The sequence below is a fragment of the Mustela nivalis genome (genome assembly GCF_964662115.1).
Source record: "Mustela nivalis genome assembly, chromosome: 1".
NCBI classification, from domain to species: Eukaryota; Metazoa; Chordata; class Mammalia; order Carnivora; family Mustelidae; genus Mustela; species Mustela nivalis.
Window position 1 is genome coordinate 99,920,716 of NC_139020.1, and position 72,089 is coordinate 99,992,804.

At 38.6% G+C, this 72,089-nt stretch overlaps 1 protein-coding gene across 4 annotated transcripts; it reads right to left on the bottom strand.

The window, feature by feature from the left end:
* Positions 1–14,655: 14,655 nt before the first annotated feature.
* Positions 14,656–48,079, bottom strand: ZMAT3 (zinc finger matrin-type 3). 4 transcript variants are annotated; one of them, XM_082744455.1, is made up of 6 exons: positions 47,806–48,079; positions 43,980–44,306; positions 27,692–27,811; positions 25,168–25,334; positions 24,950–25,050; positions 14,656–22,061 (listed from the first exon to the last, which is right to left on the bottom strand). In XM_082744455.1, exons 2-6 carry the CDS (start codon positions 44,247–44,249, stop codon positions 21,850–21,852), a joined length of 870 nt encoding a protein of 289 aa, XP_082600581.1. In that variant the 5' UTR covers positions 44,250–44,306; positions 47,806–48,079; the 3' UTR covers positions 14,656–21,849. The 4 variants fall into 4 exon arrangements, with proteins under 4 accessions (XP_082600581.1, XP_082600583.1, XP_082600582.1 ...); XM_082744457.1 differs by having other exon boundaries at positions 14,656–22,058; positions 47,806–48,035; XM_082744456.1 differs by having other exon boundaries at positions 47,542–47,995.
* Between the last annotated feature and the right edge of the window lie 24,010 nt (positions 48,080–72,089).

Genomic DNA, 72,089 nt, shown 5'->3' on the forward strand with positions numbered 1-72,089 from the left:
TTTGGAGCTACACAGAACCCTCAGACCTGAGAAACCTGCATGCCTCCCTGAGGCCATCCCCCAAACATGGTAGCCTCCCTTGGACACCAACTTGTAGCCAGACGCACAGACTTGTAGTCTGTCCTCAACTCAGAACCCCGGGGATCCTGCCTCGGCACTGGCAGATTGGGCCTGCCATGCCCCAAGGCCCTACCATAAACACTGGGTTGCATTTCCAGGCTTGTATCCCAAGAGTCCTGGTCCCCAAGCCCTCCACATTGGGGAAACAGAGCCACACACTAGGACTCTGCCTGCCACCCAGGAGGAATCTGTGCCATCTGGAACTGCGCAAAACCCTCAGGGCAGGAGAAACCTGCATGCCTCCCCATAGCCACCCACACCTATGCCACCCCACCAGGCCACTGACATGGAGCCTGGTGCTCAGCCTGAGCCCCTTCCTCAACTCTGTCCCTGGGAAAGCTTTGCTCAGTTGGGGCCCTCATGAGAAATCCTCGTCCCCGACCTGAGTTCCCAGATGGCTGCCATAGGTACCTAGTGAGAAAGTGTTCTAACTAGCAGGCACGAGTGTGGCCCAAATGGCTGCACAATGCCAACCAATTCTCACGAGCTAGAAAAAGAACAGCAAAGAAAGTCTAAATCCGGAGTCAAGATGGCAGAGAAGTAGCAGGCTGAGACATAAGGTAGCAGATCAGCTAGATAGCTTATCTAACCATTGCAAACACCTACAAATCCAACAGGAAATCAAAGAGAAGAAGAGCAACAATTCTAGAAACAGAAAATCGATTGCTTTCTGAAAGGTAGGACCTGCGGAGAAGTGAATCCAAAGAGACGGGAAGAAAGACCACGGGGGAGGGGCCGGCTCCTAGCAAGCTGCAGAGAAATGAAGCACAAAATCAGAACTTTTAAGTCTGCTCCATGGAGGGACATAGCTCCAGAGGCTAAACCGGAGAGAAGCCCACGCAGAGTCAGCGTAACCCCAGGTCCCGTGGGGTCACAGAAGGACCAGGGGTGTCTGAGTGTCACAGAGCTCACAGGTATTAGAGTGGGGAAGCTGGCTACAGCGACAAAGCCGAGGAGTGAGCTCTCAGCTCAGGATTACCTTGAACCAGTTGCAGGCTGGGTGAGCTCGGAGCGCAGCCAGAGGCCACGGAGACGGAAGTGACCCAGCGCTTTTCTCTAAGTGCAAGCGATTGATTACTTTCCTCCAAGCCCGACCAGAGAGACAGGGGTGGTTGGGCGCTTTTCTCTGAGGGTGCACTGAGGAGCGGGACCCTGAGCTCTCAGCCACTCCGGGCCAGAGACTGGGAGGCCTCCATCTTCATTCCAGTCCTCCGGAACTCTACAGAAAGCGCTCAGGGAACAAAAGCTCCCAAAAGTGAACCTGAGCAGATTACTCAGCCCGGCCCCTGGTAAGGGCGGTGCAATTCCGCCTGGGGCAAAGACACTTGAGAATCACTACAATAGGCCCCTCCCCCAGAAGATCAACAAGAAACCCAGCCAAGACCAACTTCACTCACCAAGGAGAACAGCGGAATTCCAGAGGAGGAGAAAGCAAATCTTATCTGGACAAAATGACAAGGCAGAAAAACTCACCACAAAAAAAGAAAAAAAAGAACAAAGAGGCAGCACCGAAGGCTAGGGACCTAATCAATACAGACATTGGTAATATGACAGATCTAGAGTTCAGAATGACGATTCTCAAGGTTCTCGCTGGGCTTGAAAAAGGCATAGAAGATATTAGAGAAACCTTCTCCAGAGAGATAAAAGCCCTTTCTGGAGAAATAAAAGAACTAAAATCTAACCAAGTTGAAATCAAAAAAGCTATTAATGAGGTGCAATCAAAAAATGGAGGCTCTTATGCTGGGATAAATGAGGCAGAAGAAAGAATTAGCAATATAGAGCACCAAATGACAGAGAATAAAGAAGCTGAGCAAAAGAGAGACAAACAAATACTGGACCACAAGGAGAGAATTCGAGAGATAAGTGACCCATAAGATGACACAACATTAGAATAATTGGAATTCCAGAAGAAGAAGAAAGAGAGAGGGGAGCAGAAGGTATATTGGGGAGAATTATTGTAGAGAATCTCCCTAATATGGCAAAGGGAACAGACGTCAAAATCCAGGAAATGCTAAGAATGCCCCTCAAAATCAATAAAAATAGGTCCACAACTCATCACCTGATAGTAAAATTTACAAGTCTTAGTGACAAAGAGAAAATCCTGAAAGCAGCCTGGGAAAAGAAATCTGTAACATACAAGGGTAAAAACATTAGATTGGCAGCGGACCTATCCACAGTGACCTAGCAGGCCAGAAAGAACTGGCATGATATATTCAGAGCACTAAAGGAGAAAGACATGCAGCCAAGAATACTATATCCAGCTAGGCTATCGTTGAAAATAGAAGGAGAGATAAAAAGCTTCGAGGACAAACACAAACTGAAAGAATTTGCAAACACCAAACCAGATCTACAGGAAATATTGAAAGGGGTCCTCTAAGCAAGAGACACCCTAAAAGTAGTAGATCACAAAGAAACAGAGACAATATACAGTAACAGTCACCTTACAAGCAATACAATGGCACTAAATTCACATCTCTCAATAGTTACCCTGAATGTTAATGGGCTAAATACCCAAATCAAAAGACATAGGGTATCAGAATGGATAAAAAAAAAACAAAACCCATCAATATGCTGCCTAAAAGAAACTCATTTTAGACCCGAAGACACCTCCAGATTTAAACTGAGGGGGGGGAAAAGAAGCTTTCAGAAGAAAGCTGGGGTGGTAATCCGTATATTAGATCAATTAAATTTTAAGCCAAAGACTATAATAAGAGATCAGGAAGGACACTATATCATACTCAAAGGGTCTGTCCAACAAGAAGACCTAACAATTTTAAATATCTATGCCCCTAACATGGGAGCAGCCAACTATATAAACCAATTAATAAGAAAATCAAAGAAATACATCGACAATAATACAATAATAATAGGGGACTTTAACACTCTCCTCACTGAAATGGACAGATCATCTAAGCCAAAGATAAACAAGGAAATAGAGGCCTTAAATGACACACTGGACTGGATGGACATCACAGATATATTCAGAACATTCCATCCCAAAGCAACAGAATATACATTCTTCTCTATGAACACATGGAACAATCTCCAGAATAGACCACATGCTGGGTCCTAAATCAGGTCGCAACTGGTATCAAAAGATTGGAATCATTCCCTGCATATTTTCGGACCACAATGCTCTGAAGCTAGAAATCAATCACAAGAGGAAATTTGGAAAGAACCCAAATACATGGAGACTAAACAGCATCCTTCTAAAAAATGAATGGGTCAACCAGGAAATTAAAGAAGAATTGAAAAAATTCATGGAAACAAATGGTAATAAAAACACAATGGTTCAAAATCTGTGGGACACAACAAAGGCAGAACTGAGAGGAAAATATATAGCAGTACAAGCCTTTCTCAAGAAACAAGAATGGTCTCAAACACCTAAAGGAGCTGGAGAAAGAACAACAAAGAAAGCCTAAAAGGAGAAAAACTCAACAGGAGAAGAGAAATCATAAAGATCACAGCAGAAATCAATGAAATAGAAAATAAAAAAACAATAGAACAAATCAACAAAACTAGGAGCTGGTTCTTTGAAAGAATTAATAAGATTGATAAACCCCTGGCCAGACTTATCAAAAAAAAAAAGAGAAAGGAGACAAATAAATAAAATCATGAATGAAAGAGGAGAGATCACACCCAACACCAAAGAAATACAAACAATTATAAGAACATATGAGCAACTCTATGCCAACAAACTGGACAATCTGGAAGAAATGGATACCTTTCTAGAGACATATAAACTACCACAACTGAACCTGGAAGAAATAGAAAACCAGAACAGACTTATAACCAGTAAGGAGATTGAAACAGTCATCAAAAAGCTCCAAACAAATAAAAGTCCAGGGCCAGCAGCTTCCCAGAGGAATTCTACCAAACATTTAAAGAAGAACTAATTCCTATTCTCCTGAAACTGTTCCAAAAAATAGAAATGGAAGGAAAACTTCCAAACTCATTTTATGAGGCCAGCATCACCTTGATCCCAAAACCAGACAGGGATCCCATCAAAAAAGAGAATTACAGACCTTGATGAACACAGATGCGAAAATTCTCACCAAAATACTAGCCAATAGGATACAACAGTACATTAAAAGGATTATTCACCACGACCAAGTGGGATTTATTCCAGGGCTGCAAGCTTGGTTCAACATCTGCAAATCAATCAATGTGATACAATACATTAATAAAAGAAAGAATAAAAACCATATGATGCTCTCAATAGATGCTAAAAAAGCAATTGACAAAGTACAGCATCCCTTCCTGATTAAAACTCTTCAAAGTGCAGGGATGGAGGGCACATACCTCAATGTTATCAAAGCCATCCATGAAAAACCCACTGCAAATATCATTCTCAATGGAGAAAAACTGAAAGCTTTTCCACTAAGGTCAGGAACAGGGCAAGGATGTCCGTTATCACCACTGCTATTCAACATAGTAATAGAAGTCCTAGCCTCAGCAATCAGAAAACAAAAAGAAATTAAAGGCATCCAAATCAGCAAAGAAGAAGTCAAACTATCACTCTTTGCAGATTATATACTATATGTGGAAAACCCAAATCTGCTGCAACTTGTAGGAATTCAGTAAAGTGTCAGGATATAAAGTCAATGCACAGAAATCAGTTGCATTTCTTTACAAAAACAACAAGACAGAAGAAAGAGAAATTAAGGAGTCAATCCCATTTACAATTGCACCCAAAACCATAAGATACCTAGGAATACCTAACCAAAGAGGCAAAGAATCTATACTCAGAAAACTATAAAGTATTCATGAAAAAAATTGAGGAAGACACAAAGAAATAGAAAAATGTCCCATGCTTATGGATTGGAAGAACAAATATTGTGAAAATGTCTATGCTACCTAAAGCAATCTACACATTTAAAGCAATCCCTACCAAAATCCCATCCAGTTTTTTCAAAGAAATAGAACAAACAATCCTAAAATTTATATGGAACAAGAAAAGACCTCAAATAGCCAAAGGAACATTGAAAAAGAAAGCCAAAGTTGGTGGCATCACAATTCCAGATTTCAAGCTCTATTACAAAGCTGTCATCATCAAGACAGTATGGTACTGGCACAAAAACAGACACATAGATCAATGGAACAGAATAGAGAGCCCAGAAATAGACCCTCAACTCTATGGTCAACTAATCTTTGACAAAGCCAGAAAGAATGTCCAATGGAAAAAAGACAGGCTCTTCAACAAATGGGTGCTGGGAAAATTGGATAGCCACATGCTGAAAAATGAAACTAGACCATTTCCTTATACCACACATGAAAATAGACTCAAAATGGATGAAGGACCTCAATGTGAGAAAGGAATCCATCCAAATCCTTGAGGAGAACACAGGCAGCAACCTCTTCGACCTCAACCACAGCAACTTCTTCCTAGGAACATCACCAAAGACAACAGAAACAAGGGCAAAAATGAACTATTGGGATTTCATCAAGATCAAAAGCTTTTGCACAACAAAGGAAACAGTCAACAAAATCAAAGGACAACTAACAAAATGGAAGAAGATATTTGCAAACGACATATCAGATAAAGGGCTAGTATCCAAAATCTATAAAGAGCTTAGCAAACTCAACACCCAAAGAACAATGAATCCAATCAAGAAATGGTCAGAGGACATGAACAGACATTCCTGCAAAGAAGACATCCAGATGGCCAACAGACACATAAAAAAATGCTCCACATCACTCGGCATCAGGGAAATACAAATCAAAACCACACTGAAATACCACCTCACACCAGTCAGAATGGCTAAAATTAACAAGTCAAGAAATGACAGATGCTGGCAAGGATGCGGAGAGAGGGGAGCCCTCCTACACTGTTGGTGGGAATGCAAGCTGGTGCAACCACTCTGGAAAACAGTGTGGAGATTCCTCAAAAAACTGAAAATAGAGCTAACCTATGACCCAGCGATTGCACTACAGGGTATATATCCTAAAGATACAAATGTGATGCTCTAAAGGGGCACATGCACCCGAATGTTTATAGTAGCAATGTCCACAATAGCCAAAGTATGGAAAGAACCTAGATGTTCATCAACAGATGAATGGATAAAGAAGATGTGGTACATATACACAATGGAATACTATGCAGCCATCAAAAGAAATGAAATCTTGCCATTTGCGACGACGTGGATGGAACTAGAGGGTATCATGCTTAGTGAAATAAGTCAATCGGAGAGGAAGTGGAGATGTAATGTGGGGGGTTGGGAGAGTAGGAAAAGAAAAAATGAAAGAAGATGGGATTGGGAGGGAGAGAAACCATAAAAGACTCAATCTCCAAAAACAGACTGAGGGTGGCTGGGGGGAGGGGGGACAGAAGAGGGTAGTGGGGATATGGACACTGGGGAGGGGATGTGCTATGATGAGTGCTGTGAAATGTGTAAACCTGTCGATTCACAGACCTGTACCCCTGGGGATAAAAATGCATTGTATGTTTATTTAAAAAAAAAAATTTTTTTTAATAAAATTAAATTTAAAAAAAAAAAGAAAAATCTAAATCCAGCAGGAAAAGAGAAATAATAAAGATCAGAGCATATGTAATGGAGGAAGACAAAAAAAATGGAGAAACATACCATGCTCATGGATTGGAAGAACAAATATTGTGAAAACGTCTATGCTACCTAAAGCAATCTACACATTTAAAGCAATCCCTATCAAAATACCATCAATGTTTTTCAAAGCAATGGAACAAATAATCCTAAAATTTATATGGAACCAGAAAAGACACTGAATATTCAGAGGAATGTTGATAAAGAAAACCAAAGTTGGTGGCATCACAATTCCAGACTTCAACATCTATTACAAAGCTGTACTCATCAAGACTATAATCGTACTAGCATAAATACAGACACATAGATCAATGGAATAGAAAAGAAAACCCAAAAATGGGCCCTTAACTCTATGGTCAACCAATCTTCAACAAAGCAGGAAAAAATGTCCAATGGAAAAAAGACAGCCTCTTCAACAAATGGTGCTGGGAAAATTGGACAGCCACATGCAGAAAAATGAAACGGGACTGTTTCCTTACACCACACACAAAAATAGATTCAAAATGGATGAAAGATCTCAATGTGAGACAGGAATCCATCAAATCCTGAGAAGAACACAAGCAACAACCTCCTCGACTTCAGCGGCAGCAACTTCTTCCTAGAAACATCACCAAAGCCAAAGGAAGCAAGGGCAAAAATGAACTACTGGGCTTTCATCAAGATCAAAAGTTTTTGCACAGCAAAGGAAACAGACAATAAAACCAAAAGACAACTGACACAATGGGAGGAGATATTTGCAAAGGACATATCAGATAAAGGTCTAGTATCCAAAATCTATGAAGAACTTATCAAACTCAACATCCAAAGAACATAATCCAATCAAGATATGGCAGAAGACATGAACAGACATTTCTGCAAAGAAAACATCCAAATGGCCAATAGACACATGAAAAAGTGTTCAATATCACTCAGCATCAAGGAAATATAAATCAAAACTGCAGTGAAATACCACCTCACACCAGTCAGAATGGCTAAAATTAACAAATCAAGAAATGACAGATGTTGGTGTGGTTGCAGAGAAAGGGGAACCCTCCTACACTGTTGCTTGGAATGCACGCTGGTGCAACCACCCTGGAAAACAGCATGGAGGTTCCTCAAAAAGTTGAAAATAGAGCTACACTATGTAGGACACAGCAACAACACTACTGGGTATTTACCCTGAAGATACACATGCAGTGATCCGAAGGGGCACGTGCACCCGAATGTTTATAGCAGCAATGTCCACAATAGCCAAACTATAGAAAGAATCTAGATGTCCATCAACAGATGAATGGATAAAAAAGATGTGGTATATATATAAAATGGATTACTATCCTGTCATCAAAAAAATGAAATCTTGCCATTTGCAAAGACATGGATGGAACTAGAAGGTATTATGTTAAGTGAAGTAAATTAATCAGAGAAAGACGATTATTATGTGATCTCTCTGATATGAGGAATTTGAGAGGCAGGGCGGGGGCTCGTGGGGGATGAGGGGAGGGAAATGAAACAAGATGGGATTGGGAGGGAGATAAACCATAAGAGACTCTTAATCTCAGGAAAGAAACTGAGGGTTGCTGGGGGTGTGGGAGGGAGGGATCGGGTAGCTGGATTATGGACATTGGGAAGGGTGTGTGCCATGGTGAGTGCTGTGAAGTGTGTACGACTGATGACTCAGTCCTGTACCCCTGGGGCAAATAATACATTATATGTTAATCAATTTAAAAAAAAAAAAAAAAAGGTATGTCCTGTCTGGGTGGACAAAACTGTAGGGCCATAGCCTTTCCTGGGGACAAGAGATATGTCTCTATTTTTGCTTCCAAACTCCCTGTGCTCTAGGGCCAGAGGCTCACTTCACCAGCAGCCTGGGGAATTTTTATGTCCTGAGCATGAAACTGTTCTTCCTCTGCTCCCTTCTTCCTCCTCTGCAGAAGGATTGATGAATTTAGTTCCATAGGAATTCTCTCTGCTTGTTGACAGGATAGCACCCAGCCAATGGGCTTGTGTTTCCAGCAGGGGCGGTAGGAAATAGTCACTGTGTTCTGCAAATGGGCACTGCCAGAACAGCTATTGCCTGATGCTGCTGAGAATTCCATTAACATACCCTCCTGCCAAGTCCCTCTTAGCGAACAAAGGAAGGGAAGGAGCAGTTTCATATCTATTTGCATGTGATCACCATTTTACCGCTTGGTAACTGGCAGGCAAAACAGAATTTCATCTCTGGGCTCAATCAAGGACTTTGTGAAGTCACTACCAGGAAAACTGGGGCTTGTGCCATATTTCAGGACAAATCTGTACGCTCCCTTCTAACTGCCCTATTGCAGGTGGTTGCCACTTTGGCATTTATGGGCTGATGGGCCAAAGAACAAAAGCCAAACATGTGAAGAAGGGGCATATTTCCAAATAAAATCTTGCCATAAGATCATTTGGTGACTTAACATAAAAATTTGGATTTCTGTCCATCTTGGCCAGCATTATTACTGTATAAAGTTGAATAAGATGCACTAAAATAAATATTACAAGTAGAGGACATAGAAATTCTTCTTCATAAAGTATAAAATAACATATTTAGAAATACACAGAAAAAGGTTTGGAAGGATAAGGATTATGCTAATAATACCAATTACCTCTAGGAAGGAAAAAGTGGGATTGGAAAAATGAGGAGTTTAAGGAGTATTTCCCCCTTTACAAAAGTGTTGAATATTAGACAGCAAAAATGTACGTATGTTTCCTTATGTGAATGAATATCTCTTTGCAAAAGAGAATTTCCTGTCTCTGAGAAAGTTCCTCCAGGTCATATAAATATACTTTGAAATCCAGTAGTGACTTGAGAGCTCGATTGTAAAACATTCACAAAAATGCAGAGTGATGGAATAAATGAATAATTAGCCCCAAGCCTCCCCAGGAATTTTCCCAGTTTGGACCACAATGACATACTGTTGGGGAGAAAAGCTCACGCCACTACATGACAAAGGGCTAAGTTGTCTTCCTTCCAGAGGCAGTAGCTCTGTGCTCTCCCTGACCATGCGCTTTCTGGTGAGTCGAGGGCGGCTTCCCTCCGCGGGTACCCCAGGCTGGAAGTTGAGTCCCAAGTGCCGCAGGGCCACTAAGAGCACCAAGCAGAGGGGTTCACCGTCCTGTGCTGTGTTCTTCCTCCTTCCTAACAGTTCTTTGGACTTTGTGATAAACTACACTATCGCATGCAAAATTTCAAGGTTTTCTTAAGTACAAAGGAAATTTTTCAACACATAATAAGATTAGTAATATTAAAGTGCTTTCCAGGAGATTATCTGATACATAGTTAGTACCTTCCAAGTATTTGTTAAGTAAATTAACCTCTTTCGATTAAAAACAAATTAAAATATTTTAAAAGTACTTAAAATAGGATGAAGCATTTGCTCAAGTGTTTTGATTATTTCCTGGATTAGACGTTCCATTATGGTCTCTACCTGCCTGACATTGTCCATTATGGGTAAAACTCTCCTTTCTGGAGTGGCACCCCAGCAAAAGCCAAGTGACACATAAAATGCAGTCACAGTTGTACTGGTCCGAGTAGTCATTCTAAATCGTGGCTACGTATTAGGATCATATAAGGAGTTTTTAAAAATCCCTGGAGACCTGGGCACACCCTAGAGCAATTAAGTCAGAACTTCTGGGGATAAGACCCAGGCATAAGGTTGTTTTTGCTGCTTTTTTTTTTTTAACTTCCCAGATGATTCCAACGTGCTACTACGTTTGAGACCAACTGCTCAAACGTCAATATGCCTAAAGGATCTAGGCTTTCATAAAGGACCTTTCATAAAGGAAGACCTTACTTAAGATAAGGTGTAGTTCAGTAGGTCTGGCGTGGAGCCTGGGATGGTGTCTTTCCAAAGAGCTCCAAAGTGATATAGCAAAGATCTGGTTTCTAGAGCCTTTCACACAGATGCCTAAGGAGATATGTAGAAAACACTAACAGCAGTAGTACTTGTAATAAGGAAATACTGAAAGCCACCTAAAATGTCCACCAACAGGAGGATGAATTGTGGTACATGCAGACAAATGAACACTCTATAGCATTTAAAATGGACAAATTATGACTACATGTATCCTCATAGATAATTCTCAAAATGTTGAGAGAAAAATACAAAGGCATTTGCACATTATGATGTCATTTACATTAGTTATGAAAGCATAAACAACACTATGTATTGTTTATGGATACATATGGTATTAATATTACACATGAAAATAATAAAACCAGATTCAAGACTGTGGTTTATCTGGGGAGGGAGTAAAATTAGAAGTGGGGGGTGCCTGCGTGGCTCAGTGGGTTAAAGCCTCTGCCTTCGGCTCAGGTCATGATCTCAGAGTTCTGGGATCGAGCCCCAAAACCGGCTCTTTGCTCAGCAGGGAGCCTGCTTCCTCCTCTCTCAGTCTACTTGTGATCTCTCTCTCTGTCAAATAAATAAATAAAATATTTTTTCAAAAAATACTGTTAATCTGCACTAAAAAAAAAATTAGAAGTGGGGAGAGGTACACAGTGAGTTTCAGCTGAAACCATGTTTTATTTCTTCTAAAAATAACAGCATACAGCAAAATGCTAGGATCTGATGGTGTTGGGGAGCTTGGCGGTGAGCACCTCTATGTCTGTTTCATTATCGTCTATACTTTGCATCTTTGAAATAATTTCTAACTTTTAAAAAGTTTTTAATTTATGTATACCTGTATTCATAGCAACATTATTCACAATAGCCAAAAGATGAGGTAGCCCAAATGTACATTGAGAGATGAATGAATAAACAAAATGTGGTTATGTACATACATTTGAGTATCACTCAGTCTTAAAAGGAAGAAAATGTTCACATATGCCTCCATACGAACCTTGGAGGTATTATGCTAAATAAAATAAAACAGTCACAAATGACAAATACTGTACAATCCCACTTGTATGAGGTACCTGGAGTAGTAAACTCATACAGACAGTAGAATGGTGGTTACCATGGGGCTGGAGAGAGGGAGAAATGGTTGCTATTGTTCCGTGGGTTTGGGGGTTTCAGTGTGAGAAGGTGAAAAAAGGCTTGGAAATGGTTGGTGGTGACAATGCCCAGCAGTGTGAATTACCTCATGCCACTGAACTGCAGACTTGAAAATGGTTAAAATGATAAATTTTATATTGTGTACATTTCACCACAATTTTTTAAAGCTTTCAGTTTAAAAAAAAAATCAAGGAAGACCAATCAAAGGACCAGTAAAAGATATTTTGGAAATCATATGGGGGAATACCATCTAGTCAAAAATAAGGTCCACATGTGCTGGTATGGCATATTTGCCCAGGCACACCGGTCACCAGAAGTATTAGTGTATGCAATGCCATCCTTCATACTGCATCGAGTATCTCTGGAAAATACCTAAGAAAAAGGTAACTGCCATCACTTCTGGGGAGGAAGTGATGGGAGCATGAGGTCAGAGGTGAGCTCAGGGTCTAACTATTCAAAAAAACTCAACCAGTTTTTAAAGAAGAACAATTCTCTAAGTCACCCATACTGCTAAGAAGGATGAAAAGAAATAACTGGAATGCACACTTAACACCACAATTCGGAATAACTGAACAGTTAGGTGGCATGCCAGGAGCACACAGTTGACAGAACTGGCCTGTTATACCCTAGTGAACACTTTCTGTAAATGTTCAAAATATTTAACGGAAGACTTAAAAATATGTCTACTTCTGTATTGCCAACTTATTGAAGCAGAAAACATGCTTTCCCCAATATGAATTACGTTTAAGAAAACTTTTTATGTTTTGCATTTTGTAGTTTAGTTTTTATATTGTCAGCATCATTTCCACCTATATGGTAATATTTGCCATTTTTATATAATTTCATTTTAAAGAATTTCCTTTGATAAGAGATTTTTCTTGTCCTTTGCTTCCAGTTTTTGTTTTCGTTTCGTTTCATTGACAATTATTCCTATTTAGTTTCCATGTTTGCTGTTCACATAACCGAAAGTGCATGGATAATGGATTTTTTTAAAGCAAAATAGACATTTTTCAAAATCACAAAAAATCATACACATACACACATATAAGTGTATGTATATGTATATGTATGTATTCTGATTCCCAATCCATCGCTTTTCCCATTCGGCCTACTTTAGTAGCCAAAGGCGTAAAAGAACACACTCCTTGTTATCCTAAAGTCACGATTTCTAAGAGCCCTTGCTTTATGGATTAAAATCTCCTCTCCTCCACTAGGTGGTTTTTAGCCAAGGATCCTGCTTCTGAGGTATGGTACCAACCACATTTGAATTGCTAACTGTAAGATTTAAAGAGTCCACATGGTGGCACTAGATACCTTTGGTCAAAGTCCATAACCCAGTAAGCTTTTTCTGAAAAACAGGGAGAGAAGAGCCTCTGGCATTAGCAAAGATTAAAAATTAAAGCTAGTATGAAAGACATCTTGTTCCTGTCTGGAGGGATGGCCCTCAGCCAAAGCATATTTGAAGCTCTAATTACATACTTAAAGACATCCAAAGTGCCAAGCGGATGTTACAGACTCCTACAATGAAGCCGATTTAGTCCAGTGGCAAACATACATCTGTTCCTTCAGACATACTTCATTACAACATACATACAACATACTTCCACACACTTCCTCCTTACATATTTCTCTCTCTGTCCATCTATCTTCATCTCTCTTTCTCTGACACATAGGTACACATATGCATCTACACCATGGAGTGCATTTTTAGGTGATGGGGGGTGTGGGTAAGATTCATAATCACATCCCTACTAAATAATTCTTTTAAAGTGTACAATTGCTGCCTGTCTTCATCTTTTTGTAAGTTCCCAAATTTCAATAGTTCATGAATGTCCCATAAGAAGGTATAAAACTTGGTGGGTTAAGTCTCAACTCAAATGGTAAATATCTTAAAACTCATCACAAAAGTATCTACTTCTAATCTTTTTACAATCTTATACTAATTATAACAGACTGGGAAATTTCATTGATAGTCCTTCACATACAGGTAGTTTTAAAGGGTAACACCCAGCAATTGATCTTGAATAAATTTCCAACAAATAAGCTTCAGAAATGCCTAAAGAAAGAAAAGCTGAAAAGCTTAGTGGTTTATGATTCTATTTTTTGATGCCCATTATCATAGCTTTCTTTCAAGCTAAAAATATCTTAAAGATGATTTAATAAAATGTGCTGCCTTGAGTATTTTTACAACACACAGATTCAATGTGATCTACTCACTTCATTCAGAAACTTTTTGTGCAGACAAGAATTTTTTCCATGACAATAGGTGTATGTGTCTCGCACCCTGATTAAACAAACCAAAACAGCACCTTCCAGGCCTCTAATCTACTTTTTAAACTGAGCATTTTTTTAAAAGATTTTATTTATTTATTTGACACAGAGAGATCACAAGTAGGCAGAGAGGCAGGCAGAGAGAGAGAGAGAGAGAGAGGGAAGCAGGCTCCCCACTGGGCAGAGAGCCCGATGCAGGACTCAATCCCAGGACCCTGAGATCATGTCCTGTAAAATGAGCATTTAAATTCAAAAGCACATTGCACTGAGTAAACCAGAATTCTTAAATGACCATAACCCAGTAATATATTGTACATATAAGAGTACAAATAAGAGTATTTTTATATGTGAAACACAAAAAGATGAATGGGTAGATGGCTTTTCATGTGTTTATTTTCAGAAGCAGTGATTATGGTCCTGCTAAACCCAAAACGTCTCAGAATTTGAAAGGAAGGTAAATTTTAAATGTATCCATAAAATAGAGAAACTTCTCCAGTCTCAGGCTAACTCCCGTGACGTAGGGAAGAAGTAGTGTGAGCAGTTTGGTTAAGTCTACTGCAAGCCCAAGAGTTGACAATACTCTGCACAAATTCAAGAAGTCCATGGCAGATCACGTACAGCCACTGACTGTGGGCATTGAAAATAACACATCATTGCAGACAGCGTATCTTTTTCCCCCAAGATCTCCAACTCAGAACCAAACAATGTGCAGACAAGACTCAGAAACTGTTTTATTAAATTGAACACAAAATACCTGTTACAATAATGTCAAGCTTTTATCAGAAATCAGTACATAAGTGAGGATACACAGCCAAAATGAGCCATCAACATAAGCAGTGTAAATTTTAAATAACTTTTGGGTTTCTATTTTCAATATGCTGAAGAAAATAAAACCAAAAAAAGCAATTTCAATCTCACAATTCACAGTTGATTGGTTTTAATCCCATGACACTTTTGCCATTTTATTGCCCCAGAATGCAAACAGATTTCCAAAGTGGGTGACTGACACTTAGCCCCAACAATACACACAGATGTTAAACCCCTGTATGACATTTAGAAAAGATTTTAGGAAACAACCCCAATTTCATACAGTTCTGGCTGGCGGTTTTTAGCTATATCCTTTACTAGATATTTTTCTAGTGAAATAGCAAAAGCGGTTTTAAAAATTTGCCATGCCATTAAATGAAGGGTTCTAAAGTCTCCCTTGTTTTTTTTTTTTTAAGTGATTTTATTCTCTAATTTAAAACAATAACTACACTAAAATGCAACCTTAACAGTGAAAGCAAAATCAGTTTTGCTTCTGGATCTAGAGCATACATCCAAGAGAGGTAACTCATTGCCCTAGCAGATACATGGAATGCTTCAGAGCAGAATCTGACATGCTCTAGTAAGGCATCTCAAAGCAGACACACCATACCTAAATTAAATTATTACAGTCAGCTGAGGATACCACAAGGTGAACACCAACTAACACAGAATCAACATGAATTCTTACAAAATGATACACTGATTTACAAAACCACAGAAAGGTGCTCAAGTACCAAAAGAAGGCAAAACAATGACCAGCCACTCTAAAAGAGTTTTGTTCCCGTAAATGCCAGATTTGCAGAGTAGAAATAAACTTTATATGTGCTTTGCCCTAGAATATCACTCATCCTGACATATGGGGTTACTTTTCCTTAAAAAAATATATCATGTAGAGAATATACATTGAATCAGTGATATAGAACATTTATTTTCACTAGTGAGGGGGTCACTTAAGCACTTAACTAGAAAAAGAGTAATCATGAAGGTTATTTAAATCGAAAAGAAATCTGATAAAACCTGCATTATTAGTTGGTATTAATAGTGAAGTGAGGTTTTTAGCAATTACATTGGCTTAATGAGAAGCATGACCATAAAAAAAAATCTTTAAATTCAAAGAATCGTGAAATGCCCAAAAATGAAAGTTTAGTTAGTAAAAAATCATACTTTCATTTTAAGGTCCCCAAAGGAATGTTTCGTTATCTTGGAAGCCATGATGCTTATCATACAAGCACAAGAATATGCATCAGGAACAGTGAAGTTTCAATTCTGACTTATCCATTGAGTCTTCATTACCTGGAGCAAGTCACTTAAATTCTTCAGATTTTGCCCACAAAAAAATTGGCATAAAAATAAAGGCATATGTCAAAAAAAATTTTTTTCTAAACAGTACTAGAGTAAAGCTAAAGATGGTTACTAAGGCTCACAATTTCAACAACTCATTGTACAGTACAATCATTTTCGATCCTGCTAATTATGGCTAGAGGAAGCATGAGCAATGACAATACTCAGGGAATTCAAAGGCTTTAGATAAGTTAATGGTTTTGACTTTCACAACTGTGAAATCTGTTCTTCTCCAGTTGTCTAAAACAGCTAATCATCTATGGGTTTGACTCTCTCCACCTCTTTATGTTCTGATAGAGCAGGTGAAAGTAATGACAGAGATGTGGTTTCATGGAGAAAAGCAGCAATAGAATGAAATGAGGTATAAGGTGATTTAATAAACCCCAATCCGTAATTTACAGTTATTTTAAAGAGGCTGCATAGTTCAGCAAAAATACATTACAGAAGAGGGATAAAGAAAAAATTCTTATGGAACTTTAAAAGGTGTGACAACTAAGCATTTAAAATGACCAACACCAGAGAACTTGAGGTTGGAAAGGAGTGGTTTTCCTCCATGCTAAGCACATATAAAAACAGAAACCAGAAGGCTAAAGTCCACAAGAGAAAACAATGTATGTTATTTGGTTCCAGTTATCAACTTCATACACTGCTTTTTAAAAGATAGCAATATTCAAACAGATAATAAACCCTAGTTAATGACACCTATGCTGAAGTGTTTAAGGGAGAATATGGTCTGAAATTTATGCTGAAATATAGATTTTTTTAAACCTCCATGGATGGATGGATAGAGGGACAGACAGACAGGTGGTAATTCAAGCCTAGTAAAGTGTTAATGGCCTAATTTACTGGTGATATACTGTAAAAATCTTTTAACTTCAATGTATGTTTAAAATTTTTCATAATAAAATACTGAGGAAAATTTTACTATTTCTACAATAAAGTTAATTTAGCAGTGTGTTTTAAAGACTCAGGCAATTTAGAATTGTAATTAACTGAAGGGAGAATTTTTGCTTAAGGCCTCAAACCCAATTTCTGAAGACCCTTTCTTTAACATAGAGATGAACTAACACAATTGGTAAGTATTGTGAACAAGACACTCTCTTCTTCACACACCTCATTTGCAAGTAATTCTCTTCTCTCTATAGAATAGACAAGTTTTGAAAAGAGCACTGGAATAAAGTTTTTCCAAACATCAGTGTAAATCAAGCCCTTCCAATCCACCACACTACTACTCATTAAATATAAATGCAACATAGATCAAGGTGAAGAATAATCTATGACTACTGTCAGCCTGGGACAACTGGATTTATTTTCAGGGTGTGTGGTTCCTTATCAACAATGTTAACAGTTTTACTCAGTATCAAACTGAAATCTCATTAAGCCAAAAATAAATAAATATATAAAATGCAGAACACAGAATTCACACAGACCTTCGCTATTCCAAGCTTCTGTTTAATGAACTGTGATTAACGGCAATAATTCATCATCTCTTCTCTCTGTGAAATGCTAAAACATGCTAAAGGCACTCATATTCTGGGCTTAATGGAGACAGGGTCACATGGGACCATAAGCCAGTATTTACTTTTTGGTAGCTACCCAGAATGGGAGTTTACAAATGACCCTCCCATTCACACTGGGAAGAAAAAGTCAAACACCTATCAGTAGAAACTTCATATGAGAAACTATTTACACAGCTATTTGTCCACTCAGAAAGACTGCTAGTAACTATGATGATAGAGGTCTACAAAGAAAAACCCCCCCAAAACAAAAGCAACAACAAAACACTATTATGTATGAAACTCCTGAATAGTAATTTGGCTGGTTAAAAAAAAAAAAAAATAGTTGTTAAGGTGGAGTATTTTTTAAGCATTTGTTCAAAAGCCTACATTAAACTTTTGTCTCTATTGACAAAATATTTCTATTTCTAAAGAAATTCTATTGTCTTATATATGCCTCACCAAGTTCTTTAGAGAGCACTTTCAGTCTACATTCCAATATTAAGGAAACAAAACAAGTTCCAAATACACCATCCCTAGGCCTCTCTGTAGAGGATACCATGCCCAAAATTACATGTCTCCCCTGACCAGCAAGACTTATATTACACAGGTCACTGGACAGTCCTCAAACTGTCATTGTTCAGGGTCCCATCCAATTCAGGAGTGAAGGAATCATAAATCCCACTGCTAATCCTTAGAATCTATCTACAGAGGAAGATTAAAGCAAATATATGTTTCATGTTTATTTATAAACATGAAACATGTATTTTCCCATTCCCCTCATTGAAAGTGTAGACAAGCAGCTATAAACAAGCATATCAATTCTGTAAAATAAGGTGGAAGGAAGATCTCATGCTTCCCTTCAGCTGTGTTAAGTCAGAGGAACATAAGGATGGTCTCAGGCAGCCATGATTCTTCATTCAATCTCAGAGTTTCAAAAAATCTTAAATGGTTTTCTAAGTTTACCAACTCATTAGGAGGGGAAATAATGAAGAAGAGTTGGAGAAGGAACTTTTTCTAAATGAATGGTATAAAATATTTATCTTGCAGAATTCAGTGCAATAAGAGACAAGCAGACAAATGTAATAAAAAAACATGCACATATTTACAGATTGTAGTACATGATATACAAAGACAAGACCAACAAAGTATTTTCTGTTCAGTGTGGAGCCAAAAGGATTTACATGGCACACTTTGTTTTGTAGCTAACTTTTTGAAAAAAACACTTCAAAGGCATAGGCAGTCCAATCTTTTAATTGGAACATGGAATTTTTCCTTTACAACTTCTTGCCCTCAATATCTTAAGAAGAGTTTCTAATTGTTATCTTCTAACATTGACTTCGAATGACAACTTACAGAAAGATACTCACAAAGAGACTTTGATGCTACGAGTTCTTCTTGCAGATGATTACTGAAATCTACTGACTCAACTAAAGGTCTTCCGCTGTTTAGGCCTCTGTCCGTCCTTGTATACAGCATATACAAAGATACTAACATGACTCTTGGGCAGCACAGGGTGCAGATTCTAGAGCACATTACAAAGCAGGACTGGACTTTACAAAAGGAAACCAACAGAGATCACGTATCACTGACTGTGGTAGTAACAACGGCCTTCTTTGACAGGGAAAAAACACTGACTAATAGGAATGCATGGAGATGAGAAATTGTACCATGCAGAGATATATTTATTTAGGTATTTCCTTTTTGACAACTTCTGTCACCTTTGCTTCACCTATGGAGCACAGGAGAATGTTGAAAGGTAACAACCCCAAAACAATCCAAAGTCATAGAGATCTGTGATTTTCTCTTTTTTTGGATGTGTAGGTAACCTCTATAAATGATCATGGAAGTTATCAACTTCCTACAGTTTGGAAATTAAGGAGCAAACCGAGTTATTGTAGGCAATATGGTATCTAAAGTGTCATATAAAACAAACACATAGCTCTTCTTTAGTGCAAAGAAATAGAGCAAGTAAGAAATAACACTATAAATCTAACTTTTTTCTTTAAAGAAAATGCATTTATGCATTCATAACATCCATTAAGGGCACTGGGAGACTGGAAACCTGAATATGCAAGGCCAGGAAAGACATCAAGGCCTTTAAGTCCACTGCTTTTTGTATATATGTAATGAAACTATTAAGCGGGGGGAGTGAAGAAAATCCTTCAATTTTATTTGCAAAGGAAAAACTGAAAGTGGATAAATGCCACTTTTACAAACTGTAAATTCTTATCCACGATCTTCTACTATTACCTGAAATAAGGATCCAAGGAAATCTTCTCTATGGTATTACATAAATATATATGTATGTGTATATATATGTACTTATATACACATACATATATGTATGTCTATATGTACACAGACATACAGAGAAAGGGAGGAAAATAAGGTTTTTAAATAATTAAAGAACTAAGTGGCCAGCACTGTAATATTAAATTCTACCCAAAAATTATACTTAGCAGCAATATGAGTAACCTACTGACCAATAAAATAAGTTCTAAATTGGCCTAAACTAATCAATTGTATAAAAGGATTATTATACTCAGAGTCACAGGTCTAGATAGAATCTCAATAATGTTATTTCATTCTCCTGTTTCTGGGAGGGAAAAAAATGTACTAAACAATTCTATTTTTCAAAAAAACCACCACTTCAACAGAAGAACAAGTTGATAATTGTACCAGTGGTTATCCCAAAACTGAATTTTAAATACAGATCTACATTGCTCAAAAATTGTTCATAAGGATTAAAGGCAAGGAATGATGATTGTAATTTCCTTCTCCCCATCTCTTTGCCTATAGAATTCTCAAGGAAAAATAGGAGTTTTATTTTTAATTACTAATTAAAGCAATCAAATGTGAATTGACCATAGTGCAAAGATACTGCTCATTATAAACTTCCTGGTGAATGTGGCCTTTCAAAAAAAAGTATGGATGAGCACCAGTCTTATCCATGTAAATACAGTAAGTAGATAAAATACAACTAATTAAAGTTCATAGAGTACTCCATTAGTTTATCTAGCCATACACTAGAGCTTCTTATTTTAAAAACCAAAATCAAATAATAATACTGTTAAAATGATCAGATACCAAAGTAATCCATAATGTATTTCCACAACCTTTAAGGAAGCTGAATTACAAAGAACCAAAGTTCATGTATTTTACTACTGGATATTATGAAACTAAAATTTGGTTAACTTTTTTTTAACCCTCTCTATCTATAAAATAATAAGGTAGTAGTATTTTTCAGGGTAGCCAACCAACTGGTAAGACAGAAAAGAACATAAGTAAACCATAAGGATCAGCTTGTTGAAAAAGTCTCCCAAAACAAATATCAAGAGATCTGAACTCAACAATCGAGATTGTCATATAAGTAGGTTATTATCAGTGAATAACTCTAAATTGAAAAATTAAACACATCTTTACATTTCTCAAAACCATCTGAAAAATATTTTTTTAAAAAATAGCATATCTATCTTAAATGCATTGAATATTGGAACAGGGGGCTTGGAAAGCCCACAAAATAGTGGGGCATGAAAATGAGCTCATTAAACAAGCAAATTCAACTGAGGTGGGGTGGGGGAAGGGGGAAGGAAGGAAGAAGATGGCATTTAAATGTGTAAAATCCACCAGTGGAAACGAAATTTCACAGTTGGGAAGTCGACAAGCACACTGGAAGTGTATAAATCCAAGAAAATCTATACTCAATCAAGAATGGGAAGACAAGGGGAAAACATGTCCTGGGAAAGACCCTAATCCGGTTTATATTCATATATCCTACTGGCAAGGCATTGTGTTGAGGTGGTTCCAAAGAAACCTTGGGAAACCAGAATCTCTGCTTACCTGTTTTTACCATTATCTGAAGTAAGAACTCAATAAAATTCTTTACTTAACAGTACGTAAAACTAAAACTGCAAAAGAAGGTGAAATTTTTAAATTTTTAAATAGTTAAAGCTCTAAGTGATCAGGCTACTAGTTGACCAGAACTCAGTCAAGATAAAAAGTTATTTCTCGTGGGGTAGGTAGGTCACATGCTCTAAGTAGCTCAACACAACTGACCTGAAAATGCATCATGACCTAAGAAGCATATTCTTTTCCTTCCCCAGACTTGATAGCTCATGGTACACCACTGCAGGTTACACGTATTAACATTAAGCAGAGGAATATACTCAGATCAAAAGGACCACAAAAGCAGGGCATGTTGACAGAAGGCAAACAACAGGCAGGAAAAGCTGCTCTATCTGAATACAACAACCACTATACATATCCCAGATTCTCCATCTCATTTCTGTACCGCTGTTCAGACACCTTGCTTTTATGTTGCTTGCTCTCTAAATGCTGCCGGAACTCCATCTCCTCACCAGCCCCAACATTACACATGGAGCAGTAAAACTGGCCACTTGGGGTAACACACATGGCCAGATCACGTGGAATTCTCTGTCGAGAGCGGGGATTGAAGTAAGGACCTGCTAAAGCAAGAGATAAAAATGGATTCACTTCAAAATATTCACTACATAAATGATGACAGTCATTAATTATAACTAATGTATTTTAGGTTTGGGGGTATTGTTTGTTTGTTTTTACTGAAGCATAGTTGACATACACTGTCATTAGTTTACAGTGTATGGCGTAGAGACTGCACCACTCTATACATTATGCTATGCTCACCACAGGTGTAGTCCAGCTGTCACCATGCAACACTATTATAGTTCTACCAACTATATTCCCTATGCTGTATCATTTATCCCCTGACTTATTCACTCCATAACTGGAAGCCTGTATCTCCCATTCCCCTTCACTATTTTGCCAAAGCCACCTGCCCCTCACCTAGGGTTCTCTGTATTTACTTAGCACAATACCCTTGAGGTCCATCCATGTTGTTGCAAATAGCAAGAGCTCATTCATTTTTATGACTGAATAATATTTCATCGTGTGTGTGTGTGTGTACACATGCACACACCACATCTTTATCCATTCACCTATCAAGGGACACTTGGGGTGCTTCCATATCTTGGCTATTGTAAATAACACTGAAATGAACACAGGAGTGCATATATCTTTTCAAAACAGTATTTTTGTTTTCTTTGGGTAAATAAATACCCAGTTATACAACTGAATTCTTAAGTTGGACCACTGCTTATTAGTTTTCTGCTTTCTTTTCTACTATAATAAATATTTAAGACTTTTCTCAAAATATTATTTTCACTGTATCCTACAAAATTCAATATATTTTTATTACTGTTTGATTTTAAGAATTTTAAATTTCCAGGCACCTGGGTGGCTCAGTTGATTAAGAATAAGAATCTGCCTTGGGCTCAGGCTCAAGTTAAGATCCCAGGGACTACAGATCAAAGTCCCAAAGAGCCTCCAGCTTCATGTTCAGCAGCGAGTCTGCCTCTTCATCTCTCTCTGCCCCTCTCCCACTGCTCACACACAGTGCTCTCTCCCGATCACTCTCAAATACAGAACATCTTTTTTTAAAAGAATTTTTAATTTCCAGTATGATTTCTTCTTTGATCCAGAGTTATTTAGAAGTGTTTAAACATTTCCAAACATTTTGTAGGGTTTTTTAAATATATTTTTTGTTATTGATCCCTCATTTAATTGTACTCTGCCCAGAAAACAGTCCAAACTGCCCTCTGTCCTAAGGTTTATTTTACCTAATATTAATGCAGTTATCTCAGCTTCCTTCAATTCAGCTGAATTTTTTATTTTATTTATTTTCTCTTTATTTTTTATTTTTCTTATTTTCTTTCTTAAATATTTTTAGTTTATATTCAATTAACATAGAGAGTATTATTAGTTTCAGAGGTAGAGGTCAGTGAATCCTCAGTCTTATGTGACACCCAGTGCTCATTACACCTCAGCTGAACTTTTTTTTCTTAAAGATTTTATTTATTTATTTGACAGAGAAAGAGAGAGCCTAAGCAGTAGGGAGCAGAGACAAAGGGAGTAGCAGACTCCCTGCTGAGCAATGAGCCTAATGTGGGACTCCATCCCACGAACCCTGGGATCATGATTTGAGCCTAAGGCAGATACTGAATCAACTAAGTCACCCAGGTGACTCTCAGTTGAATTTTTTTTTTTTTAGATTTATTTATTTATTTATCTGACAGAGAGAGAGCATACAAGTATGCAGAGCAGCAGGCAGAGGAAGAGGGAGAAGAAGACTCCCCGCTGAGCAGGCAGCCTAATGCGGGACTCAATCCCAGGACCCTGGGATCATGACCTGAGCCGAAGGCAGCCGTTTAACTGACTGAGCCACCCAGGTGCCTCTCTCAGCTGTATTTTTTAATCCAATCTTATAGTCTTTGTCTTTTAACTGGGACTTCAGTAAATTTATACTTACTATAATCACTGATGTATGTTTCAACTTTTATTAATCATAGTACATTGTGCTTTCTCTATGTCCCTTTTTCTATGTTTATCTTGCCTTTCCAATGAATGTTTTTGTTTTTCATTTGGCCTACTGTTCTCATGAGTTACCTCTCCTACTATATGTGTACATTGGAAGCTGTGATGGGGGAGGATAAAGGACTATTCAGTCCAACTCTCCTTCCTGGAGATAATCAGAAAATGCAGAAAACATTCCTATAATGCAGCAGTTCTGAACTGAAGGTGTATATGAGAATCACTGAGGAAGTATTTCTAAAACACTCATATGTCTGGGTCCCACTCCAAATTTACTGACTAAATATCTCTAAGTCATGGTTCAGGCATTGTATTTTGTAAAAAGTCCCCCAAGTTTAAAGCCACTGCTCAATCTTTTTTATTTTCCCCAACAAATGGAGATTTAACAGGTCATAACTTTAAACCAAATAGCCCATTTTTATAACGCATTTTACATTTCTCGGCTGGCAAACACCAGAAGCGGTATAAAGGGACTACGATCAAAGATCTTAAAACAGGGGTGCCTGGGTGGCTCAGTAGGTTAAAGCCTCTGCCTTCAGCTCAGGTCATGATCCCAGGGTCCTGGGATCGAGCCCCGAATCGAGCCCGGCATCGAGCCCCACATCGGGCTCTTTGCTCAGCAGGGAGCCTGCTTCCCTTCCTCTCTCTCTCTCTCTCTCTGCCTGCCTCTCTGCCTGCCTCTCTGCCTATTTGTGATCTCTGTCTGTCAAATAAATAAATAAAAATAAAGTCTTGGGGGAAAAAAGACCTTAAAATATAAACTATAATTTAAAATCAAAATAAATAATAAACTACACAGAAAATAAATAAATAAAGACCTGAAATAAATACCAGATTGAAAAGCCATTAGACAAATGAACAATTAGCTAACTGCAAATTCTCAGGGCTATTATCATTAAAGGAAATAAAAATAAAGAAGACCACTTCCAGAATGTAGCCAAGGTACCTGAATTATTCTGTACTGTATACATATTCCTCCTATTAGGCATCATCTTATACTCATTCCCTTCTTTCCGGGTCCGCCGCTGACCGGCCTCTGAGGACTCCCTGGAGAAAAGAAATTTGAAAAGTGTGAGACTTCTAAACAAGGATCCCTTTCAACTCTTCTTCTCTAAAGACAGTCTTACACAACACTTTGGCCTGAGAGAAAATGGCAATACCTACGAGAATGAGTTACTCTGAGCTTCCGCCAGCCGCAGCCTCTTGGCGTGATTCTTCCCTTGATAGTGAGCCTGAGCCACAGCCGGAGAACTAAAGGAGGCATCACAAAGCTTACAGTAATCATTCTCCGTGGCCAGGATCACTCTGCCTCCAGGCTTAAAGGAGCCCATCTGACATCAAAGACACAAGAGACAAAGTTAAAAAAAATGTGGAGCTTCTGCCCTCCTTCCCCTCAAAGTTCCTAAGAGTTGACCACAAGCACTCAGCTTTATAAGGAGAGAATGTAATTCATTCCAGAAAAACAACAACAACAAAGAAAAAAGGCTGGGAGATAATCATGGTTTTGTATTACAATCACCTTTGTACCAAACCTATTAATGGCTTGTTGCTATCTCCATGGAGAAATTTTTTAAAAGAAGCATGGAAGATTCAGGGCAGTATAGGAAAACCCTAAAATGACATTACCAGAAAGATAAAGTCCTTCCAGAATCCATCAACGAGCATTTAATAAATGCCTACTGTTTATAGGGCTTGCTACCTAATGCAGAAGGGATAACAGATGTATATTTACAAATGAGCCTCTGTCCCCCACAAAGTCTACAAATTAACTATGGATATAATATAAGTAGGAAAAAATAACCAGCAGATACAGGCAACCGTATTCAGGCTGAGAAATGAGTTCAGAGAAACCTAACACACTGCCTGGAAGATAGTACGTACTCAATAAATACTATTGGGTAAACAAAAAAAGACAAACTAGATTTGGGCTAGAGGAGATAAAATACATAATAAAGAGTCTGGAAGCATATCCTGTCAGGACCAGCTAAAGGAAACTGCACGGTTTCACCAGGATGGGAAGATTTTCTGGGGGACAGAAGAGCAGTCTCCAAAAATCACAAAGGGCTATGGTAGGAAAGAAGGCTCTGGAGGTTCCCTCAAGGAGGGGAGCGAGCTGAAAACTGTCCCAACCTGGGAGTGGCTGTCCTGTCCAGAGCAAGAATCAGGGCCCTGAAAACTTCTAAGCCTGAAGATCCGTCTGGGTATTTTTCTCTTCTTTGATTCTGTTTTTATCCTCTTCCCATTTACCCCACAAATTCGTGAGGATGGAGGAAAAGCTGGTATTGCCATCCATGTTTTAAAGACTGGAAAACTGACATTAGGGAAGGTAAAATTACACCATGGCGGTTAGGAGCAGAGGTCCAAGGTCGAAAGAAATTCTTGTTCTACCACTTCACAAAACACATACCACCATGGACAAGTTACTTGGCTTCTCTGAGCTCCTAATAAACTTCCAGGTGAGACAAATGCTGCTAGCCCATGAATTATACTCAGAGTAGTCAAGTCAATACCTCTTAAGTTCTTGGAAGCATGAAATGAAGTTTAGGGCCCAGGACTAGATTTCATGCCCATTTTCCATGGGCATGAAATTTAAGGGTGCATCAAAAAACTCAATAATCAAGATAAAATAATATGTTAATGGAACACTTATATAAATCAAACCTAATATAAGAAATCCTAAACAAAATATCAAAATTTTGAATAAAGACAGGACCAGTCACAGTGCCATGCCAAGCTATACTGCAGCCTGAGGCAAAAGAAAAATCAGTAATACTTACCCAGCTTTAAGTTTCTGACATTTTGTTTACCACTGATTTTTTCGGATTAATTTGAAATGTTAAAGTAGTACATTAAAGTATTTATCCTCACTACTGTTTTGGCTCCTCTCAAATTGGTGCCTCAGTCGAGGGCATCCCTCACCTCACCTAAAGTATTTATCCTCACTACTGTTTTGGCTCCTCTCAAATTGGTGCCTCAGTCAAGGGCATCCCTCACCTCACCTTAGTCCCAGCCCTGAACAAAGAAATGTAAGAAAAGTGCTTCGCAGAGTGGCTCGCATAGTAAATACTTGATCAGAGCTATTATTATTTATGACTATGTATTGTTCTATGGACAAAAACAGATTAAGGAATACAATCCATATTTCAGAGGCTATTGAAGTACAGCATTATCTTGCCTAAAACATCTGCTTTATCTACCAGTGAAAGGAATGTGAATCTCAAGTGTGTGTCATTATATTAAAGTCCAGAAAAAGTTTATACAGGTTCTCTCCATAGTGTGAAGAAAGGGGCAATCTCAAAAAACTGACCTTGCTAAAAGGCAAATTACAAAGTAAATGGGATTAACTACAATAAAGAAATAAATATTGAAAACCTCTCTCTTTTCATTCAGGGCAGAGCCTAGACATTCAGGGTCATTTAACCCAGAATTCTAAGACATGCCAAGAAAAAGGCATATGTAACAATATTTCTTTCTTCATTTCATGCATCACAACCAAAGCCAATGAGAAGTCTCAAGGTCATGGATGTTGGCATGCTTTCAAAAACACTGCACTACAGCTCGAGGAGTTAAAAGTGTCAAGTAGAACCTTGCAGGAGTATTTGCCCAACTGTACCTTGACGGGCCTCTGGATGAGCATCCGGGAGCATGTGTGCAGAGGGTAACTCCCACCCTGATATATGTGTCTCACCTGCGGAGGGACAGGAGCAGCTGGAGTAGCCACAGGTTCCACCACATTGCTCATTCTGGCAGGAGGAGGACAGCTGTTGGCTGCATAGTAATTTCGGAGTTTCTTACCATGATTTTTACCCTAGAACCAAAGTGAAATGAGTAGTCACCAAGAAAAAATGTGTCAACTAGAGTTCATGTATTCATTAAAAAAATAAATAAATAAGATTTTTTTTTTAAAGATTTTATTTATTTATTTGACAGAGAGAGATCACAAGTAGGCAGAGAGGCAAGGTGGAGAGAGAGGAGGAAGCAGACTTCCCATGGAGCAGAGAGCCTGATGTGGGGCTCGATCCCAGAACCCTGGGATCATGACCTGAGCCGAAGGCAGAAGCTTTAACCCACTGAGCCATCCAGGCGCCCTAAAAATAATAGTAATAGAAAAAATGGGAAAAAATAAAAAACCCAAGCAATATTAACTACATTTTATTCTTACAGATATATGCAACACCGGGGCAAAGAGCCCACTAGATCTTAAAGTAAAAGAGTCTACACTTCAGTTCTAACAGAAGTGAAAGATTTATCTGGGAAAGATAAGAGAACAAACCCCAAAAAATTAATTTCCTATATATTTCTGGAAAAGTATCACATTTTCCAGTGATCTACTTCCTCCTCCAACTTGTCATTCATATGCCACTGCCTAAATACAAATTTTATTACACTGTGATCTAATCTATTTTATAAGTCAGTAATGAAATGGATAATCCAATTCTTTTTATAAAAATAGCACTTACAGAGTATCTTTTTACTTGCAAAGGGCTCTCGTGTGCATTAGTTCATTTGCTGCTGACAAAAATTCCTGTAAAAGGAATTTGTTAATATTACCCACATATGACAGCTGAGGAGCTGCGATCCACAGAGTGTGGAGGACTTGAGCTGGCACCTTCCTTCAGCTGGGCTAGGTAATGGACCCAGAGCTTCAGCAGGCCCTCTGAATCCAAAGCAAGACCTTTGACTACTTCAGGATGATTTCAGGAGGCACTGTGAACCACTGTTAAGATGCATTCACCTCTCCAGCATGTTTTGTTTAAGTAGTTAGTCACATTATTATATTCCTTGAACTGATGGAAATTTGACAGAAGGGCCAGTGGTCTGAAAGCATTCCAAATGAGGGTGAAACAATGTGTTACTCTTCAGACTGCACTGTAAACTTCAAACCTGTAGGCCAACAGTCTTTCACCATCTACTAGGCAAACAGTCTTTCACCATCTACTATATGCTAAGCCCTAGAAATAAAAAGGGCTAGCACACGCTCAACAGGAGAAGACAGATATGTAAGCAATTAAAGTAAGGAGATGAGTTCTACCTTCTGACCACTGGAATGTCCTACAGGTGCTCTTGCTGTGGTCACGGTGACCTCCAGGGAGTCAAATCCAGGGGTACATCCGTGGCTTCACCCTGTTCTAAATCTGGTCAGCACAACACCATGAATACTCCTTTCTGTTGTCTCCTAGGATGCCCTCCTTACCCACCACTTATTCTCTCAATGCTGCAACATCAAAGTTCCAGCCTTGGCCCTCTTCTCCATCGACATTATTTTCCCCTGTCTCATAGCTTTAAAATATAATCTTGACAAGTTAGTAGCTCCCAAATTATCTGTCTTCACCTTTGTTATGGACTGAATGACTATGTCCCACCAAAATTTATATGTGGACATGTAACCCCAATGTGATGTATGTGGAGGTGGGGCCTTTGGGAGGTGATTAGGTCATGAGGGTAATCAGTGCCCTTGTAAAAAGAAGGCAAAAGCTCCCTCTCTCTCATTCTGCCATGCGAGGATCCAAGGAGAAGTTGGCCGTCTACAGTGTGGAAGAGGACCTCACTGGAACCCAACCATGCTATTGCTCTGATCTCAGACTTTAGGCCTCCAGAATTATGAGAAATAAAACTTATTTTAGCTCCAGGTCCTTTGTACTTGCTGTCCCTTTTGCCTAGAAGGTTCTTCTTGCAGATCTCTGCTTGGCTGGCTCCTTTTTTCCTTTCAGATCTTAACTCAAATGGCATTTCTCTGAATCTGAAGTGTCCCACCATCTTCCCACCCTCTGCACAACATGCTCTCCATCACACAGGTTTATCCTACTGCCACTTAGAACAATCTAAAATGATACTGTCTGTTTACTTGTTTGTTTCTCTTCTGTACTCTCTGGAATATAGACTGCTAAAAATAAAGACCTGTCTTGTTTACTCTTCTACTCTTATGTCTAGAACAGTTTCTAGCATTCAGTAAGATTTGTTGAATAAATGAATCAAGTATTATAAAAGAGATAATGAATAAACTGCCAGGAGAATAGAAAGAAGAAATGTCTTACTTCTGCCTAAATGTGTCGGAGAAGGATTCACTGAAAAGGAGAAAATCAAGTCATCTTTTAAAATGAGCAAAAGTTTACCAGGCAGGTAAGGAGTAAGGGGAAAGAAAACTGAACAGAAAAAATACTATGATCAAAAGCCCAGCATGTAATGTTAAGAAGCGACAAGGAGAGATGATCTTCTGGATCCTTTGGAGAAGAGTAGGAGTTGAGATACTTAGGGAACTTAATGGTGAAACAGATCTTGGACTTTCGGCAGACAGGAGCCTCTGAAGGACTTTAAGCAAAGTAGTTATATGATTGGATGGCATTTGATAAAAATTAACCTGGGATTAGCATGGGGGATAAATCAGAGTAAATCAAAGCTGGAGCTGGGTAGAAAGAAGACAACTAAGGACAAAGCCTTAGGATAATATAATATAAAGAATGAAGATCCAGAAAACGAGACTGACTGAGAATGTTTGGCCTATCGGAGTGAGAACATGGGAGTATTATGGAAGCCTAGAACAAGGTGTTTCAAAAGAACAATCTAGGGGTGCCTGGGTGGGCCTTCGGCTCGGGTCATGGTCTCAGGGTCCTGGGATTGAGTCCCAAGTCGGGCTCTCTGCTCCGCAGGGAGCCTGCTTCCTCCTCTTTCTCTGTCTGCCTCTCTGCCTACTTGTGATCTCTCTGTGTTAAATAAATGAATAAAATATTAAAAAAAAAAGAAGAAGAATCTAGTTAGATATATTATGACCTAGAAACTATACTTTTAGGTGTTACCAAACAGAAACTCACATACAAGGAGATATCTGTAAGAATGTTCGTAGGAGGACTATTAGTTAGTTACAATGAAAAGGAAAAATAATTGAAGTGTCAGGGCATCTCAGTCAGTTAGGAGTCCAATTCTTTTTTTTTTTTTTTAACTTACTGGTTATTTATTTTATATAATGTTATAATAAACACTGGCAAAATGACCTGGAAGTATTTAGAAAATTTTTTTAAAGATTTTATTTATTTAAGAGAGAATGAATGAGAGAGAGCATGAGAGAGGAGAAGGTCAGAGGGAGAAGCAGACTGCCCAAGGAGCTGGGAGCCCGGTGCGGGACTCGATCCTGGAAGTCCAGGATCATGACCTGAGCCAAAGGCAATCGCTCAACCAATTGAGCCACCCAGGCACTCTGGAAGTATTTAATATATACACGTCATTGGTAAAACTATAAGAAAAAGCAGGAACATTATAAGGCAAAGAAATTTCCACAGTAGGTGAGCTATTTTTTGTTTTTGGGGGGAATTGTTTTAGGATCTGATGAGACTTTATTTCAGCAATTGACAAGAGAATTTGGTTATTTCCTTGAGAGACATTTTCAAATGATGATTGACACCATGATACCAGGGCACATCAGGTTTAGGAATTTCATACAAATATACTCTAAAGAAAATTTAGTATCACTTCTTATTTCACAATGCTTCCCATGAAATTTAACATATACGAAAAGTCACATGGTGGTAAAACACTTGGCTCTTTTAATAGCAAAGACTCAGTTCCTTAAGTAATCAAAGATCTGATAAAAACACAGAATCTTTGTTTCATAGGCAGCTTACATTAAAGATAAAGGAAAGCCTTTGTTTACACTTTCTTTTTTTATTTTTTTTCAGTGTTCCAAGATTCATTGTTTATGCACCACACTCAGTGCTCCATGCAATATGTGTCCTCCTTAGTACCCACCACCAGACTCACCCATCCCCCCGCCCCCATCGTCTCCAAAATCCTGTTTGTTTCCCATAGTCCACAGTATCTCATGCTTCGTCTCCCGCTCTGGTTTACCCCAATTCACTTTTCCTTTCCTTCTCCTAATGTCCTCCACATTATTCCTTATGCTCCACAAGCAAGTGAAACCATATGATAACTGACTTTCTCTGCTTGACTTATTTCACTCAGCATACTCTCCAGCCCCATCCATGTTGATATAAAAGTTGGATGTTCATCCTTTCTGATGGCTGCATAATATTCATTGTATACATAGGAGTCCAACTCTTGATTTCAGCTCAGATCATGATCTCAGGGTCATGGGATCAAGCCCTGCTCTGTAGGGAGTATGCTTCCCTCTCTCTCTAAATATATTTAAAATATATTTTAATAAATATATTAAATAAATAAATAATATATTATTTATATATATAAATAATAATTTATATATAAATAAATAAAATATATTTTCTCCCTCTCCCTCTGGCTCTCCCCCTGTTCAAACACTGTCTCTGAAAATAAACAAATAAATGTTATAAAAAAAAAAAAACAACTGAAGTTGTTTTTATCTATAGGATAACGCATAAATTATAGTCTATTCATATAAGGGAACACTATACAGTAGTGAAAATAAACATTCCAGGGCCATGCATAGCAACATGAATGACTCTCCTAACAAAATGCTGAATGAAAAGAACAAGTTGAAAAAGAAGATATGTGAGAATAATTTTTTTAATATGGGAGTTAAAAACATGAAAACCACTACATAGTACATAAGAAAACACATATGTAGCAAAAGTACAAAAGAAGTAATGGAACAATAAATATCAATTCAGTATAGTAGCTACATCTGGGAGTACTGGAGAGGACACAATTGGGAAGAGACGCTTGGGGGCTTCAGCTGAATGGATAGTTTTCACTCTTTCAGCAATATAGATGGCAATATACATGTTCATTATATTATTTCATACTTTTTTATGTCTGAAGTATTTTATAATAATTTAAAACTAACCAAAAAAAAAAAAAACGGAGTTGTTCACCAGGTCAAATGCTACTGAGGGGTTAGTAATATCAGGACAGAGAAGTAATGCTGGGACTTAAAAATGAGAGGTTAAGAGTAACTTTGTTAGAACCATTTCAGTAGATTAAAATGTCACTCAGAGTGGCTTGGGGAGACAATGGGAGATGTGAAAAAGTAGAAAGAACCAGTATAGGCAACTATTCAGAAGAGTTCTATGACAGGCAGCAGAGAGATAGGGTTGAGAGTTAGAAGGGGGAAATAATCAATGGAAGATTGGTCGTAAAGATGGGTTTTACTTGGGCTCAACTGCATGACCAAAGAACAGATGGTGCAGACACTAAAGCATGTCCCTGAAAAAGCAGAAGGTCAGGTACACATTACTGCAGGAAGAGTCAACTTTAGAGAGTATCAAGTATTTTATTTCCAAGGCAGTATTCATAGTTTTCAAGCCAATATTACATCTATAAGATACAATAATAATGGCAACTAACAATTTTTGAGCACTTATATGACAGGCAGTGTTCTAAATAAATATTCATGATATCTCTTTTATGTAGGTGTTATTATCCCCAATTTACATATGAGGAAACTAAACTCGGATAGTTAAAAACTTACCCAAGAGTTTTCAGCTAGCTCAGCAACAGGTGCCTGGATTAGTGTGTCCCCATCTGCCCTCATTAAACAATACAGAATAGTAAGAAAAACAAATAAAATACAGAGAAGCCATGCCCTCCACAGAACCAGAAGCCACAGAAGGCCCAGACTTCAAAATAACCATAAGTAAAAAAGGGAAAAACATCAAATCCCAGTGCATAATCGCTCATTCTCACAAAAATAAAACAATATGAAGGAAAATTTTAAAGGGTCAGAGAGGAAGCAATGGAAATGGGAAACAGATAAAGAAGAAATACTTTATGTCAAACCACAGTCCCTAAAGACAAAAACAAAACAAGAAAACAGAACTAATATTTGAAACTGTAATCCAAGAAAACTGTCCAAAGGTAAGAAAGACCTGAATCCACATACTGAAAAGGCACACCAAGTATCTGGGAAAATTAATCTAAAACAATCAGATCTAAAGTATATCTTTTAAAAGGTATGACATTTCAAGCTCTCCAGGCAAAAGATCAAATAACTTACAAATGTGTAAGAATTAGAATGTCATCCATAATATGTAAAACAAGGCAGTAGTTGAGAAGTATTTTTTTAATTTTTTTTTTTTTTTTTTTTTTTTTTTTTGACAGAGAGAAATCACAAGTAGATGGAGAGGCAGGCAGAGAGAGAGAGAGGAGGAAGCAGGCTCCCTGCCAAGCAGAGAGCCCGATGCGGGACTCCATCCCAGGACCCTGAGATCATGACCTGAGCCGAAGGCAGCGGCTTAACCCACTGAGCCACCCAGGCGCCCCGAGAAGTATTTTTTCTTAAACTTAACAAAAGTGTGAACTAAGGCTTAATGTACAGGCAACTATCCCTGTATCAAGAATCAAGACTATAGAAAAGCATTTTAAAAATAGATAGCCCTAGGAATTCAATACTCCTAAGTCCTGCTTGAGGAATCTTTTGGAGCTTTGTTCAACCAAGAAATGACTGGGAAAACTTCAGCGAAAAGGCTGATGGTGAGTATCTTCATGGATATAATTGTAGATCAAAGACTGAATTAAAGGTGGAGATGAGGGTGAAAGATTAATGTTCAAATATTACACGTTATGACACAATGGAAATAATGCAACAAAAAAGAGACAGAAAAAGGGGTGCCTGGGTGGTTCAGTGGGTTAAGCCTCTTGCCTTCGGCTCAGGTCATGATCTCAGGGTCCTGGGATCAAGCCCTGCATCAGGCTCTCTGCTTAGTAGTTGGCCTTCCTCCCCCTCCCCCTCTGCCTGCTTCTCTGCCTCTTGTGATCTCTCTCTGTCAAATAAATAAATAAAAGAGAGAGAGAGAGAGAGAAAGGAAGAAGAAGGTAGAATAAGTTCATTGATTCTGCAATACACAATTTAGCTGGGGTATCATTAAAAACTGACAAACCCAGATAATAACACATTAAATAACTGAACAGGGTAGTAAAATCATTTAAAAATGTGTAAAGGGATCCCCGGGTGGTTCCGTCGTTAACTATCTGACACTGAGATCACGACATGAGATTGAACCCCTCATCAGACTCTGCACTGAACATAGAGCCTGCTTAAGATGCTCTCTCCCTCTACTCCTCCCACTCCCACTCACTCACTCTCTCTTTCAAAAAATAAAAGTAGGGGAGCCTGGGTGGCTCAGCGGGTTAAAGCCTCTGCCTTCGGCTTGGGTCATGAACCTAGGGTCATGAAATCAAGCCCCACGTAGGGCTCTCTGCTCCACGGGGAGTCTGCTTCCTTCTCTCTGCCTGCCTTTCTGCCTACTTGTGATTTCTGTCAAATAAATAAATAAAATCTTTTAAAAAATAAAAATAAAAGTAAAAAATGAAAATATATGAGGACTACAAGCAATGGTAGAGTGTGACACTTTTCTACATGTACATTTTTGTACTGTTCTGACTTTTATAATTATGTTAACATTTCATAAACTTAGAATAAGAATCAAAGTCAACAAGGATAGGGAAGGATCAAAAACGAAATATAAACAGAAGCAAACAAATCTAACTATATAGAAAAATGAATAACATAACCATACTGAATGGGGAGGGGAGGGAAAAAACTATTCATATGGTCTTTAAGTAACTTCTCCATGATACTTATTAAACACAAGAAGACAAATAGTAAAGAAAAACTCTACAAAACAAGAACCTTAGCAGGCAACAACTCTGTAACCTAAGTAACTTTGTAAAACAGTATTTTGACAATGTATCATCCTAAACACAAAAGTAGCAATTCACAAATGTTATCCCCTGGTTAGTAGGTTTGTTTTTCATGGGCATATAGCTTATCAAACTCCAAACTATATATACTGAGAGAGAAAGAAAGTGTGTGTGTATGTGTGTGTGTGTGTGTGTGTGTGTTTTGTGGTTAATGAAAGCCTAGGCTTTTCCCCATTGAAGAAAGGAGTGAAAAATTAAGAAAAGATGGAAGGTTAGAATGTACACTGTTGTGTTGTATTGAAATTAGAAGTATCAGCCTGAACTCAGTTTTCAACTTTACGTGCATATAGATAAATATAAATGTATATACATAGGTAAATATTACTAGCTCTGTCACTGAGAAGATGTAGAAACAATATATCCCAGTAGTGAAAAGCACACCCTGCACTCAGATTTTGGTTTCTAAATACCATTTTCCAATAAAAGAAACCTGGCTCCTTGAAGAAATGGCTGGCTTGGGGAAAATACAAGAAAATCCTGGAATCTTTTGTATTCAGGAATTAAGGAAGTACGACAAATATTACAGGGTCATGTCAAAAGGACACAACCACAACCTGAAGGGGCACACACTGGTCAAATCTGGAAAAAATAAAAAGCAGGATACATAATGATAGTAAGAGATTACATCCCAGAATAAATAAGAATCCATAATCCATGGTGATTGAATGAATGAATTAAGAAAGCAAGAATTTCTTCTTTAAAATAAAATTCCAACCAATACATGTAAAAAAAAATAGTTAAAACAGAAAACCACCATTTGGCAAACACCATAGTAATAATCGCTATAGGAAAGTATCATCAATGAATGCTAAAATTAATGAATGAAAACACTGTAAGAAATAAAATATTCAGAGTCTCAAAGTATCTCCCCACATGATACTTATTAAACACAAGAAGAAAAACAGTAACTTTACAAAGAAGAAGCCTGGCAGAATACCATCTTAAACAGTGACCAAAGTAATAGTACCAGTGATACAAAATATTCACATCTTTCCTAATATGATGCACTGGGAAAGACACAACCTCACTTTTGTGATATTCTTACCCCCAAAGCCACATAACCTGAATGCAATCATGAGAAAACATCAATCAAACTCAAACTGGGATATTCTACAAAACAACTCTTCAAAAACTGCAAGACTGTAAAAAGCAAAGAAAAACTAAACCTGTCTAAATTAAAGGAGATAAAACAATCACATGCAAAATTTCATCCTGGATCAGACCCTGAAACCAGAAAAAAAGGACACCATTAGATAATTGGTGAAATGTAGTCTGTAGATTAGATATTATTGTTATCAGAGTTAATTTTCTGATTTGTATATTGTAGGACAGTTGTGTAAATATTAACATTTGGGGAATCTGGATGAAGTACATGCAGGAATTTTTTGGACTGCTTTTGGAACTGGTTTGTAAGTTAAGTGTTATTCAAACAGAAAAGTTAATAAAATAAAATAAAGCTTGCCCAAAGCCATGAGTAAATGGCAGAGCTGGGGCCAATCTCATTCCAGAGTCCATACTACCATGCTCCACTGCACCCTCAGAAAATTCAACAGTATTAAACACCATCTCAGATACCAGGAACTGTTCTAAATATCTTATACACACTAAGGTGCAGTATCATTAGTATCATCAACAAATTCCTCTTCATGAGACACAGAGAAGTTAGGAAATATTTCTTCCAGTGATACACATCTAGTAAGTTACAAGACTACAATTTAAAGACTAGTCTGACCCCAAAGTCCATGATTTCATGTTCTTAACTAATAGCCCATAAAAACAGAAGCTAGTAAAGGGACAATAAGAAATCAAAAGGCCCTTGGGTGCCTGGATGGCTCGGTTGGTTAAGCACCTGCCTTCAGCTCAGGTCATGACCCCAGAGTCCTGAAATCGAGTCCCGTATCAGGCTCCCAGCTCCACAGGGAGTCTGCTTTTCCCTCTGCCCTTCTCCCCTTTCATGCTCTCTCTCAAATAAATAAATAGAATCTTTAAAAAAAAAAAAAGAAATCAAAAGGCCCTTAAAAATTAAGGACATAAATGTCAAAATTATTAAAATTCAATATAGGTTTAGAATTCAAGAATACCTCTTATGGTATAAAAGAAGGAATAAAGTAAAGATAAAAGAAAGGATAGATAAGCAATATAAAGAATCAATCCAGCTAGTCCAGGCTAGTGCTAATAGAATGACCAGGAAAAGAGATAGAGAAGAATATTATCAAGGAAACAATATCAAAGAAAATTCCCCAGAGCTCAAGAGAAACAGGAATATGTAAACGGAAAAGAACTTCTAGTGCTGACCAAGACAAATGAAGAAAAGATGCACAACTAAACACATCCATCATTGTAAAATTTCAGATACGAAGGATCAAAAGGAGAGCCTAAGAGCTTCCAGGAGGAAAAAAGCCCAAAATTAAAGTAGGTCACCCACAAAAGAATAACAACCAGAGTAAGATTTCTCCTCAGAAATACTAGATTAGGGGTGCCTGGGTGGCTCAGTGGTTTAAGCCTCTACCTTCGGCTCAGGTCATGATCTCAAGGTCCTGGGATCAAGCCCCATATCGGGCTCTCTGCTCAGCAGGGAGCTTTCTTCCCCCACCTCCTCTGTCTGCCTCTCTGCCTGCTTGTGATCTCTGTCTATCAAATAAATAATTAAATAAAATCTTAAAAAAAAAAGAAATACTAGATTAAAAATAAATAAATAAATAAAAACAAAAAAACAAACACACCCGTGTTTGTTAATTAAGTACAGCCTTTAACATTCTTAGGAAAAGTAACTTTCAACCAGAAAATGAATGGTTACCTATGAAGCCATAATACACACATTTTTAGACACACAAGAGCTCAGGAAAAAATTTATGTCTTATTACTCTCTCACTTTATTTTAAAGACAGAGACCTATTATAATATATATTTATATTTATTCTTTCTTCCTTCAAATAATGTGAAGATGTACTCCAACAAAACAAGATTGAAAAATAGAAAGCATGCATATTTAGAAAATTGTAGCCCAAGCCAGAGGGCAATGAAGAAAAATCCAAATTTGACAGCTGTGTAGCAAGCCCAGGGAGCAATCAGTTGCATATGGAACAGGAAGATGGAGGGCGGATCTAGGATAAAGCAGGAATTCCACAATGGAAAGTATGAGAGTTAGGAGGGTTATGATAAAGATACATTATAGGAGAGAAAGAAGGAAAAAGAAAAGCAAATGAAAACTCTAGGATATACAATAAACTACACAATGAAGTCAAGATCCAGTTATAAAACAACTAGTCCAAATTAGAACAGGAAATCAGTGGGTTTAATGAAGATTAATGAAAAGGACTGTAAGCAATTAAAAGAATGATTCAGAAGTTAGTAGTTGTTTTTTACAAATGCATAAGGTTCTTCTCCCTGTTTTTAAAGTTTCAGTAACTCAAGAAAAACAAAAGGTTATTTCTAAGTTACAACCCACATATGTCACAAACTAAAAAGGACGTGATTTTGAGTAACTGGTGGCATTCAAGAAAGGGTCATCCATTTGAACATTCCTCTTGAGTAGCATGGGATCGTGACTTTGGAAACACAGAGAAGAAAACAGCTCTTCAAAGAATAATATTTCCCTAGTTATAGCAATGTAAATGCTGAATGTCAATTTCCAACAATTAGAATCATCCTACAAATAGAGCATTGTAAACCTAATTTATTATTGAATAAACAAAAACTCGATCAACCTTAACAGTGCCAAACTAAAACTATAGCCAAGGCAAGATGAGAAGTGGAAGAGAGAATGGAGAAGAAAAGGTGGGGATGGAGGCGGAAGGGAGCACAGGTGATTACTGCTTTTCATTATATGCCCTTTGTTCCCCAGGCGTTGTTTTGAGTTAAAATTTTGTTCAATGTTTTGAGGAACTGCTACCAGTGGCAAATGTTACAAAAGGTCAAGTGAGAAAAAGCTAGATTTGCCTGGTAAGGTCACAAGTGACCATGGAGAGGACCCTTTCAGTAGAATATCGTAATGAAACCAGAATGCAGGGGTGGGCTGGGGAACAGATGGGACATGAAGACCAGGAGAGGACAATTATATCTGTCAGAACTCTAAGGAGAGGAGAAAAGTTGCCAAGCAGAGGGATTAAAAGCAAAGAAAAAGCTGTTGTTGCTATTTTTATTTACAAAGAAAAACTTGAGTAGGTTTTTAATTTGATCGAGGTAAAGAAGTGATGACAGGTGATGAAAACCAGGGCTAGGGTGAGGAATCAGCCTGTCAGAAGAAGAGATATGTACTCTTTGGAAGAAGAAATGAGGTAACGGTACTGGGATGGGAAGGCAGAGAGCTGGTGAGACACAACTTTCAGCAGTTATCAAGGAAAACATCTGTCCCCTAATGAAGTGCCATTTGACTATTCTCAGTCCATTGCAAGTTCATTTGGAAAACAACCAGGTGGGAGAATTTTGAAAACATAAAATTAGCTGAGATTAGAGTTGCTAATCATGCCATCCAAACCTGAGTGACCAATGTTAAAATATAAGTGCTAAAATCAGTATTCTAAATTTTGGGATAACATCAACTGCATTCTCATAACTCTAGAACTACTTTTTTTAACCTGCATTCTGTCTCACTTTCAAATTAATCTAATTAATATGGCACATTACTATTTGGCTGCTAAATATTAAAAACAGAAACCTATATTTATGACAAACTTTAGAAATGTACTTTGAGTATCTGAGTAGTTATTTTTCAAATGGACATGCAAATTAGCAGATACATGGGTTGACATTACTTTACACTGTGGACGCCCTAGCAAAATTTATCCATTTTTCTGTTTGTTTTATTTCTGTTAAACCTTCCACCCAAAGTAGTTCTTCCTCTGGGCATGTATGGTGCTAACACAGTGTTGTGTTACTCCATGCCAGGCTTGCCCTAAGTAACTGGAAGCCTGCAGACAGATTTTAATAAAATGAAGGCATGTTTTTTTCTTTCAAAGCTTTTATTTTAAGATAAAACTAAATCCATAAATTTGAGACTGTAAAAATATGCAATATCATTAAAAATAAAACAACAATGCAGGGTATTCTGAAGCAGACTGACTGGGTGACAAGTCCTGGGAATAAAACTAAATCTGTGGTGATCACAGATACACATGCTTCATTGCTAAGGCAGCCCCAACTCAGGAACAGTGGAATGTCAGAGTGAGCTTAAAGGAAGTATTTATCAAGCAGCTTCCATTGTATGTCCTGGATTTCTGGAATATGATACAGTTACACTCTAGTGTAACACCACTCACACTAGAGTGAAGGTTGGTTACAACACATGGGCAATTTGAAACTTTGCGATTTCAACAATGGCACCAACTGACTCAACTGTTTGGAGAAATGTAATCACAGTGATTTATTACTTTACACAAATGTGTATCCAGCTTATAAACAGTCTACCACCCACCCCTTTTATCTCACACATAACTGAAATAGTGAATTTGCAGTCTTGGTATCACTCTATATTTAAAATGATAAAGCAGGTTTTCAGAAATAAAACTTTCCATCATCTCATCTACCACTCTGTTGTATCAGTCTACTTAGAATCATTGCCAATCTACCTAATCCTGGTTCTTGGTAAGCCTTACTCGCTGGTCCTACCCTTCTCTTCAGTAGACTTTTTAAATCACTGCCTATTTCTGTACCATGTACGGAGACTCTGATGCATCTTTCAGGTAGATATTTGTTTCCCCTCTATAGTGTTTTTCCCCACCTCTAAGCAATATTCATGCTCTAATTATTTATTATTCTGATCTACTCTTTGATCCACACAGTGTCATCTTGACCACATCTTTCTTGCTGAAATCTAGATTTTACTTCTAAAGTTAACATTTTTTTATACTATCTTAATGAAATTGCTCCATATTTTCATATTCTAACTCCTTTGGCCTGTTTCTCTGTAAAGGAAAAAACAAGAACAGGGGTGCCTGGGTGGTTCAATGGTTTAAGCCTCTGTCTTTGACTCAGGTGATGACCTCAGGGTCCTGGGATCGAGCCCCACATCGGGCTCTCCACTCAGTGGAAGCCTGCTTCCGCCTCTCTCTCTGCCTGCCTCTCTGCCTTCTTCTGATTTCTCTCTGTCAAATAAATTAGTAAAATCTTAAAACAAAAACCCTCCCTCTTTAAGAATAACACTGACTTCATTCAAATCTTTGCTTCTAAGCTCTTAGAAATAAAATATTGGGAAAAAAAACTGAAACTTTTAATTTTCCATCAGGTTCTACTTTCTTAATACCAACTATCTTCTTCTTTATCTTCACCCTAGCTTTTGACTGCTTACATTATCCACTATGACAGGCTGCCCTTCTCCTCCAACTTTTCCACTTAAAAATCTGATTACTGAGACACACACACACACACACACACACACACACGAAAACACGGAATCAACGGGGAAAAAAAAACACAAATGCAGATCCTGTTTCTTATCTAGTTTAAGCTTTATAATCCAATGACCCTGCTCAAACTGAATCCTCTCTGTGCATAACCAGAAGCATCCATCACTGTCTATGGAGACACAAAGTGATATTAGGAGGGAAAAAAGGCAGGAGATACAGATATAACCCATACACATACATTAAAATTACATACTGCCCAAGAGTTTTACCTCATACAAATAAACAACTCTTCTTTAAAGGGCACAAAGGATGGGGCGCCTGGGTGGCTCAGTGGGTTAAGCCGCTGCCTTCGGCTCAGGTCATGATCTCAGCGTCCTGGGATCGAGCCCTGCTTCGGGCTCTCTGCTCCACAGGGAGCCTGCTTCCCTTAGTCTCTCTCTCTGCCTACTTGTTGTGATCTCTGTCTGTCAAATAAATAAATAAAATCTTTAAAAAAAAAATAAAAATAAAAAAATAAAGGGCACAAAGGTGGGTTTTCTCTCAAGTTAATGACTTACAAGGTGCTTTATACAGCTAAAAACCAAAACTTCAGATCTCAAGCTTGATTTTTTCAAAGTGAGTCTTGGGCTATAACACTGAATATGTCACAGGAACAAATGAAGAGGAAAGCTAGCACTGTGTCTTGGGTTTGAGAAGCAGCATCCTAATAGAACTCCCCTCAAATGGCAAAATAGGCAAAGGAAGACCCATGTCAAACCACTATGGTTTGGAGAGTGATCCACAGAGGGAATGAGAGGGAGGTTGAAGGAGGGGAGAAATGTAAAAATAAAACCAGAAGATGCCTTTATGCACCACTGACGACAAATGCCAGGATCTGAGATATAATTAACTCAATGCGCTACACCTGAGGGCAAAACAAACCCAAACAAAGGCCACTCCACGGAAGCGACACATTATGTCTTCCCCCTCAATCCTAGAGAAAACAATACACCCTCAAAATATTTCTGAGGTATAATCACAAAGTGACACAATCATCAGTCTTTAGCATCCAAACAAAACAGAAAAAGATTTTCACCTAGAGTAAATAACAACTTTACGTTACAGACAGAGCCTGGCGATAGAAGAAATACCTGTCTAAGTCATCTCTCTACCATATGTCTTCTGATTGCGGCTATTCATGCAGAGAATAAAAAGTGAAATCAGTGCTGACCCAGAAGACATCCTTTCATTCAGTGGCATTTGGCCTCAATTGCTTCTCGGGTCTCCTTTCTCCAAAAAAAGGAAATTATATAATTGTATACGGATAGCAATCTAGAATAAAAAGAAATACGGCACTCTCTCTTTCTAGACAAAGGTTAGCTTTCTCTTTGTTCTTAGTTAATAACCTCTTTAAAATTGTCCTTTCCACTAGATACCCTACATGGAGGTGAGAGCTTTAAATCTCAGAAATGATCATCAGTTCAGAGTATGTGTCCTATGAAGGGTAAGGTTCAATATTCCAATATCATTTTATTCCAGCCACAGAAAAATACCTGTGTTTTCTTTAGCAGTGACAGGTTATGTAAGAAGAGTCAGAGGTCAAAGAGAAAAAGCATAACATTCATAGATTACCTCGAACCGATGTAAACTATATTAGCTGGAAGATAATATTCATTAGGCTAATTCTCCTAAACAGTCTGAATTGAGTTTGGTACATCATGTCTCAAAAACTATTCACCTTGGGATCACAGGTTTGTACCTGTACAAGCATAGATGATATACAATTGCATGCAATGACCAGCAAGATATCAAAAGCCACACAGTTAGGTTGACGTCTCATTCTGTGAAAAGTGATGTGTTCTTTTAATGTAGGGAACATTATGCTTGTAATCAAACAAACTAATGTCTAGTCGTTCACTAAGCCATCATGATTATTCCAGGCACAACTGGTCAAATCTGGAGAAAAGACTCTGAAATGGGCAAAGCCCATCTCACCAAATGCCTGGCCTTCTATTCCCCCCTTACCTGATAATGAGCCTGGGCTTGCTGCGCAGAGTTCAAGGTGACATTGCAGAGTTTGCAGTACAGGGGCTTACATAGCTCCTCCAGGGCAGAGTCTTGTTCCCCTCCCTTCGGTAACTCTACTTCCCCGGCCAGAGGCAAGGAAGCCTCCTGCCCAAAAGGCTTCTGTGGCGGAAGCTGCAAAGTTCCTGCAGACCGGGCGGCCACTGACATAGGAGGAGAGGATGAGGGCCGCTTAGGCAGAGGAAGGCCGGCGTGTTGCAAGAGGATCATTGGGTAGGAAAGTCTTGGGCATAATCCGATGCGTGATGAGAACTCAAATCTTCAAATCTTTATCAACAGCAAAAAAAAAAAAAAAAAAAAAAAAAAAAAGTCCACTTAACAATGTGACCTCAGCAATACAACATGTAAATGACCACACCATCTGACCCCTTCCTCCACTTCTCCAAACCACCTTTGGGATTTCTTTTTGCTTCATCTAGCAGACTTCCCCTATCTGTTAATCCACACTGACACTATGCTCTTCCACGGAGAACAGCCTTATAGATTTCGCTTTATTTTGCTTGGCCCAGCTCCAACTGCGGTCCCTCTGGCCCACGGACATTAATAGCATTGCATCCATGGCTAATTAAATCTAAAAGTCACACGGCTGAAATGGACATCAAAGGTCACCTAGTCCAGACCCCTTCCCTCAGGCACACTGACACTTAACTACTCTCGATGATTACTATGCACAGACAGAAACACCAGTGGCAAAGAACCTCAGCAAATGTCTCCTTTTCATCCAAACTGGTCTTTCCATCTAGAGGAATCAAAAACAGCAAAATAAAGACTTCCGAGTCTCAGAACCCTTAAAACACTTCTAGAGCTAGCTAAAATATCAAGGAACTCAGTTACTGTGTAAAAAAAAATAAATAAATAAATAAAAGAGTTCCTTCCCATCAACCAGTAATATTTAAAGAGGTAAGCCAATGAATGATTCTTCATAGCAGAGGCCACAGGCAGCCTCAGATGTGCTCTGTTTGGAACATATAATGTTGTGTTTTGCTTTCACTTTTTAAATTGAATTAGTCATCAACATTTTAAAATCAAGAGATTCATGGCTTCTCCTGATAAAAGGATGATCTGGCAACATCTGACACATGGTCCTACATGGACAATTAGTTAGGATGGAGAGGCACTATCCCCAGTAGCCAGGTCTGTCTTCTCCAGGCCATCTCCTTCCCGCTTAGTGTACTATATTTGTGTTACTTAACTGCTCCCTGTAGGCGGTTGAGCTTAGGACCCCACCTCAGATGGTCTTAAACTATATTCATGAATCCCCTATAAAATCAGAATATCTTCTCTCCGTCTAGCCATAAATTACCGGCATAAAACAATGTATCAAGTAAATGTCCTCTGAGGTAATGGTTCACACTGTCAGAAGCCCCCATTTAATTCTAGTTCCTCAGTCTTTCAGCAATTTCCTTTTCCCTTTTTATTAAGTAACTGATTATTCTGTTTTGCTCAGAAAAGATCCAATATGTTCCAATACCTCTTTGATTTTATACATGATTTCTCCTGCCTCCCACCCAGATGGTGCTTTCTAGCCCTGAGTATCTCAAAATGAACCACAGTACATGTTCTGAGTTTCCATGATTCTAATTAATTCAAATTAAAATCCGAATTCCAAAATACACAATTCCTTCCACTCTCTCAGTACTATTAAAACCTCTTTCCTTGGTGAATAAAATATGGCTATTTTAAATGGCTGAAATTTTCCATCTGCAAGAGAAATGTGTATATTTTCTGACAATAATACATTTACTAAAATTAACCAAAATTTTAAAAAGTTAAAAGTCTCTTTTACCACATTTAATAAGTATACACATGGAAATTGCAATCAAGTAACAACTTTTATACTAAATTCAGGCTCTGGGAGCAGCGGAGGTATCAGTGCAATGGGAAAATAATGTAGTTAAAGACAAAGTACAAAAATTTGTCATAATATTCAACAGTACTTCTCATTCATAATACTTAAAACAACAATATTTTTTATTCTTAATCAGAAGTATGCTGTCCATATCTCTGGGAACATAAAGAAAAGCAATACAGATTTAGGACCTTTAAAAAGATTCTCTGTAATCATACTATTCCTCTCAATTAAATCACGCCAAGACAGGCATGGACATTTTAAAAAGGAAAACTAAGGAAACAAAAACCATGGATTCAAAAAGTTAACTACCTAATTATAATAATTCACAATATTAAAAGACTACACAAACCACCTGTACAGAGACATACTGATATCAAACTGCCACAGACAAGCTGCCAGTTCAGAACGGAAAATGGAGGAGGGTGTTGAAATATCGGGATAAAGGAAATCAACAATATAAACAAAATCAAATACTACCAATTGCCTAGACATGTCTGGACTTGTTTTATGAAAGCTCACTCCCACTTGAGGAAATTCCAACACGCATCTCCCCCAATGTTGCCTACAGGTTTCCATCAAAACAAAGGACAGTCTCAAAGGCCAGAGGTACAAGAGACCCCCTCCAGAAGTGATAAAATCCCCTGCATTCCTAAAAAAAAAAAAAAAAAAAAAAAAACTCTTGCCAAGTACAGACATACCTATTATCACATTTCACCTTTACAATTTTTTAAAAATAGCTAGATATTCCAAAATTATTTCCTGTAATAGTCAACAATCGAAATGATAATAAAACTCCCAACAAGGCTCTGTGCATGACAACTACATCTGTCCACTATGCTAGCAAACAAAAACTGGCATAAATCTAAAAGAAATAAAACCAAGCCTTTATTGAAAGTATGGATGGTGGAATAGATACTCAAAGCATAGGCGACTCAGATCCGTTCAACCACTGCAGTAGATGGAAAGAAACTAACTCGATGGCTGATGTAAATAAAATATTCCTCAGATCTTAAAAACCATTCAATTTGATGCTTGAAGTGACATAAATGAAAGCTTTATGATGGTTAAGGTCCTGGTCTGTAAGGGGTTTTGAGGAGATAATAAAGAAAGTCAAAGCTTCATAGTGTACCCTGTTTAAAGAAAACGGATGGTCATAGCATAGTTTTCACGAATGGACTGGGGCCTACTCTTCACATACTGTATTCAAGACAACCACTTTCTCATGTGGAGAAATCTACAGAGGAAAGACAACAGTGTAAAGGAACAGGTTATGGACACCTCAGCAAACTAGGGAAGTCTGTACAGTAACTGGGAATTCTGGAAACAAGGGAAAACGGTGAGCATTATTCAGAAGTCATCAGAACGCATGGGGAAGGAATGAGAGAGAAAAATAAGAAAAATAATCAGCGGAAGCAAGGTATGTCCTGTAAGGAAGACTGAAAAGAACGCAGGGATCTGGGGAAGAAAAGGCCTTGGTGAACTGGCGACTGTTTTCCAGTCTCCGCAACGACGGTTCCTATCCAGGGGAATCGTTTACACACTGGAGTCTAAGCTGCAGACACTTCAGCATCGCCCACATATACCTTACATTCCTAATGTTGCCTGCATCCACACAAGCGCGCGCGCACACACACACAGGCACACACGCACCTCAATCCCGTAAGGATGCCATCACGGAAGATGGAATCCCCCGTCTCCCACCGGGCGGGGGGGACGCGAGGGCCAAGGCAGCAGCACCGCTAGACCATCCGAATGGTACACGTGAAAAGCTCAAAAGCAAACAGATAAATAAAAGCAGCGCAAGCCTGTCACGTGGAGGGCAGGTGGCAAGCCCGCACCCGACAGGAACCGCTAGACGCCTTCGATCCCGGGCTTGTCCTAAATGCCCCGAGACTCGCGATCGCCCTCCCTTACCGGAACCCTCCGGCCGCGCCAGGAGTCTGGGCGCCGCGTCCACCCCGGGCGCCCGCCGCCGTCTGCCCCGCGCTCTCGGCTCCGCCTGACTCAACTCTGTCTCCCTCCGCGCAACTTTCCCGGCTGGCTCCGGCCAAGCCCCCGCCGCAGCTGAAGGCTGACTGTCAAAAGTCAGTCCAGCCGGACCCACAGGGAAACAGCTGCAGGAAGTGACTGCGGAACCGGGAGGCGGTGAAGGAGGAGACTGAAGGCGCCGGCCCGGCGTCACCACTGCGCATGTGCCAGGCAGGGCCGGCCCGGCGGCGGCGGCGGCGGCGGCGGCGGCGGCGGCGGCGGCGGCGGCGGCGGCGGCGGCGGCAACAGTGGCGGTGGCGGGGACTGCACGGCTGCTCCAGCACCGCTCACAGGCCGAGTTCACAGGCCGAGTGCGCGCCGGATAGGTGCGGGCACCCCGAGCACAGGGACGCTGGGGCGGAGATGGGAAAGAAGCACGAGGCAAAAGGTGGGTGCACCACCCAGCAAACAGGTCCTAAGAGCTAGCTGTTTATCGCGTACCCTGGAAAGTTGATCCAGAGTAGACGCTTACACAGAGTTTTTGCAACTTTTCATCTCCTGTCATTGAGATCCAAACCTTTTTCACTCCAGCCGCGCCCTCCGTCCGCTGGTTGCCACCTAAGGTCCTGCCACATTGTCCAGGATCCTTTAAAGTGCTGTGACAGAACCTTTAAAGGGCACCTCTCCCCAAGATGAAGAAGAGAGTGACTAGCGGTTAAGTGGTCTCCAATCACACAAGAGTGCGTGTGTGTGCGCGCGCGCGTGCACACACACACACACAAACACAAACACACACTCCGGCACTACAGTGCAGCAAGAGATAGAGAAGACTTTTCTCCTGACCCCTAAATCGTTATCTGCAAGACAGAAAAGACCAGAAAGAGATTGGCTGGTGCTAGAATGTCACACTTCTCCTAGTCAACCTCGACACCTGTAGGGTTGACATTGAGATATGAACTGAGGAATTTCCAGCTCTAAACCTCTATTGATTTGTCAACTATTCCATAGGAAGATTTGCTGCGGGGGTGGTGGCAAAATATACATAAATTTACTTTTTCACCATTTTAGGTGTACAGTTCAGTGCCATTAAGTATATTCACATGGCCCATGTGCTTGTTTTTTAATCATTAATTAAAATGTCAAGGAGAGGGACGCCTGGGTGGCTCAGTTGGTTGGACGACTGCCTTCGGCTCAGGTCATGATCCCGGAGTCCCGGGATCGAGTCCCGCATCGGGCTCCCAGCTCCATGGGGAGTCTGCTTCTTCCTCTGACCTTCTCCTCGCTCATGCTCTCTCTCTCACTGTCTCTCTCTCAAATGAATAAGTAAAATCTTTTAAAAAAATAAAAATGAAATGTCAAGGAGATCTACGTACAGAAATGTGCCGGAGCAGTAGGCAACTACTGCAGGAAATTAGGTTTGTTTCTTTAATGGAAAACAGGCCATCCAGGACCACCAACAACAAACCAGAGTGACTGTTTTCCAGAAATGACTTCATAAATACAATGATTGTTTAGCAATCATACACACACAGCTAGTGTACACAGTCCATTTGGGGAGAGTAATCATAGTCCCTGTATGGGACTTGGCAATTCTCATAACATGTGGGAAAAACCTGAGAGATGGCAGAAACCCATGAGGTCTCTTAAAGCTGCTGCTTTATATATGTATATATACTTTGTGTGTCAAAACCTTAGAGGGACATATTGCTTTTATAATAATAAATGCTGCTGAAATTCACTTTCCAGCCCTTTTCTTGCAAGGTCTTTAGCCACATCACAGTCTATACTCTTTAGCTAGGACTGCAGCTGGATCTCTGCTAGCCTTTCCAACCTGTCCATCCTATCAGTCTCCTAATAATGAACAAAACAGAGTCACTCATACTTACTTGCTTACTCATGGATAGGTCCCATCCATGGCACTCACTTTCCTGCCTTTGTAACTTACGTCTTATCTGCCTCTCGAATGCCAAGTGCTTTTTCTCCCCATCCCCGTATTTCTAAATCCTGCCTACCCTTTAAGCCCTCGTCTTCAATGCACTGCATAGCACTTCTCTGCACACGTTGATGACACACTTAATATTTATTGCTCTGTATTATAGTTACTTAAATCACTATTCTACCCTACAAATTCCTTAAGCAGAGAAAGGATACATATCTTGGGAATTTTCAAATTGTATATTTCACTCTTTAATTCAGTTCTGTATGTCAGGTTAAAAATCTGACATTTTAGATGTCAGATTAGGTACCTCACCCTCCAGCTCTGTACACAGACATATATTTCCATGTCCTCTACCCTTGGTGTTAAACTCTTCCCAAACAGCTAGGGCATTTCCTTCCCTGCCACAGGGAGAAAGAAGAAGCAAGTCTCAGATATTTGTTTAACAGTTATTTGAAGCTCATGGTGTAGCAATAGTCTTATAAATCAAAGGTTTGGGTTTGGAATAGCTCTTTAGGAGCTGAAAGAAAAAAAGAAATTAGACCACAATGTATAAATCAGCTTCACTGTAAAAGCAAACAACTCCCAAATCCCAATGGCTAGTTGCCACAAAGGTTTATTTCTTGCTTGTATAATAACGTGCTGTGGATCAGCTCCCTAGGTCTTCTTGTTCCAGGCCCCAGGCTGAAGAAGCAGTCCCTGTATGGGACTTGGCAATTCTCATGACGTGTGGGAAAAACCTGAGAGAGGGCAGAAACCCGTGAGGTCTCTTAAAGCTGCTGCTTCAGCATGTCATGACATGTCTACTCAAATCCTGTTGGCCAAAATTTTTCATATAGTCAAACTCCAAGTCAATGGAGAAGAAGTCTACAGCCTCCATAAGTAAATCACATATCAATGAGCATGGGTTCTAATCTTACAGACAAGTGGTGGGTGGTGGTTAATTATAAACAATAATGCAAACTGCCACAAGCACAAGGAAGCCATTTTCCTCTTTCTAGAGGTTTTGGTATCATCAAGAAGGGATTTATACTTCCCACTCATAGTCAAGATTAGCTTAGAAGAAACTATGGAGTTAGAAATAACAGAACCCCCACATATATTTCTCAGATTGGAAAACAAAAGAGATCTGAGTTCTATTGCTAGGGCAGAAATCTGAAAAACAACCAAGGTCCTCATGTTTCTCTTTGATAAGCCAACAGTGAGCAACATGTTAGCATGAAGTATTTGGGTATGGAGAGCCAGCGAAATGCCCCAACACATGTTCTGTAGTATCTATGGCATTAAAGACCATTCAAAGGGGCTAAGAGAGGACTATAAAGGATGGAATGGCTTAGAGGTCAAAACAAAGAAGGACAGAGCTAAGTCCATAAATCAGTGATCCAAAATCAATAGAAAGGTGGACATCAGTTTCTGAGGTAAAGCCAAGGGTGTTTGCATCTGAGAACTCGGTATCTACCCTTGCCACCTGCCTCCACAGCCCACCCCAAAGAATTTAGTGGCTACCCTGAGAAGAACAAGTGTGAGTCAGATCATTATAAAGATATTACATTTTAACCAGAAATGATTGGGGTCAGGAGAGATTTTTGGGTAACAGAAGTACATGTGGAATTGACCAAATTAAGCTTTCTTGCCTTAGGAAGAATTAGATTTTGACATTGTGGCTAATTTCAATTATTTTTTAAAAATATTTTGCACTCTTGAGTTTTATGACCTGATTTAACATAACTGGTATATTTGTATCACCATGGTTGAATAGATAAACGGATGAATGAATGAATGAGATATCTCTGTTTCTTCCCCTCTATAACAGGGATTATAGTGCCTTATAGTTACACTTCATAGGAATGTTGTCCTTGGTGTAACTATTATGTGAGAAATTCTCTGAATTTATCAGAAGGAAACACCCATATTGAAATAAGGATAATCATTTTTCACTATGTTAGATCCCATACTGAGAAAATCAATACTTTGCGTGAGTTTATTTACCAAGGAGATGGTTCCAACATACTTTTGGTGTCATGGCTTGAGCCTCTGGGAAATCTAAGCCAGGAGTCTTCATGCTATTCCCAAAATCAGAAAAAAATGAGGAAATACTCATTCTTTTCCATGTACCAATGCAATTTGTCAAATCAGATCCTCTTTGGAATGTAAATTTCCATCATTATTTGAAACTGCATCCTATACTATCATGCCCAAGCCATGACACATTATATCTTCCAGATCACCTTTATTCTTTAAATCATAGAGAAAGTCTCCAAAATTATTTGTGTCTCACACTAACTACTGCTTTTCAACACAATCCTTCCTTTCTAATCAAAGAAGTACAACAGAAATCAAGCAAAATAATCTCTCAGGCATTTTAATAGCATTTTAACATTTTTTTAATTTTTTTTTTCCAGTGTTCCAAGATTCATTGTTTATGCACCACACCCAGTGCTCCATGCAATATGTGCCCTCCTTAATACCCACCACCAGGCTCACCCAACACCCTAACCCCCACATCTTAATATTTTTTACTTAAAGATTAAGTGTGAAGAAATAGTAGGAAAATGGTGATAACCCCGACATGAATTATTAACCTCCCTAAATTCCCCTGATTAAAAAACTAGACAAATAGCAAACCCAAAACTCTGTAAACAATGACTACCAGAAAGTATCTGCACAGCCCCAAATACAAGTGATGATAGGACAAACCACCAAGAGCTACAGAGCTGTGTGGTTTCAGCAAGAGACAACAGAGAGAAACAGAGACATGGGTAAGATTGAGAATACCAAATTAGCCAACAGGGACTCACTGGAAAGCTCAGTGAGCCAATCTGAGGACAGCAGCTGAAACTGAAAGGAGCCCTGCCCAGTCCAGGAGCAGATGCATGGAATGGGAACCTTTGAGTTCTGAAGGGAATGGAGCACTTTGAGGCCCATTAGCTCTCAGAGCTAACTAACCCTAATTCCATTCCCAAACTGAAGAGGGAGTGCTGACAAAATGCAAAGAGTGCAGATTAGAGAAAGAGGAAAGAGACGATCCAGAATTGAAGAGAGGAAGGAGCCAGGAGATCTCAGAAAGTAAACCAGGAGCCTGGTGAACATCACATTAAGAAAAGAAAAGAATGAGCAGTAAAGCCTGAAGTGGAAAAGGTATCTTAACCCACCCATCCTTCAGCTCCTGATCAAACCTCTAGATTGAGTCCCAGACAGGCAGGGCATAACAGAGGACAGAGAAACATCTCTCATCTCTCATCTCATAATGCAATTTAAACATTATGGGTTGCACTCAACAAAATCCAGACATAAGACAAATGACCTGATTTCTTCAAGATTAAATCACACAGCAAAACAGGGATGAGAAAAGGGAGTGGGGGAGAGGGATATTTTTAAAGTCTTTAACCCGCAGATTAACATTTCCCTCCAGGAGGAAGAAATCTCTATAGAACCAGGAGCACCAAGGGCAAGAGAAGACTGATACTCAACTCAAGCAGTCAGGAAGAGAGAAAGCAAATTCTTCTTTCCCAGTCTTTTTGTTATATTCAGTCCTTAAAAGATTAGATAATGCCCACCCACATTTCGGGGGTTGGGGCAATTCACTTTACTCAGTCTACTGACTCAAATGATAATATCTTCCAGAAACACCCTCGAGATACCCTGAAATAATGTTTTGTTTTGTTTTTTAAGATTTTATTTATTTGACACACAGAGAGAGAACACAAAGAGGTTAAGCATTAGGCAGAGGGAAAGGGAGAAGCAGACTCCCTGCTGAGCAGAAAGCACAACAAGGGGCTCCATCCCAGGATCCTGGGTCCAAGGTGGATGCTTAACCAAAAATGTTTTAACCAGATAAATAGACATCTCATGATCCAGCCAAGTCGACACATAAAATCAATAATCACACCATGTGATATAATGAATGCTATTTTGAACTGCTAAATTAGTTAATTTGTTAAGCAAAGATAACCAATACAGGCCTGCTCCCTTTTAAGAATTTTGTAAAAATATATATATGTAAACGTAACATGTAAATATATATATTATATATATCTATATATACACACACACACAGACACACACAGCCTCTTTTTTGGTGTTGTTTTCTTGCCTATTCTTTGCTGTTTATACTTCCTGACTAGTGATAGAATCACATTGTCAAATTAAAAAAAAAAAAAAAACATTGGGATTTTAATCCAAATTGCATCAAACTATTAATTAATTAGTTAATAATTAAGGAGAAGTTAAAATTTTACATCATTCTCTTCCTAGCCATTCTACAGTGATTCAAGGCTTGTATGCCCTTTACTAAGATCTTGTGATTTTTTTAAATCATAGGTACATTATTTTATGTATTATTACAATTATTAAAATAAGTAAAATACACATTTTGTTTTACTGAATGAAATCTATTTTTTAAAATTTTATTTATTTATTTGACAGAGAGAAAGAGAGCATAAACAGACAGAGTAGCAGGCAGAGGGACAGGGAGAAGCAGGCTCCCTGCTGAGTAAGGAGCCTGACATGGGCCAAAGGCAGTTGCTTAACCAACTGAGCCACCAAAGTCTATTTTCTTTTAAGTAATTATTGCTGGCATGTGGAAAAATTACCAAAACCTTGCATTATACTCAAGTATTTAAGTAACTTTATTATCTGCTTGTGCTATCACTGTAGTTGAACATCCTGCCTTGTGGGCAGATTTATCAATATGCAAGACAGAAAATTGAATACTTTAAATATCATGGCAATCACATTTCTTTTCTGTATCCTGTGAATTTTAAGATTATCAAATTTAGTTCTTAAGGTCAACAAGAAGCAGAAATAATGACTACTTTTGTAAAAACTCCATATTTCTTCCCTGACCTGATATCCTTCCCCTTTCACAATCTACAAAACTTATCATGTCAATTCTAAAAAACACTTGAGTTAACTTTTGTTTTAAAAATACTTCCTACACTGTTTGTGGGAATGCAAGCTGGTGCATCCACTCTGGAAAACAGCATGAAAGTTCCTCAAAATGTTGAAAACAGAGCTACCCTCTGACCCAGCAATCACATTACTGAGTATTTACCCTAAAGATACAAATGTAGTGATCCGAAGGGGCACATGCACCCAAATGTTTACAGCAGCAATGTCCACGATAGCCAAACTACGGAAAGAGCCTAGATGTCCATCAAGACACCTAGATGTCTTTGTCCAAAGGAGATGGACAAAGAAGTTGTGGTATGTATGTATGTGTGTATATATATATTTATATATAATGGAATACTATGCAGCCATCAAAAAAATGAAATCTCGCCATTTGCAATGACATGGATGGAACTAGAGGGTATTATGCTGAGCAAAATAAGTCAATCAGAGAAAGACAATTATCATATTATCTCTCTGATATGAGAAATTTCAGAGGCAGGGCAGGGGGTTGTGAGGGTAGGGAGGGAAAAAATGAAATAAGATGGGATCAGGAGGGAGACAAACCATAAGAGACTCTTAATCTCACAAAACAAACTGAGGGTTGCTGGGGGTGAGGGGGTAGGGATAGGGTGGCTGGGTTATGGACATTGAGGAGGGTATGTGCTATGGTGAGTGCAATGAAATGTATAAGCCTGATGATTCACAGACCTATACCCCTGGGGCAAATAATACATTATATGTTAATAAAAATTTTTTTTAATAAAAATAAATAAAAAATAAAAGATTCCCCCATGCTGTAGATCACCTTTATTGTTCTTGAGCATTCCATTGTTCAAATGAAATGCAGTGTATTTTCTGTTTTACTGTTGGTTACTTTGCTGTGTTTAGCTTTTGAATATTAACATTGCTACTATGAAAAATAAAATAAAAATAAAAATACCTCTCTAGGGACACCTGCTTAAGCATCTGCCTTCAGCTCAGGTCATGATCCCTGGATCCTGGAATTGAATCCTGCATCAGGCTCCCTGCTCATCAGGGAGTCTGCTTCTACCTCTCCCTCTGTTTGCTGCTCCCCCTGGTTTTGCACTCTCTCTCTCTCTCTGTCAAATAAATAAATAAAATCTTTTAATTAATTAGTTAATTAAAAGGCCTTTCTTATTCAGACCAGTTAGTCTCCATCTGTTTCTTTGTCACTGACACCAAAATTGATCTCAATTTTGCACGCCAGTTATGAAAAACCAAACCACACTTTTTCCTGACCTTTCACCCTTGCAGCCACTATTCTGTTTGGGAAAAATCATTGTGCATCCACATATTCCTATCCATACCATTTTGTGTATATGCTTATCAATGATATCCAAAATGGCAAGAATGATAAATTTATTTAATATTGGAAAGGAAGAGCCTATGGGAAATAAGAGCCTACTATGGCAGGCCCTGTACTGGTGGCTTTATGATTCTTACAACAACTCCAGTGAGGTAGGTATTCATTTATCCATTTTATAGATGCGGAAAATGATTCTGAAATCATGGGTTCTAGTTCAAGGTTGTTCAACTTAGATCTCTTGGACCCCAAAGAGGTTTCCATTCAATCAGAACTCCTCAAACTCTAAATATGCACACAAGTCACATGAAGATCTTGTTCAAATGCAGATAAGTTTCTGTAGATCTGAGATAAGGACTGAGATTCTATATTTCCAATAAGTTCCCAGGTGATGCCAACACTGGTAGTCTCTATATCACACTATGAGTAGCAAAGCATATTGCACAGAATTTAAGACAATCTGACTCGTTGGAAGGAGCACAGGCTTTGGAATTTGATCATCTAAATTCAAATTCTAATGCAGTTACTTAGCAGCCTTCTAGCCTAGCATAGATTCTTTCTGAACCTCAGATCATTAGTACGAAATATGGAGGAAAATAAGACCTGCTTCACAGTACTGTCAGGATAAAAAGATAATGTATGTCCAGCATGTGACACATAACAGAGGTTTCTCCTTGATTTGCCTCTTCTTGGGAACTTAGAATACTGCTGTAAAATTTATAGCTGTTCAATATGTGTACTTCTTGGTGGCAATGACAGAAAACAACTAAAGGTGATTTGGGCAGAAGGAATAGAAGGATATTGGGGATTTCCTTGTAGTCCAACTATGAGAAAGGCAGCTGGACTCCTGGAACCAAGGACTCAGATGCTGCTGGGAATCTCTCTCAAGGATCTGTTTGTCTCCTAGTGCAAATTTGATTCACACTGTTACACGGCAGTCTTGTTTCTCACCGGTAGGAGACTTGGATGTCAATAGTTCCCAAACATTACAGCTTAAGGTTTCCACCATCAGAGAAGACTGAAACTAGGCTCTATCTTTCTGGCCCAAATTTTAAAACCCTTGAAACAGAATTTTCTTGTCCACCCTTTAATCCAGCATCACTGGTCTGAAGGTCAGGGGCTCAGAGAAAAGGGTATTGCTAGTGAAGTACCAGCTACTTCATTGAGTTAATTGGTGACGACTACAGTGAAAAACCTTAGTGCCAAAGGAAAGAATTGGAAGAAACCTCAGTGCTTGTCCTAGTTGTGACACTAGTTTTCTAAGTGATTGTGGGTGAATCACTTGATTCATCATCTTCCTTATTTGCATAATAAGTGCTTTGGATTAGAGATCTGAGCTCATATCCAAATATGAAATTTTATGAGCCTATACATATATGTGATAAAAATGTATAATTCCTTCCAGCTTAACTGTTAACTTTTTTGGGTAAAAAAATCTCTCAAATGGTACCATCTCCAATTAGTATTTTCCAAGCAACTGAAGAATGGCAGGCACACCTGAGGAGGTTCCGGTGCTCCATTCCAGGGCTAGCGTTCTTTAACATTGGTCAGTGTGGCCCACAAGTCACTTTTGAAAGGAGAATACACTCAAAGCTGACAGAACTATTTGTGGTTTGTTATCACCTGTCCCTGGCCTATACTGTCAAATCTGTTTTTATTTTTGAGCAGGACAACCCCCACCCTCCCTTTGCTTTACAATCACCACAGGTAGTAAAAATATATCCATGGTTGAAGGCTTAGCTGAGAAGGTATGAGTGGAAAAGACCCTCCTGACTAGATTCCAAAAAGGTTGTTATTACTTTACAGGATTCTGTCACCTCATTCATGTATTCATTCAACAGCTATCAATCAAAGTCTGCTCTGTTTCAGTTTTCCAGGTGCTGGGGATACAGCAGAGAAGGCAAACAAGATCCCAGAGTTCCTGGTACTTATTTCCTAATTAAGAAGATAAATAATAAATGTAAAATAAAGGCATGGATAAAATAATATCAAGGGCCATAGTGCTATGAAGAAAATTTGTCTTTAAAAAAATTGACTAGAGGGGTGCCTGGATGGCTCAGTCGTTAAGCATCTGCCTTCGGCTCAGGTCATGATCCTGGGGTCCTGGGATTGAACCCTGTGTCAGGCTCCCCACTCAATGAGGAGCCTGCTTCTCCCTCTCCTACTCCCCCTGCTTGTATTCCCTCTCTCTCTGTGTCTCTCTCTGTGTCAAATAAATGAAAATCTTAAAAAAAAAAAAAAGTGACAGAGAATGCATAACAGAAGAGACCTGAGAGAAGGGTCAGTAGGGAAGGTATTTCTAAGAAGGTAATACTTGAACAGAAACCTGAATAAGCAGAAGAAGGCTTTCACCCCAAGATTTAAAAGAAAAACATTAGATGCTCCTGAGGCAGGAATTAGTATTGTGTGGTGGAGAAAAAGAAAAAAGTTCAATATGAGTTAAAAGGGAAGTGATAGAAGATGATGTTGGAAAAAGAAGAAAGACCAGATCATGGAAGCCAGCAAAAGAGTTTGAGTTTTATGCTAAGTGCAATAAGAGAATTATGCTAAATGCAAATTCTTTTGAACAGAGAGTAACACGATATGATTCTTACTTTTATGATCACTTTATGAACTGCATGAAAAATGGCTTGGGGGTGCCTGGTTGGCTCAGTTGGCAGAGCATGTGACTCTTGACCTTAATATCATGAGTTCGAGCCCCACGTTCGAGCCCCACATAGAGATCACTTTAAAAATTAAAAATTAAAAAAAAAAAAAAAAAAAGGTCTGCCAATTGGATTGATTCCAAATATGGCATTGGTGGTTCAGTGGTAGAATTCTCGCCTGCCAAATATGTATTACCTTAACTTTAGAAAACCAATTATGTAATTAAGCATGTTAGCAGACTAAAGGAGGAAATCTGTGATCCTTTCAATTAGACGCAGGAAAAGCATTTGATTAAAAATGCAAGATCTGTTAATGATTTTAAAAATTAACACACTCTGTCTGGCACGTAAGAAGCCGGGAAGTCATCACTTCACCCTAACAACAAGTTAAAAACTGATAAACTGAAAAATCAACAACTTTCCTTAGAGTTGAAGATAAATGAGGTCAAGGGTAAATCGCTGTCCCTATAATTAGAGAGGCCAACAAGAGAATATAGAGAATCACAGCTTAGTGGAGAAAAAACCCATAATCAGAAACCTCCTTGGGAGCTAGTGGCTGGAGGAAAAACCGAACTGTAATTGACAAATTACTGTAAGTTCACTGTGGACCATTCTGAGAGTTAAAAACTTCAGTACATAGTTAATGGGCGGGGGGAGGGTTACACTTCCGTTAATTTTAGTTCCTGGAGTTCTACGGGGTTCTCAAAGTGAGTATCAGAGAAAAATCCTTTTGCACTTCTAGCAGCCGGGAGGTAGAAGGAACTATTTTTGAAATATGCAAGAGCTAGGGCACCTGGGCGGCTCAGTGGGTTAAAGCCTCTGCCTTTGGCTCAGGTCATGATCCTGGGGTCCTGGGATCGAGCCCCACATCAGGCTCCCTGCTAAGCAGAGAGCTTCCCCCTCTCTCTCTCTCTGCCTGCCTCTCTGTCTACTTGTGATCTCTGTCTGTCAAATAAATAAATAAAATCTTTAAAAAAAAAAAAGAAAGAAAAGAAAAGAAATATGCAAGAGCATTCTGTTCTTGATAAGATCTGCACTCAGGACATACTATTTAACCAGACATAAGCTTTGAGGGTCTTAACAAAGCCTCACTGACCTGGGAGAAGAGAAAAACCCAACTCCAGCCCACTCTAGCCAACTTGTTCCTTGTAAGGAAGTGGGGGTGACTAAGAAGCATGTGCGAAGCTCACAGTCCAAAGGCACAGGCTCACTAAAAGACTAAGACCTACTCAAAGGGCTATAAAATACTTCCCCTGCAACCTGTACCTTCCACCACATCATTGAAGGCCTACTTATAGCAGTTCACTCTGCCCAGGATATCATGATTGGATATTAAGACAAAAAAATTACAAGGCATACTAAAAGACAATAAAACACAATTTGGAGAGAAAGAGCAAGCATCAGAACCAGACTCAGATATGACAGGATGTTGGAATTATCAGACTGGGAATTTAAAACAACTATGAGTAATGTGCTAAGGGATCTAATGGATCAAAACACTATAACAGAAATGAAGAATGCCATTATGTGTTTATTAAGAAACTGTACGTACCAAAGAAAAGAATGTCTGAGTTTGAGGATATCTCAACTAAAATCTCCAAAACTAAAAAGCAAAGAGAAAAAAACTGCAGGGAGAAAAACAAAAATCTGAACAGAATGTCCTAGAACTATGGAATAACAACAAAAGATGTTATATTCTCATATAGCAATGCAGATCTAATAAGTCTCATCATCGAACCCAATGAGAAAGTTGAAGGCAGAGATTGTTCAACGGAAGTAGGTAGAACAAAAATCCAACCAGTACCCCTATACACTTAGTCATAGGCTAAAAAGTGTGGCATTGTCTCAAATGTTGGAGTAGATTCCAAAGTTGCTATAGTAGAGGCTGTCAGCTAACAGCACACCTCACAGTTCAATGGCAAGTTCTTTCTTAAAGGGAGATCTGAGTAGCCCAACTCCAAGGCTGCCACAATCTCTCTCTTGCACCAAATAGATCCACTATTTCACTCATATAGGAAGTAACTTCTCCTCTCTTTCTAATGGAGAAAATCAGTAGAAGGAAAAAATGACAGCCCCATTCTTGTAGGTGATCTCCAGCCTGCAACTTGTCCTCATCCTCTAATCTCTGCTATTCTCCCTCACTTTCAACTGTTATCTCTGCAGGTCTTGATGGCTTACCTTTAGTGTGAGCTATACCTTCATTCCAGAGGGTTCTGAGCCCCAGATAACCATTCACTTTTCAGGCTATGGTTGCTGTACTTCTCTAGCCACAGCTCCAATAGGGCAAGGGACAATCAAGAAGCACCCAAATTGATCAGGTGAGTTCCACATTGTTCTTCCCATATTGTTCCCCATGATATAACAGTGTCCTACTGGTTTGAGATAATTACCCATGTCAAGATGGTGACTCCTCTTCTCATCTGCTGATTCCTAAGTAAGCAATATCTAAAGTGCCCAGGAAATAGCCATATCTTATAATTCAATGAGTTTATGGCTGTGTCCCCTGGATAATGCAGGGGTATTTCAGGGATAGGAAACATTATGTCCTCCAATGGATCATTATGAATAATGATAGGTGAGGCTTAGTCCTATCTCAATCCCTTGGATCCTGGGCCCGAATGTATTTCCAATTGAGAACACAGTGTCCTATGGAGGGCTCTAAATCATATGCATCAAGCAAGCTTCAGCATCAAGCAAGATGATGTTTCAATCTCACAAAACACTACATTTGTCCCTAGAAATACCCCTCTATTAACCATCTCCTCAATTCTCTGTAGCTCAAACCTGCTGCTATCAATTGAATGTTTGTGTCCCCCCCAAAAGTTATGTGTTGAAAGCCTTAAAACCCAATATGATGGTATTTGGTAGAGCTTTTGAGAGGTAATTAGGTTTAGATGAAGTCATAAGAGAAAGCCCCCATAATGGGATTAGTGTTATTATAAGAAGAGAACACCAGAGTTTCCGCTCTCTACCATGTAAGGATACAGCAAGAAAAAGACTGTCTACATACCAAGAGGGCCTCACCAGAAACCACCACCCATACTGAACTGATTGCAGATTTCTAGCCTCCAGAACTATGAGAAACAAATTTCTGTTGTTTAAGCCAGTCAATATATGGTCTTTGGTATAGTAACCCAAACTGAGCAAGACAGCTGCCATTCAGCCTCTCTGGACAGTACAATAATTGGAACTCCCTGGCTTTGGCATATAAGCTCTATAGCTTTAAGATCCAATTATCCCCATTGCTACCAGCCTCTCCTAGCATTAGGAGAGCCTGTCCTACATTAATCATAGACTGTGAAGTAGAACCACCACTGACCTCATTAGTGATGTCCCTCTCACTTGTGCATTCAGGATGGCCTTCGTAAATAGTATGTACTCTGGATCTTAGACCTTAATTCCCTGGTGGGTTTTCTGACAGCATATAATATGCACATTTTGGCAAGCTCCATCTCCAAGTCTTTTAATCTCTTCCTCCACCATTAGCCATGGTATTTCAGACATTTTGATTTCATTCAGCATGGGCATTTGTCTTCTTCAAGCTGTTTAAAGTCACTCTAGCAATGACTTTACATCATGTTCTGGGGTTCTTGTCATGATGTTAAATCTCATGTTCCAAGACAGTGGTCCCAAGTCAATAACCCCTTCCACATCCAGTCTTAAATTTTAGCCATTTTGATCAAGAACTTTCCCTGGGTCCTGCCAGTACTTGCTGACCAATTCTCACAGCTCTTTTGTGGTATGGTCTTTCTTCCCCTTTTTGGTCAAGTCTAGTATGTCATTGGATTGGCTATACTGTGATTTAATCTTTGTTACTGGCCTGAAAGCGAGGAGAGTAAGCAAGGGCACATCTTGAGAGAGCCTCTGCTGCCTTGCAGAGGATAGTCCATGAGAATAGGAGATGGAAGTGCTAGCTTTTAATAGGGAGGGTGACCCAGGCTCTAAGGGTTTAGAGGATTCTGGGATTCAAAATCTTTGGGCTTATCTACACAAATGTCCCAATCCCATGTGTCAGAGCCCTAAGCTTCCCACACACAGCCCCAACCTTAGCATAGCAGGCCTGTCTTAGCTGAATAGGCAATTGTCTTTGTAGCTTGGTGACTCAAAATGTTAAATCCCCAGTATGTTTTTCAGAAATCTCTGCTCTCTCAGTTCAGGAAATAAAGGCCTTTAGGAGTTACCAAAGAGGCCCTATGACCTTCACACCTAGTTTTCAATTGTTTGTTAAATGCCCTCAACATTCCATTATCCCTCTGTTGTTGGGACATCAGTGCAACTTAATTACAGCCAGCTAGTTTCAGTACACATGTCCATCCAATACCAGGCACTTTTCAAAAGCCTGAATTATTGCACCATTGAAGGTTCTCACCTCCAAAAGAACATTTTCCCAAATCACACTGGTGGAAATGTTAGCAATTTGGCTGACAACTTGAATATACATTCTCTTTGCCTCATATTCCACCTAGGATGGGACTGTCATTGCCAGCCAATTGGTGAATGATCCAATCCCCAGGCTTCACAGCTGGTTCCTTACTGCATTACTTCAGATACTTGAGTAGGTAGGCACAAGGTAATATTAGGAGGGCAAGAGGTTTACTGGAGGTTGATGTCTACAAAAGTTAAAGGGAATGAAACAGACTAGACAGGAAAGCCTTCAAGAAAGAATGCCGATCTGACCATCTTAATCAGCCCAGTGGGGAGTGGCAGGATGAAAAACGCTGTTAGAACTCTTGTATCCTATTTTATAATATGTCTGTTTGAATATAGAAACAATGTTTTATATTAATTACTGCCAGGGGCAAAAATGAGTAACAGCATGTCCTGTGGTAAATAGACAAAATGTTATGACATTGAAGGCATCGATTTTATAAAATTGAATTGAAGTCAGCTCCTACCAAACATGTTTTTTATTTCTTGTCAATTTTCTCTTCTTTCTTGGGGTAACGATATTTTGGAGACCCTAGAATCCCATAAATCTGTGGATAGAGCCTGACAAGGTGTTTATTTGTATGTTTGTTTGTTTGTTTGTTTTTACTACATCACTAGTTATGAAGGGAAATCATGAAAAGAAGAAGCTCAGAATGCAGCTACAAAGATAATAGGGTGCAAGCAGAAATTCAGACTAACGTCGGGCCTTCTGTGAGAATGTGTCCCTAGGGACATAAGAAAGACAATCCAGGGTCAGCACCTTTTACAACTTTGGGATTAATTTTCAAAAGACATTTTCAATGAGTTTTACCATTAAATCTATAGTTTTTATCACATGTAAATTAGAAGTCTCAAATGGGTCATGATCCTCAAAATCAACTTTCTTCACACACCCTCAAAAATCATTTTTCATTGGAGCAATGCTATTGTTTTTGATAAAAAGTGTTCACAGCCTGTCATTTCTGCCATCTTGTTAAACAGGCTAAGTAGAGAGGCAAATTTTTTCAGATGACATGTTCTCAGTAAAAGATACAGGATTAGTTAATGAATTCAGGAAATAAGCACTCCTACAGCTTTATATGTGATACCCATTCATTCATTTTTTTTCAGTTGTTCCTCTGTTCACTTAAAATTCACATATCTTATTGAAAATATTTTTGTTTGCCTTTGGCAAACAAAGATAATTTCACAAGTATTCTCATGGCAAACAAGAGTAAAGAAAAATCAATGAAAAGCAGATCAATGACTTATCCTCAACATGATAGTGTTATGTTTGTTTGACTACATGTTTTAACCATATCAGAGTGTGTCTTTTGATGGTATAGTTCAAAAAGTTCCATTTTTTTCAGCTTGGATACTAATTTTGGAAGCAAAACATTTTGACCAAATATATAGTACAAAATCTTCACCAAATTTTCTTCTATTTGGCAGCTTCACTGCCAACAAGAATTCTGAAACTGATTTTAAATTTTGGTTTTGTTTAACTCTTCTAGTTATTTAGATTCCAACAGGCTCAGCGTGTGGTGAGAGCCCCTTTCCAAGTTGGCAGATGACCATCTTCTTGTTGTATCCTCGCTTGGCTGATAGAGTTCTATAGTCTCTTCTTATGAGAACACAATTCCCATTGTGAGAAACTCATCCCTATGATCTTCTCTAAACCTAATTAGTTCCTCAAAGCCTCATCTCAATATCATCACGTTGAGGGTTAGAATTTCAACATATTCATTTTGGGAGGACACAGTCCATTCAGTTCCCAACAAGAGGACACATAAAAAACATTCATATGCAACTCATACTAGGGTTCTTTTAGATTGTTGAGACCATCGTTTATAATTTCACATAACATCCCCCTTATGTTGTTCCATGAAATAAATTTCTTTCATATCTCAGTCCAGGGAGGGGAACACCTTTTTCCCACAATACTGCTTTGTTTCTTAAGTGAATAACACTGAATTCTTTAATTTGATAATTGTGGAACCATCCACCAAGTTAACCCCAATGATCCCCATCTCCTGATACATTCCTATGTAGCTGCATCCATAGAGTTGGTCTGTGTTACCAAAGAGAGTATCATAGAAGTAATAGTATGTTATTTCCAAGATTAAGTCATTAAAGGTAATATGTCTCCTGACTTCTTTCTTGAATCACTCACTCTGGAAAATCTAGTTCCATGCTGTAATGGCCCTAGGCAACCCTGTGGAGAGACATGGTGAGGAATTAATGCCTTCTGCTACCAGATATTGAGCAACTAAGACCATCAGTCTCAGCCAACAGCCATGTGTTGAGCTATCTTGGAAGAATATCCTGCAGCCCCAGTCAAGCCTTCAACCAATTGCAGCCCCATCTATCATCTTAACTTCAGCCTCATGAAAAACCCAAGCCAACTCTCAAGCTATACCACTCCTGGATTCCAGAGATAACAACAACAACAAAACTTTAAGCAGGTAAGTTTGAGGTAATCTGTTATACAATAATAGTTTATCACTCTGCTTCCCTTTTTCTTTTGGCTGTTAGGAATCCTAAATTCAAATATGAGGCTCACCTCTAAAATTTAGGAATTAGACTAAGTATTTTTTTTTTTTTTTTTTTACAAAAGGAAGAACTATAAGCAGGGTAAGTTAACAGAATAAGGCTAAAAAGAAACATTGCCTCTAGACCCAAGCTTGAAGCTTTTTTCAACATGGAAGCAACAAAGTTATTATCCGAGTCTTTCTTAAAGGATTTGAACATAAGGTCTGGGAAAAAATAAAAATATTCACAAAATTATAAGTTACCTAGACAAAGATTATACTTTTATCCTCTGCATCATGATTCCAAACAACCAGTCTATAAGAGGTATTTTCACCAGTTCACTAGAAAACAAGAAAAATGGGGGTAATGCAGTCATTTTCATTAAATTGAGTTTATTCAATTTAAATTTATTTGTTGATAAGTAGATATTTTTCCAAAGAAGACATCCAGATGGCCAACAGATACATGAAAAGATGCTCAACATCACTCATCATCAGGGAAATGCAACTCAAAACTACAGTGAGCCATCACCTTACACCTGTCAAAAGGGCTAAAATTAACAACAAGGGAAACAACAGGTGTTGGCAAGAATGCAGAGGAAAGGGGAACCCTCTTCACGGTTGGTGGGAATGTAAACTGGTGCAGTCACTCTGGAAAATAATATGGAGTTTCCTCAAAAAGTTAAAAATAGAACCATGATCCAGCAATTGCACTACTAAGTATTTACCTAAAAAATACAAAAATACTGATTCAAAGAGGCACATGTTTTTAACATGTTTATAACCTCAATGTTTGTAACAGCATTATCAACAATAGCCAAATTATGGAAAGTGCCCAAATGTCCATCGACTGATGAATGGATAAAAAAAAAAGGTGGTGTGTATGTATGTGTATATGGCAAGAATGAAATCTTGCCATTTACAGTGATGTTGATTGAGCTAGAGAGCACTATGCTAAGCAAATAAATTAGCCAGAGAAAGACAAATACTATATTATTTCACTTATATGTGGAATCTAAGAAATAAAACAGATGAACATAGGGAAAAAGAGAAAGCAAACCAGGAAACAGACTCTTAACTACAGACAATAAATCAATGGTTACTGGCAGGTACGTGGGTTGGGGATGGGTTAAATAGGTGATGGGGATTAAGGAGGAAAATCATGATGATCACTGTGTGTTGTATATAAGTGATAAATCATTAAGTTCCATACCTGAAATTAATATTACATTGTTGGTTGACTAGGTGAAATTTAAATAAAACCCTGAAAAAAAATAAAGTTGTTTATGTTGTGATTATGTTCTTTCTTTCTTTCTTTTTTTTTTTTAAGACTATATCTATTTGAGAGAGAAGCAGAGATAGTGACAGAGATATCGAGAGAAAACATGAGTGGGGAGAAGAGTGGGCAAAAGGAAGAAGCTTAACCCAGTGAGCCAAGGTTATATTCTGTCTGTTCTTGATGCATCTTCTTTTAAAGTATAATAATGATAGTGTATTGTGGTGTGAGTTTTTTTTTTTAATATATTCTTAATCATACAATTTTCTCATTTCTCCTAGCATTTATGTGTTTTTGTTTGGTTATGTCTTATTAAAGGTTCTCAGGGTATGAAACCGCTCTGCAGGAACCTGGGTTACTAGAGAAGTATTGAGGGATGCTGCAGAAGTTGGAAAAGCAGTGCACAAATCTCAAGGCAGGGGAACATCTGAGAGGGAAGAACATATATACTTTCAATACATGCTTTGTTTTCATAACACTAACTACACAAGCAAAAGCTTAATCAACTTGCATCTCAGAGCTTCTCCTCCCCAACCTGGTTGAGTTGCATTGTTTCAAAGCAGTAGATAGGTTCCTACCTTTGGACCTTAAAGACAGTACAAGAGATTATCTAATCCTTTTGCTCACTTAACATGATCTGTAGTCCGAAGAGTATCTCCAGGTAACATATACACTATGTTTCAAATGTGTAGAATTGGAAGGCACAATTAATCAAATTTCATTAAGTGGTCTAAATTCATGGCATGTTTTTACACATTGTGTCATCTTCTCATTACTAGACACAAAAATATCATTACTATGAGAGGAACATCCCATATTTGTTTTAGAGGTTTTTAAAAATATTTTTATTTATTTATTTGAGAGAGAGAGAGAGCACAGAGGGAGAGGGAGAAACACACTCCCCGCTGAGCAGAGAGCCCAACTCCGGGCTCTGTCCCAAGACTCTGAGATCATGTCCTGAGCCAAAGGCAGACACTTAACCAAATGAGCTACTTAGGCACCCCCATCTTATAATTGTTCTAATGTTTTTTAAAAGGGGCCCTTGAAATAATGGGGAACCACTTGTACTAAATAAATGTTTTTGGATAGACTATAGAAGCCAGGAAAAAGAAAACAGAAAAGAAAGAGTGAAGGGCTTCTATCTTCTTTTCCATAATACAAGCTCCTGAGAAAGGTTCTTAACGGTGATAGACTTTCAGTCTGACACATAATTCTTTATTTTCTTAATAAGGTCAAGTGGTTCCATGCTGCTATCTCCAAATGAAGTAAAATTGTCTCACTTTGAAAGGTAAAATTCCTTCTGTTCTCAGATAATCTGAAGAATGTGTTCATTAAGTCTAATATCCTACTTATGAGTTGATAATAAGTCCAATTTTCATAAACTACTCCAGAAAATCAGTAATTACTTCATAAAAAAAGGGCTCCAGTTTCCACAAGTAATGCAAGTACATGGTTACAGCCTGCAACTCATCAGTGAGGAGTCCGGATAGTCTGCGTCTCCTGTGGTGTTTTGAATGTTTCAACATGCCTCCAGGACTGTCCAGTGCCACCCGTTCCAGTTTCTCTCACCTGAGCATTGGGCTCTCTGTAATAAACTGCAGAGTGTGAACTCACATCTTTCCCAACACTGCGTGTGGTATCCTTTTACTAATAGAAACAAATGTTCAGACTTCATCCAACCAGCTTTTGAAATTGTGAGATGATCTCTGATACTCTTCTGCTCCCTTTTAGCAGATGGACCTGAGAGAGAATGGCAACCAGTTAACTTTCTCCAACAGCTCTTCCACCGCTGATCCCTCCCTCTTCAGGAATTGTTTTCTGATCAAGGTTTGCATTCCTTTCAAATCCGGAAAATATATAAAGCTCAATAAATGGTAAGAAAAACCACTGCATCTTGGGGCATCTGGGTGGCTCAGTCATTAAGCGTCTGCCATCAGCTCAGGTCATGATCCCAGGGTCCTGGGTCTGAGCCCTTTGAGCCCATAGAGCCCCGCATCGGGCTCAGCAGGAAGCCTGCTTCCCCCTCTCCCACACCGGTGGCTTGTGTTCCCTCTCTTGTTGGGTCTCTCTCTGTCAAATAAATAAGTAAATACAATCTTTAAAAAAAAAAAAAAAGTAAAAGAAAAATCACTGCATCCTGAAGATGGAAAGGATCCCCCCGCCAAAAAAAAAGTCTAAACTAGTGCTCGCTTCGGCAGCATATATACTAAAAAGTCTAAACTAATTGCTTGAATTTCTACAAGAGGAAAGTGGGGTCCAGAGTGGCCTATGTGTCTTAACTAATGTGCTACCACCACTCACTATAGGAGCCAGGATTAGAATTCCAGATCTACTGGCATCAACTTAAGAGTTTCTCCTGTATAGAAATCCATGATATTAATGATACAACTGAAGAGAGAATTGGGAAAAAGAAGGAAGATGAAATATTTAAATAAAGCATTCCCTTTCTAATTTAGTACCTCTCAGGAAACTCTGAGGAGCCCTGAGCCTGGAAAGCAGGAAGTCCTCCTTCCGGAGTCTCTTCCATCACAGCAAATGCTGGCTTCAAAAACAACTTAATTTTATACTTGCCTGGAAAGTCTAGGAATGATGTCATGGCAGACTTACCCAGCCAACATTTCCTTCAGAGCCGCAGTTTTCTAAAAGTGAGATAAAAACCAAAATGGTATTTTCATTTGCACAGAATGCAAAAAGAAAGGAGAGGAGATGGAGGGAGAAATAGAAAATGACAGTGTAATAGGTATATGACAATTAAAGCCAGGGAATAATTTAAATTATACCTTCTGACCTTAATTTACTTACGATTTCTTCAATTATCAAAAAATTACACGATCTACCTAATTTTTAAATATTAAAATGATCGGGCACCTGGGTGGCTCAGTTGGTTCAGCATCCAATTCTGGATTTCGGCTCAGGTCATGATCTCAGAGTCATGAGTTTGAGCTCTGCCCTGGGCTCTGCACTGAATGTGGAGCCTGCTTGGGATTGTGTCTCCTTCTGCCTCTGCCTCTCCTTGCTCATGCTCTCTCTCTCTCTCTCTCAAAACAAACAAACAAAAACATTAAAAATGATCATTAGGAAAACATTAACAAACTTTGAACAGACAAGGTATGGGAACACAAGGGACAGCAACACAGGACAGAGGGTTACACCAAACTGCATCAAATTCCATTATATTACTTTAGAGTGTTCTTATTTTTAAATATATTAGTTTTTCTGTACCCACTATCCCTTGAATTTTATATCGAGCTCTTCCACTGACTTTGCTTTAATACAAAGACTCTAATCTGAAAAATCATTACACAGTATTAAATAATACCATCATTTATGATATTTTCCTGCTTTTTTTTTCAAATTTTAATTATGGCTTAAATTTTTAAATAAATTATGAAGGGTAGTACTTTTCAAAAACCAACAGAGAATCATGTTGATTAAAAACAACATTACAAACAAGATATACAAAAGACCTACAGGTACGTGAAAAGATGTGCAACATCACTGGTTACTAGAGAAATGCAAATTAAAACCACAATGAGATATCACCTCACACCTGCTAGAATGACCACCATCAAAAAGACAAGAAACAACAAGTGTTCGCGTGAATATGGAGAAAAGGGAGCCCTTGTGCACTCTTTGTTGGAAATAATGGAAAATAATATAGAGGATACTCAAAAAACTAAAAATAGAACTACCATATAAGCCAGCAGTTCCACTTCTGAGAATATACCCAAAGGAAACAAAAACACTAACGCAAAAAGATATCTGACACCCATGTTCATAGCAATATTATTTACAATAGCCAAGACATGGAAATAACCTAAGTGTCTACTGATGGATTAACGAAGAAGTTGTACACACACACACACACACACACACACACACACACACACAGTGAAATACTATGCAGCCATAAAAAATAATGAGGAAATCCTACTATTGGGGACAACATAGGTGGAACTCCTTGAAGGAATCATTCTGAATGAAATAAATCAGACAGAGAAAGACAAATACTGTATAATCTCACTTACATGTGGAATCTAAAAAAAAAAAAAAAGTTCATAAATAAAAATCAGATTTGTTGTTCCCAGAGGCAGAGTGGGGCAAGGGAATGAAGGAAGGTGGTCAAAAGGCACAAACTTACGATTATATGATAAATAAGTACCAGGGATGTAACATACAACATGATGACCATAGCTAACACCAATGCATGTTACACAGAAAAGTCGTTTGAAGAGCAAGTCTTAAGAGTTCTCACCAAAAGGAGAACATGTTTTCCCTTTTTTTCTTTTCTTTCTATTGCATCTATATGGGAAGATGGATGTTAGCTGAACCAATGGTAATCATTTCACAATATAGTAAATCAAACTATATGCCTTAAACTTATACAATGATGTGTGTCAATTATTTTGCAATAAAACTGGAAAAAATGACAACATCAATTTTATTACACTAGGTGGCAGCAAATAATTAGAAGGACCAAATAAAACATTTGGGTATCACATAAATATTGAAGCACTAGAATGAATAAAGAAATAATGATAATATTTGAGAAAGACAAGTATAGCTTCTACCTGATCCTGAACATTAAGATTTACCCTTTATTTATTCCTTCACTCAGCAAACACTAACACATACTTTGACTATTACAAAGGGCAATGGCAGTACTTCATGCTGATTTTATAATCCTCAAACAGCACATGAGGACTTAATCTGATGCTCTTGTACAGGCAAGAACAGTGTTTTGGTCTTAGAATACTCCTTGTTTACTACATAACTGATACATAGTAGGTTCTCAGATTTCACATTCAGTTACTTGCTAGTTTCCAATCACAACACTAGAGTTCATACCTCTGTAGTTTGCGTATGAGGTTCTATATCTGGAATTAGGTGCAATTCCCCCCACACACACCCCACTATCACCCCTTTCAATTGCTCTCTCTTTGCCAAGTCTTCAGTGACCATCAGAAGCAAAGCAGAGCTCCATCTTCTATGTTGCCACAGGATTCTAATAATTCCTGTGTTACATTTGACTGTCTCCTCCACTAGACTATGAGCAATGTTTTTATATAGCCGCTATCCTGCACAGTTTCTTTCACAGAGTAGGCCTTCTGTAAAATGTGGTTGAAAGGTTTAAGTGTGTTATAGGAAATCAAGCTTCTATGTTAGAGGTTTGATTATAACTTGCAAATATAGGTACCAATATTTTAAAATGTGATGT

Coding starts and splice junctions, on each gene's coding strand:
- ZMAT3 (XM_082744455.1), bottom strand. CDS start 44,249: ATGATCCTCTTGCAACACGCCGGCCTTCCTCTGCCTAAGCGGCCCTCA. Junction 25,335..27,691: donor CTGCTCCTGTCCCTCCGCAG/GTGAGACACATA, acceptor CTTTGATGTCAG/ATGGGCTCCTTTAAGCCTGG. Junction 25,051..25,167: donor GCTCAGAGTAACTCATTCTC/GTAGGTATTGCC, acceptor TCTTTTCTCCAG/GGAGTCCTCAGAGGCCGGTC.